The sequence below is a fragment of the Piliocolobus tephrosceles genome, chromosome 7 (genome assembly GCF_002776525.5).
Source record: "Piliocolobus tephrosceles isolate RC106 chromosome 7, ASM277652v3, whole genome shotgun sequence".
NCBI lineage: Eukaryota > Metazoa > Chordata > Mammalia > Primates > Cercopithecidae > Piliocolobus > Piliocolobus tephrosceles.
The window spans coordinates 67,484,509-67,556,597 of NC_045440.1; the positions used below are offsets into that span (position 1 = coordinate 67,484,509).

General features: G+C 44.0%; 1 protein-coding gene, 1 non-coding gene and 1 pseudogene across 2 annotated transcripts; 2 read left to right on the forward strand and 1 right to left on the reverse strand.

The window, feature by feature from the left end:
• The first annotated feature begins 7,081 nt into the window (after positions 1-7,081).
• LOC111549236 lies at positions 7,082-7,928 on the forward strand (annotated as a pseudogene).
• A 17,519-nt stretch (positions 7,929-25,447) lies between these two features.
• Positions 25,448-52,373, forward strand: VXN (vexin). The gene is made up of 6 exons (XM_023222376.2): positions 25,448-25,653; positions 29,879-29,934; positions 39,305-39,458; positions 43,972-44,033; positions 47,417-47,514; positions 49,759-52,373. Exons 1-6 carry the CDS (start codon positions 25,584-25,586, stop codon positions 49,940-49,942), a joined length of 624 nt encoding a protein of 207 aa, XP_023078144.1. The 5' UTR covers positions 25,448-25,583; the 3' UTR covers positions 49,943-52,373.
• On the reverse strand, positions 34,849-34,955 carry LOC111549286. The gene has a single exon (XR_002733674.1). It is a non-coding gene; the product is annotated as a U6 spliceosomal RNA (small nuclear RNA).
• Positions 52,374-72,089: the final 19,716 nt, after the last annotated feature.

The following is a 72,089-nucleotide window of genomic DNA, read 5'->3' on the forward strand; positions in this document are numbered from 1 at the left end:
ATTAATGGTTGTTTGGATTAGAAACCGTATCCTAATGAGGGGGCTGTTGCCTCCAGGGAGTAGGTATGAGAAAGGGGACTGTTCACCTCCAGGTCGTCGTTGCACAGGCTGCGAGTCTCCGACGACCCGCAACACCACGCCAGACAGCTGCCCAGGCTCTGCCAGTAAGTGCCTGGTCCTCAGGGAGCTGTTGAAGGGACCAGGCCATCACCATCACAATGGCCTGGGGGAGGCAGTCTCCGGGGCCAAGCACACTTTGAATGGACAGAAATTGGTTCTTAAAGCCCTAGGTTGAATTACTGGCAGCTGGGGGTGGGAGGGTCCAGTTTCTGGTGCTATTATTCCACTGTTTTTCCAACCACTGCAATCACTCTCAGAATAAATGCAATCGCCTAACAAATTGCAATAACTGTTTTGAGATTTCGTCCCCTGTGAAATGCCTCATGAAGCTATGCGCACAACAGTTAACTTCAAAGTAACCCCACTTCATTCTTTCTGGCTTTAAGTTTTTGTCTTTTTCAGTTGGGTGCTTTAAATTAATTTTCCAATTTATAAAATTGGAAACTGATTAAAATAATCATGAGAGAAAAGGAAGAAAAAAACAACTAATCATCCTATTACCCAAACACAGCTGTTAACATTTGATATATTTCCTTTCCATCTTTTTCATTTGGGTGGTGTAATCTTCAGCTCTTTTCTCTTAAGATATGACATTTTAAAGATTTTCCGTGTTGCTGCATAATCTTCATAATCATATGCAAATGTATGTAATAGTTTATTAAATAAGAATTTAATAATTTATTCTTATTAGAGGTCATCAAATTGCTTCCAAATTTTTACTCCTACCAATAACTTAGCAATAAATAGATGAATAATGTTTATATGGCTTTTTTCACATTCTAAATTAATTTCGCAGGTTAGGTTCCCCTACAGTCAATTTCAACATTACAATATAGATTTTTTCTTTTTCTTTTTTTTTTTTTTAAGAGATAAGGTCCCATTCTGTCACCCACAATGAAGTGCAGTACATGGTCATAGCTCACTGTAACCTCAAACTCATGGGCTCAAGAGATTCTCCTGCCTTAGCCTCCCCAGTAGCTGGGAGTATACGCAAACACCATCACACCTGACTAATTTTTAAATTTTTTTTGTAGAGATGGGGTCTCGCTATGTTGCCCAAGCTGATCTCAAACTCCTGGCCTCAAGTGATCCTCCCACCTTGACCTCCCAAAGTGCTGGAATTACAGTCATGAGTCACCACACCTGGCCTGGTGTAGATATTTTTATGACTCTTGGTTCACAGTGTCAAATTATATATAACTCAGAATTGCCTTAAATGTTGCTTCCCCTCTCATTCAATCTTCTCTTCAAAATAAATACTAGTTCAAAGCAACAAGAAATGAAACAAAGTTCATTTGCAAGTATGGACCAGACTAGACTATTTGTGCCAACCTGCAAGTCAGTGGTGTTTTTTTTTTTTTATGTCAGTACAGCTTAACAGTTCACAGGGATTACAATTTTCAAATAAACTTACGAAAATTTGGTGTTATATCCTTGCCTCTTAAGTGAAACTTTAAGACCCCAAATCTCTTTTTTACTTACTTTTTTTTTCCTTCTAGAGCCCTCTATGGGCCCCTAAGCCTATAGGTCTGTGTTATTACTTTCATGGTCTTCAGTTTTGCTGGCCAAGAAAAAAGACCCAAGGGAGTAACATATATTCTTTCCTACAAGGGTGTTCTAAAACCACTCAGGCCTGTGAGTGAAATGATTTGCTGCACTGCAAGCAAGGTGAGTGAGACCAAAGAACTATCGCCACCAAGATCCCTTCCAAGGGTCTAAGTTGCTTCTCTAATCAGAAACCTCTCAAACTTTTGTAATTGTGCAAATAGGTCCCATAATGGCTTTGGCAACATTTACCTGGGACCAGGGTGAACTTCATACCATCTATTGCATATGGGAAAAGAGAAGAATGCTTGTCAAACAAACCACTATATTTTATTTTGGTGTTGCTCGTAGGTGTGTAGAGAGCTCTCAGTGTGTGTGTGGTTTTTTTTGTTTTGTTTTGTTTTTTTCTCAGAGTTTCACTCTGTCCCCCAGGCTAGAGTGCAATGATGCAATCTGGGCTCACCACAACCTCTGCCTCCCAGGTTCAAGTGATTCTCCTGCCTCAGCCTCCCAAGTAGCCTGGCCTATCCTTCTTTTTCAAAACTGTTGTAGGTATTCTAGTCCTGCACATTTCAATGTAAATTTTAGGATAACCTTATCTATGTTGACAAAATATTCTTGCTGGGATTTTATAGGAACTACATTAATCCTATTGATAATTTGGTGAGAGCTGACATTTTTAGTATGTTGATTCTTCCAATCCACAAATCCAGTATATCTCTGCATTTATTTAGGTCTTCTTTGATTTAATTTATCAACATTTTAAAATTATCAGGACACAGATCCTCTATATGTTCTGTTACAATTCTACCTAAGTATTTCATTTTCTTTGGAGCAATTGTAAATGTCATTGTGCTTTGAATTTTGGTTTCACATGTTCATTGTTAGTACACAGAAATGTGATTGATTTTTGTATGTTGATCTTGTATCCTGCAAACTTGTTGCACTACTTATTAATCCTAGAAGTTTCATATGGATTTCTTGTGATTTTCTATAATTATCCACCTGTGAATAGGGACAGTTTTATTTCTTTGTATCCAATGTATATGCCTTTTATTTCCTTTCCTGGCATTTTTGCACTGGCATACTATTCCACTACTGTGTTGAATAAGAGTGGTGAGAGCAGATATCCTTGTTCTGTCCCCTGTCCTAGGGGGAAAGCATTCAGACATTCACACTGAGTATGATGTTAGCTATAGGTCTTTTATAGATTCTCTTTATCAAGTTAAGGAATTTATGTCATCTTTTGAAGGTGTTATAGTAGCATGGTAGCTTTTCTTACTCTCTGATATTTATGCTTAGATAATTTACTGGATTTAGGTTATTTTTGTAATCAAGAAACAGAGCAATCTTTTCTATTTTCATTTTAATTCTGTTAGGTACCCGTGCAGGTATTTCTGTTTAACAGATAAACTTTTTAAAAACAGAGACTCCAAGAGGTAAAATGTCTTGCCCAAGTTTATATACGAAGAAGCATTGTCAGACTAGGTCCTAGGGCATCAGTTCAATTACATTTATTGTAAACCTAATACTGATAATATGATTGAACCCCTATATGCCAGGCACTATAGCTGCTTTACATGTTTGTGTTATTTAATGCTCAAAACATAGCTATGCTATGACCATAGAGATTTGCTCACTCTCTGTTATGGACTGCATGTTTGTGTCCTCCCAAAATTCATAAGTTGAAGCCCTAACCCCTAATGTGATGGTATAATATTATGATGGGGCAGATGTTACTATTATCTTTATTTTACAAATGATTGTACCAAACCTTAGAGAGGCTGTATAAATTGACCAAGGTCACACTACTAGCAACTGGTAGCAAGTGATTTGGACCTAGACATAGATCTTGCTCTTGACAACCACCTAGTGTCAACTACTGTGCCAGGTTCTGGGGCTACAAAGGTGAATAAGACTCAGTCCTATCCCTTAAGGAGCACGCAATCCATCAGGGGAAACAATCATATTCATAGCTTGATTCCTGAAGCAGCAGCAACCCCAGGTGGTAAGATGCCTTACCAATATTAGAGGCACTCAGTAACATTTGTTGACTGAATGGCTAAGTGGAATGGCTGGCTTCTTGGACAAATCTAATGTTTGTCATACCTTATGTAGAAGATAATTCTTTCTAGCAGAAAGTAGAAAAAATTCCTTAAACCCTATCATCCACCTGCCTCCAGTTATCCTGATCAGTTTGTGCTGAGCAATAATGACTAAAAACTCTTAAATATAAAGAAAGAGACCGCCATATCATGGAATATCAAAACAGAAAAGATGGCAGAAACTGGTCATCCAGAAAGAATGGCAAACTGTTCACTCACAGCTCCATGAAATAGTCAAGCTCAGCTACAGCTGCTGCCCAGGGCAGCTGTGACCTCAATGTTCCCAAAACTCCCACCGTCTCACAAGACCTCCAACACCAAACTCACCTCCCCTTCTTCCCACAGGGCAGAGACTTCAGGAGATGTTGTGGAGGGATGCTCTCCCCTCCCACTTATGACCACCTTCTTTCCTGGCTTATCATATGCCTCCATTTACTCCTCTTGCTGCTTTTCCATTCTGCTATGCTATTACCACTGGGATTTACTCAGTCCCTGCTATGAAGTGCATGTCTATGTCGTCCAAAAAATCATGTGTTGAAGCCCCAACTCTTAATGTGATAGTATTAGGAAGTGGGACCTTTGGGGGGTGATTAGGTTTAGATGAGGTTATGAAGGTGGGGCCCCATGGTGGGATTAGTGCCCTTACAATGGAGATAAGGGACCAGAGCTCTCTGTCTCTACCACATGAACACACAGTGAGAAGCTGGCTGCCTGCCAACAGGGAAGAGCGCCTTTACCAGAAACCGAATCACCTGGGAGCTTGGTTTTGGAATTCCCAGCCTCCAAAACTGTAAGAAATAGATAGTAAGCAACGCAGGTTACAGTCGTTTGTTATACCAGTCCAAGCTGACTAAGACAGTCACAAAGGGGAAAAAGAGAAATATGAGTTAACATTGATTCAGTGTAGATTACACAAGTTCTATTCTAAGCACTTACATATTTTTTCAAGGTTGTCAATTCAACAACCTTATGAGTTATTGTCACACCTTCCTCTTCACCCCAAACATACAGACACACTCGCATACCCCTTGATTCAGGCCCTCCACTTCTCACCTGAATTACTGCAATCGGCTTCCTAACAGTTTCGCTGCTTCCATTTCTTAACCCCCTGCAATCCATTCTCCACCCTGCATCCAGTAGTGCTTTGATAAAAGATAAATTGTCTGACCATAGCTTTTCCTTACTGAAAAATGCTTCAGTGGCTTCTTATGGACTTCAAGAGAAGGTCCATGGCCCCATCAGATGGCAGTGCCATCAGAGTTTAGCCTTTTCCTCCATTTTCAGTCTCCTGTCTCCCCAGCTTCACACACCCTCAGGAACCATCTCAGGCCTCCACAGCTTTGTTCAGGCTCTTACCTGTGCCTGAAATAACCTTCCAAACCTCATGGCAAACTCCTGCCCATTCTTCACTCCTTAGCCCTGTCACTTCTCCACCACCCTTCTCTCCAGGGAAGTCAAGGAACCCTAATTTGAGGTCTCCTCTGAGTTCTCAGAACATCCTCTTCAGGCCTCCACTTACCACTCTGTGCTGTAAACACATCTTACAAGCATTTGTGTTTTTGTCTTTCTCCCCATCTAATCTATTAAGAGAGGGAGACTGTCTTAATCATCTAAGATCCTTATCATCCAGCGTAATAGCTGCCATATTCAGTAGTACATTTAGTATTTGCAGAATAGAATGAAAAAGAGAGCAATGCAACTTGTCTTATTTCTTTTCTTGCAGATAACCTGATTTTCCATTGGCCAAAGTCTCTAACTTTTTTGAGTAAATAAATGTGAAACCTGCATGTCCCAAATATTCAGCTATAACCAATGAATGATGACACCAAGGTCTCTTGCCTGTTACATCCTGATATAAAACCAATCTGGCAAAAAGCAAAAAGTGTCCAAGGTCCACTTTTAAAAGTCATGGTCAGGCCAGGCACAGGGGCTCAAGCCTGTAATCCTAGTATTTTGGGAGGTCAAGGCAGGAGGATGCCTTGAGGCCAGGAGTTCAAGACCAGCCTGGGCAACATAGTGAGACCCTCTCTCTTAAAAAAATTTAAAAATTAGCTAGACATGGTGGCACATGCCTGTAGTCCCAGTTACTCAGGGAGCCGAGGTGGGAGGATTGCTTAAGCCTGGGAGGTTGAGGCTGCAGTGAGCCATGATTGTGCCACTGCTCTTCAGCCTGGGTGACAGAGCGAGACCCTGTCTCAAATAAATAAATAAATAAAAATTTATGGTCCATCATCCATTGAGAATGTTGGGAGGGCAGCCTGGGGGGTCCACAGAACTGAGGAACCTCCTTTTACAAATCAGTGTACAGAGAACCTACTAGCTAAACCAAAGAGGAACAACTTTATAAGAACAGACAACTATTTATCCACATAAAAGAAAATCTTCCTACCAGTAGTAACACTATTAACGTTTTAGCAGCTTTTCCATTATGAATCTGACATTTCCTCCTTCTTCAAAGCCTAGTTTGAGTGCTTGTGACTTTTTGAAATGAGATAATAAAGCCATCAGCACACAATAAAAGCTATGCACTATCCATAAAGAGGGGTCTCTAGAGTATATTTTGTGTTAAAGAAAATATCGCATTACTTGGCCTTTCCTTTTAAATCCTTTAAAGCCTTCAGCTTTAGAATGAAAGACTCAAACTCTTCTCTGGGATCTTAATTTTTATGTGGCTTCTTATTACTTTTTTATCCCTTCTAAAACTCTAAATCCCTTCAACATAGCTTTGGCCCCTTCCACAGCTGAACTGGCTGATCTTTTTATTGGTGGGTAATGGATTTAGTTTGATTGCTGACACGGGAACAATGAGAGGATAAACAATTCCATTTGTGGCCATAAAATTCCCCATCTGTTGAGCCTGTTCAGGACGGCAGAGCACTGGGCAGAGACAGATGAATGAGCCCGCCACGCCTGATGTTAATGACATCCGTCATACAACTTGAACATGTGGCTTCATAAATCAACAGCTAATAGCAACTTTGGTTGCTCATGTCATTAATAAGCCATCCATTTAAATACATAAGAGTTTGCCATAACATTCAGCCTAGAGACCTGACTTGCAATTCTGATCTCACCAAAAAAACAGAAGTAGTAAAGGAAGCCAAAAAAGCATTCTTCTAAGTAAAAAAAAAAAAAAAAACTTTTTCAGATCCGCACTCAAATACTTACAGATGTAAACAGATGTAATCCTGGAATTGGTTACAAAATAAAATGGGATGAGGGAGTGTGTGGACAGATAGATGAAAAAGCTTGGGTAGTGTTTAGGGTAGGGTGCGTGAGCAAGACACTCAGACCCATCACAGCGAGGAACCATGTTGCTTCCAAACATCCTGCTCACCAGTAAACCAGGGATAGGAAAAACACACTAGGCAAAAAACTCACATCAAAATCAGGACTGAGGCCGAGCGTGGTGGCTCATGCCTGTAATTCCAGCACTTTGGGAGGCTGAGGCAGGCAGATCACTTGAAGTCAGGAGTTCAAGACCAGCCTGGCCAACATAGAGAAACCCCGTCTCTACTAAAAATACAAAAATTAGCCAGGTGTGGTGGCACATACTTGTAGTCCCAGCCACTTAGGAGGCTGAGACAGGAGAATTGCTTGAACCTGGGAGGCGGAGGTTGCAGTTAGCCAACATGGCGCCACTGCACTCCAGCCTGGGTGACTGAGTAAGACTACTCTGTTTCAAAAAAAAATAAAAAATAAAAAAAATTCAGGACTGAAATACAACATTAATGTGGGTGATTTAGCTCAAGAATAGCAGTTGTGTGACAGCTATGATGAAGAGTGATTGTCCCATTTTAGATGAAGATAAAGAGCAGTTGATGAGTTAGATAACCAAATGAGAGAAGGTAGAGTTACTGTTTATTACCATGTTGGTGACTTATTCTCTGAACACTGGTTTCATATATTATAGTTTTTGTGCTGGGAACAGATACCAATGTATTATATGAAAGACTTGAAGCAAGGGGTTATACTGAGAAGAAACTAATAGACAATACTCAGTGTAAGATTTTTCAAGTTCTTTATTAATAAGTCACAGCATCCTGCAAGGAAGAAATCGTGCATCAGCTGCCAAGCAATAAACCATAAGAGCTAGAAAATAATATAGATCAGATCCTAAAATGGATTGAGCAATGGACCAAAGATCCTAACTCTTGACTTATAAGACTAGCTACTTTACAATCACTCTTGTTGATATCTCTCTGCTGACATCATAGAAATTGTTCAAGAATAAGTAACACTTTGTTAAAATGATGTTGCAAGACTAACCAGTAGATAGTCGAAAGGTGGTCCCAGCTACTCAGGAGGCTGAGGTGAGAGGATCTCTTCAGCCTGGGAGGTGGAGGCTGCGGGGAGCCAAGATCACACCACTGCACTTCAGCCTGGGTGACAAAGTGAGACCCCATCTTAAAAATAAATAAATAAATAAATAAATAAATAAATAAAAGACAAAGGTTTTTTTTAAAAATTTGGCAGTGAGTTGATCATTGTTAAAGTTCAGTGATAAGTAACTGAGGATTCATTGTACTATATGCTCCACTTTTCATCTTTGTATATATTCACAATGATTCACAATGAAAAGTAAAACATAAAAGATAACATTCAAAGATAACTGGAAAATGGTAGCTTCTTTTTTTTTTTTAGACAGGGGCTCCCTCTGTCACCCAGGCAGCAGTGGCATGATCTTGGCTCACTGCAGCCTTGATCTCCTGGGCTCAAGGAATCCTCCCACCTCAGCCTCTTGAGTAGCTGCCACTACCTACAGGTGCCCACCACCACATCTGGCTAATTTTTGTGTTTTTTGTAGAGACGAAGTTTCGCCATGTTGCCCAGACTGGTCTTGAAATCCTAGGTCTAAGCAATCCACCTGCCTTGGCCTCTCAAAGTGCTGGGATTACAAGCTTGAGCCATTGTATCCAGCCTATTGTTTAGCATAAACATTTTTGCATAATTTTATCTTTTTTTCAAAGAAAAAGGAAAAAATGCTTATGTAACAGTTCAAACATTTAACAAGGCTTGTTTCAAAAAAAATACATTATTAAATTTCACCCATTTCTTTGAACTTTTAAAGTGTGAATACAATACCACTTTAAGTTAGATATGCATAGCTGGGCATGGTAGTTCACACCTACAATCCTAGCACTTTAGGAAACCAAGACTGGAGGATCCCTTGAGTCCAGGCATTCAAAACCAGCCTTGGCAACACAGCAAGACCCCCATTTCTACAAAAAATAAGATTAAAAAATTAGTCAGTCATGGTGGCACATGTCTGTGGTCTCAGCTACTCAGAAGGCTGAGGTGGGAGAATCCCTTGAGCCCAGGAGTTTGAGGCCACAGTGAGCTGTGATCATCCCACTGCACTCAGCATGGATGACAGAGCAAGATTTGCTCAATAACAATAATAATAATAATAATAAGTTAGCCGTGTGTCTGGGACTGTATTTCTATGGAATATGCTGCTCCGGAAGTTCAGCATAAGCTAGGAAAGAGTAAGGGTTGCAAGCCACCTTGAAGGAACTCAGAGGCTGTGCTGGCCCCTGGAGTCAGCAGAAAAGGGACAAGAGTCACTTAGCATCCCCCCTTGACTATCTAGGGGTTGTCTCAAACTTCCTAGGTACAAAACTGAGCACCTGATCTGTAATGGATGCTGTAGTCACTACCCAGATTCTCTGGGACCAAGTCACCCTTTTCCCCAGCCACTGAGAGTGTTGGTGACTGACAACCCAACCCCACTCCAGAGCTTGACTTCCACGGAGGAGAGCCACCTTGCCCGAGGTCTAACCCCTTCCCAGAACTACCTCCACTCAGCGACAGTCAGTTAGAAGGTCAAGTGTGAGACCTGGCTGACTTGCCCCATTGGAGTAACTCTGAAGGGCCTGACCAACTTCAGAGTTCCCCCATGGGGTTGGTTAAGTTCGTTGTTGGGACCAAGTGGCTACCCAGCAACTTCCTCCAACACATCCTTCTTTTCTGCTTCTCTCTCAGGTATTGATCACAAAAGCACTGGCCAGCAAACCTCTCGCATGCTCATTTCATCTGGGTCTGCTTCCTGTGAACTTGACCTGCAATGCAATCTTCCTCCCAAATTTCTTCCTCTTTCCATTTTCTGCTGGTGCCGTCTTTACTCCTGTCTTTCTCTTACACCCATAGCCTAGTACAGGTCAGAAATCCTATTGGTTCTACCTTCAAATTATATCCAGAATTTGACCAGTTTTCAGGGCCCCTTTGCCATTGCCCCTGATCTATGCCCCCATCTTCTCTCACTTTGGGTGTTGGGGTGGCCCCCCCAACCCTAACTATTCTCCCTAATTCAGCCTTACTGGCCTTGCGTCCCTTTCAACAGAGTAATCAAAACAGAGGTCTCGAGTCAGGTCATGTTGCAGCTCCGCCCAAAGCCAAGTCACTTAGAGTAATAACTAAATCCTTACTAACCCAGCATGCCTGGGATAATCCTAGTTTGTATCTGTTGTCCCAGCATAGTTTTAACAGTGACCACTTAGCCCCATTTGGATTACAAATTATATGGTCACCCTACCTCCTGCTACCTCTTGGAAATCACCTCCTACTACCCATCCCCGTCCCCACTCACCCCATTCCAGTGACTCCAGAATAGTCCTCAAAGACACAGAAAAATCTCTGCCTCCAGGCTTTTGCACCAGCTGTTCCCTTGCCTGAAATGCTCTTCCCCAAGATAGCTGCAGCTCCCTCACGCAAGATCGCCTTTTCAATGAGGTTTATTTTCCAGGTCACCCAATTTAAAAGTTCAAGTATCCATTCCACGCCCTCATATTCTCTCTTCTTTGCTTTATTTTTTCTCCTTTTTTTTTTTCACCTTATCACTCTCTAATATGCTTTATATTCTACTTACTTACCTGTTTGTCACCTGTCTCCCTCAAGATAAGGGCCAGGGGTGCTGCTACACATCCTAAAATGCCCAGGACAGACCACACAGCAAAGAATTAGCCGGGCACAGTGTCTCACTCACTATTCCCGGCATTTTGGGATGCCAGGACGGGCAGATCACACTTGAGCCCACGAGTTTGAGACCAGCCTGGGCAACATGGTGAAACTCCATCTCTACAAAAAATACAAAAAATAACCACTGAGTCATGATCGTGCCACTACACTCCAGCCTGGGTGACAGAGTGAGACCCTATCTCAAAAAATAAAATAAAAATAAACTGCTTAAGGAATTATTTGACCCCAAATGCTGATAGTGCTGCAACTGAAAAATCCTGCCTTAGACCAATCACTAAGCTTTTCTTGGCCTCACTTTTCCCATCTGTAAAATAGTGATACTACTACTGGGCCTAGTCATAGGACTGTGAGAATTAAATAAAATAGTGAATGAAAGACTGATAGCATAGTGCTTGGCACATAAGTGCTATTTTTTTTTAAGGGTTATTACGTTCAGTCTGTGTCTGATTGTCTCAGTCATTGCAGAGGCAGACAGGTAAGTTTTAGTTCTGCTCCTTCTCAAGTCCTGGCCGCATCTTCTAACACATGAGCATCCCTGGTTGCAGAAGAATGAGGCAGGTTCATTACCAGAGCCAGAAAACTCACTGTAATAGGCTTGCCTGATGTAGCAAATAAAAATACAGGATGCTCAGTTAGATTTGAATCTCTATTACTAAAAACTAATTTTTAGTATAAATATGCCTCATGCAATATTTGGGACATACTTATAATTTTTAAAGCCTATTTGCTATTTATTGTAAAGTCAAATTTAACTGGATATCCTGTATTTTTTCTAACCACCTGACATACCAAGCACCTGCCCTCTGATTAAAGGAGTCCTCTTCACAGACAAAGAACATCGCTTTGCATAAGTTAAAGATTGAAACCACCTCTCTTTCCCTCAGAGGAACTGAAAGGAGAATGTTATACTACTAAAATTACAAATATATCTCCAATTTCACAAAATAAGACACTGAAGATTACCTAACAGAGGTTTCTCAGAGGCCCACAGCCTGGTGCCTCCCTAATCTGCCAAAACTGATACTCTGAGATGGTGGAAAGCCTGGGTTTTGGAGTCATGACTGACCTGGGTTAGAGACTCGCTTTCGTAAAACCATGATAGGCCCACCTTTCAGGGTTGTTGTAGGGCTCATGTATAAAGTGCCTGGTACATAGTAAGTGTTCAACGGTAACATCATCAGCATCTTGTCTGAGTCTGACCCCTGAGAGGTGATGGATGAACACTGTACAGCATGAGCCAGGAGGCCATACATAAGCCACCACTCATGCTGAGAGCTGCCACCCCTCTGCTCAGCCACTGAATCTGCACCTTATGGGTGCTTTTAAAGCCACATACTTCTGGGAACCACTCCAAGATTTTGGAATTAGAAAGAATGAGGCTGAGATCCAGGCTTGTGAATGTTTATCAAGATGCTCCATTCACCAGCAGTGAGGATGAGCATCCCCTAAAGAGCTTGTTCAAACAGACGCTGGGCCCCATCCTACAGTTCCTGATTTGGCAGATAGAGTGAGGCCAAGAACTCGCATGTCTAACAAGTTCCCAGGTGATGTTGATGCTGCTCTCTGGGGACAATTTGAGAATTACTGTGCCATATCCATGGCTCTCAACCCTAGATGTTTTTTTTTTGTTGTTGTTGTTGTTTTTTTTTTTCGAAACAGAGTCTTGCTTTGTTGCCCAGGCTAGAGTGCCGTGGTGTGATCACAGCTTACTGCAGCCTCAACCTCCCACAACCCTAGCATATTTTAACCACCAAAGGTGTTTTTAAATACCTGTGCCTGGACCCTTAGTAATTGAATTTAAATAGTCTAGGGGAGGACCTGAGCTGCTCGTAATTCTAATGCATCCTGGTCAGGAACTTCTGTTCTCCTTAAGGCAATTCTGCTCTAACTCCACAGTGTGCCTGGGACAAGCCACATTCCATCCCAGACCTTCAGAACCAGAATCTGCGTTTTAACAAGCTCCCCTGGTAATTCGTACCCATGCTAGAGTCTGAGCACTGCTTAGGTTTCAGCCTAAATGTAGCTTCCTCAGACAGGGCTTTTTTTTTTTTTTTTAGTCTCACTTTGTCTCCCAGGCTGGAGTACAGTGGTGCGATATTGGCCTCCCGAGTAGCTGGGACCACAGGCACACACCCAGCTAATTGTCTTATTTTTAATAGAGACAGGGTTTTGCCATGTTGGCCAGGCTGGTCTCGAACCCCTGACCTCAAGTGATCCACCCACCTCAGCCTCCCAAAGTGCTGGGATTACAAGCATGAGCAACCACACCCAGCCCAGACGCCCAGACAGGGCTTCTTCTAGTGCCTTTGATGGGCTAGATCTTCAGAGCTCTCAGATTGGAGAGGGAAACAGCCACTCACTGGTCAAGCACGTGGCAAGCATTTTACAGAGAATCCCGGAAAGAAAGAGTCTCCCACTGTGGCCAGGCATGGTAGCTTACACCTGTAATCCCAGCACTTTGGGAGGCCAAGGTGGGAGGATCACTTGAGGCCAGAAGTTCAAGCCCAGCCAGGGTAACATAGCAGGACCCTGTTTCTATCAAAAAAAAAAGATTTTTTTTTCTTTTTAATCAGCCAAGTGTGGTGTCATGTGCCTGTGGCACCAGCTACTTAGGAGGCTGGAGCAGGAGAATCACCTGTGTACAGGAGTTCAAGGCTGCAGTGAGCTGTTATCAAACCACTGTACTCCAGCCTGGGCAACAGAACAAGACCTGTCTCTAAAAATCTTTTAAAAAAATATTAAAAAATAAAGTCTTCCATTGACATCAATTGACTGCCCTCTCAGTAAATGTAGAAGTCAAATGTAAAAACAGCAGTAAGTGAGCACTGGTGTGCAATCAGCATGGAACCCTCAGCAGTGAGTTCCCTGGACCTGGGACAAGAGGAACGGAGACCAGAACAGAGTTGACCTTAGGCTAACCTTGTCCTGGACAGAAGCTGCCACCAGTACTCACAGGTGTGGCATATACTTACTGCTCCATGTGGTTACACTGTTTGCATTCCAAAATAAGGCCTCAGCCATCCACCTCTCCAGGAACTGCAAAGTACCTGGGCTAGGAGGACCCTAATTGTCTAATACGACTAAGATTCTGGGCGCTGAGCACAAAAGCCAAACAAGATCATTTCAGCAAAAAATTAAAACTGATAATATCGAGTATTGCCAAGGGTGTGGGGAATAAGCCCCTCATGGCCTATTACTGAAAGTGTCAACAGATTAAGAATTTTTGGTAGACAATTTGGAAAAAAAAAAACCCTCAAAATTTAAAACATACATATGCTATGGCTTGCACTTCTGCAGCTGGTAATGCAACCTATAAAAATATTAGAAGACATGTATAAAGTTACATCACAAGGATGTACTTTGCTGCATTGAGTCTAATTTTAAATAATGTAAGTAAGTGATGGATCTATCAAGAAGAGTGGATAAATTTCTATAACACAGTGATCTATATATCTGCTAAAAGAAGGAGAACTATAAATGTCTGCACACGTGTGTGTGCATAGTGTGACTCCATTTCTATTGTTTAAAAATCTCGGCCGGGCGCGGTGGCTCAAGCCTGTAATCCCAGCACTTTGGGAGGCCGAGACGGGTGGATCACGAGGTCAGAAGATCGAGACCATCCTGGCTAACACGGTGAAACCCCGTCTCTACTAAAAAAAAAAATACAAAAAACTAGCTGGGCAAGGTGGCGGGCGCCTGTAGTCCCAGCTACTCGGGAGGCTGAGGCAGGAGAATGGTGTAAGCTCAGGAGGCGGAGCTTGCAGTGAGCTGAGATCCGGCCACTGCACTCCAGCCTGGGCGACAGAGCCAGACTCCGTCTCAAAAAAAAAAAAAAAAAAAAATCTCATACATGTATATGTAAATATATATATGACTAAGCATGAAAAAAATCTGCAAAAAAACCTCCAATCTTTAAACAATGATTGCTTTTAGGAAGTGATACTAGATTGGGGGAAGTGGGTTTCACTTTTTCTGTATACTCCTCTATAATTTTTGAGTTTGTTATTGTAAGTGTGTACTATTTTTACTATTTAAAAAATATTTCAAACAGGTAAAAATAATCTCTTGAGAACTATTTCTCTTTTCTTTTTTTTTTTTGACAGGGTCTCACTGTGTTGCTGAGGCTGGAGTGCAGTGGCACAATCACTTTATGCTCTGTCTCAATCCCCACTGCAGCCTTGACCTCCCAGGCTCAAGCGATCTTCCCACTTCAGCCTCCCAAGTAGCTGGGACCACAGGCATGTGCCACCATGCTCAGTTAATTTTTGTATTTTTAGTACAGACAAAGTTTTGTGATGTTGCCCAGGCTGGTCTTGAACTCCTGGGTTCAAGTGATCCACCCACCTCCCAAAGTCTTGGGATTACAGGTGTGAGCCACTGCAGCCCACCAAGAACTGTTTTGCTCTGGACATGCTTCTTGACATTAACCATTTATCTATGTGTTTCAGGCTCAATAACTGTGATTGATTAAATTTGGGTTTTCTTAGCTAACACCTAATCCAGTCTGGATCCCTTGGGATTAAGTCCAAGTAATCCTGATTGGCTTTTGGGTTTCCCTGAGTGTTCTTAATTTCAGTTTAGCATCATGTCCTTGAAACGTTGTGTGTTTTAGTCCCTGCTCTTTAATATTGCCTCTATTAAGCACGTGGTTAACCAAAACCCTAGATTCCTTTTTATTAATTTGCTGCTAAAGCATGTCACCCCCATTCTGTACCAAGTCAATTATTTGTGTTAATGTAAAAATGTAGGATTACATTTGGTTTTGTTAAATTTCATCCTGTAGATTTGGTACAACAGTCCAGTCTGTTAAAACAATTTTGGATCTTCACTTCTATTGCACTAGGTACTCCTCTAAACTTTTTATTATCTAAAAATGTGTCACTGGGGAGATCATAAAATTTATAGACAGCAGGCACAAAGAAGACTTTTCAACACTATCTTTTTATTTATTATTATTTTAGAGACAGTGTCTCACTCTGTGTCCCAGGTGGGAATCCAGTGGCACAATCATATAATAGCTCACTACAGCCTCGAACTCATGAGCTTGAGGGATCCTCCCACCTCAGCCTTCCAAAGTGTTGACATTACAGGCATGTGCCACCACACCCAGCTATTTTATTTTATTTTATTTTATTTTATTTTATTTTATTTTATTGAGAGGTCTTGATGTGTTGCCTAGGCTGGTCTCAAACTCTTGGCCTCAAGCAATCCTCCTACCTCAGCCTCCCAAAGTGCTGGGATAACAAATGTGAGCCACCACACCCGGCCCTCCTTTTTAGTTGAAAATGACCAAAACCTACATAAACTTAAGCCAACAGGAACTTTATCAGATGGAGACTGAGCTATCTCACTGACTCCAAGACAGGCATGGTGTTGGCCTGAGAGAGGCAAGGCAGGAGACAGGCAATCATCCCTCCCTCCTGAGCTCGGCCTCTTTATTCTCTGTCTCAATCCCCAACATCCCTTCTTCCTCTTCTAACACTCCCTTCACCCCCAGTCTACCCTCCCATCCCACTGGCCCTTACTGTCGTGTATGCACGACCACAGACCCACCAGGTGTGGACCATGGTAAAAGCACTTGTGCCCGCTTCCAGCTAAAACTCTTTACACTGGATGTGCATTCAGGCACCATGGCCTCTGCCAGACCACCAGCTTCATTTATTTCTACTGACTTCCCTTCAATTTTATCCCCTGGGCCATGAGAACCATCCCAGATATCCAGAGTTTATACCTTTCCTCTGGCCCCAGACCAAAGCCCAATTTCTGTTTCCACAAGGCAGTAGTTTGGGTTAGATGTCCACCATGGTCCACGCAAAGGTGGCAAGAGGACAAATTCAAAGAGAATAAACATGGCTTCCTGGAGCCATCCTCTGTGACTGGGTGCAATTCTCAAAGAAAGAGGTATATAGTATTGACAACTACCTGATAAGTAAATGCCTCAATTTGTTTACTATAGAGATATCAATGGATGCCAACTCCAGGTCTAAAATATATGGATCAAGTTCACCCAAGTTCAAAGTAGTGGAAGGTTTTGCAGTGGGAAAAGTTGTCAGAATCAAAATGGAGTCACTTATGTCATCCTTAACAAAATAGAGCCAAGAGGTCATGGAGGTAGGGGGAGGCTCTCAGGCGTGATTTGCCTGATAAAAGGAACTATCACAGGAAATTTCATCAAACCACAGTTTGCTACATGAGCCACACAAGGACAGCTAGCAGCTTGTACAAGAACACTTGCCTGACACACTATCACCACTGAAGAACTGACAACAACTGGAGGGTTCCAAGATGGTGGAATAGGAAGAGCTTCAGTCTACAGCTCCCAGCGTGAGCAACACAGAAGATGGGTGATTTCCAACTGAGCTTTGAAGAGAGTACTGGTTCTCCCAGCACAGAGTTTGAGGTCTGAGAATGGACAGACTGCCTCCTCAAGTGGGTCCCTGACACCTGAGTAGCCTAACTGGGAGGCACCTCCCAGTAGGGGCTGACTGACACCTCACACAGCCAGATGCCCCTCTGAGATGAAGCTTCCAGAAGAATGATCAGGCAACAACATTTACTATTCTGCAATATTCGCTGTTTTGCAGCCTCCGCTGGTGATACCCAGGCAAACAGGGTCTGGAGTGGACCTCCAGCAAACTCCAATAGACCTGCAGCTGAGGGTCCTCACTGTTAGAAGGAAAACTAACAAACAGAAAGGACATCAACACCAAAACCCCATCTGTATGTCACCATCATCAAAGACCAAAGGTAGATAAAACCACAAAGATGGGGAGAAACCAGAGCAGAAAAGCTGAAAATTCTAAAAATTAGAGCACCTCTTCTCCTCCAAAGGAACGCAGCTGCTCGCCAGCAATGGAACAAAGCTGGATGGAGAATGACTTTGATGAGTTGAGAGAAGAAGGCTTCAGACGATTGGACTTCTCCAAGCTAAAGGAGGATGTTCGAACCCATCACAAAGAAGCTAAAAACCTTGAAAAAAGATTAGATGAATGGCTAACTAGAATAACCAGCGTAGAGAAGTCCTTAACTGACCTGATGGAGCTGAAAACCATGGCACGAGAACTACGTGACGCATGCACAGTAGCCAATTTGATCAACTGGAAGAAAGGGTATCAGTGATTGAAGATCAAATGAATGAAATGAAGCAAGAAGAGAAGTTTAGAGAAAAAAGAGTGAAAAGAAACAAACAAAGCCTCCAAGAAATATGGGACTACGTGAAAAGACCAAATCTACGTCTGATTGGTGTACCTGAAAGTGACGGGGAGAATGGAATCAAGTTGGAAAACACTCTTCAGGATATTATCCAGGGAAACTTCCCCAACCTAGCAAGGCAGGCCAACATTCAAATTCAGGAATACAGAGAACGCCACACAAAGATACACCTCGAGAAGAGCAACTCCAAGACACATAATTGTTAGATTCACCAAAGTTGAAATGAAGGAAAAAATGTTAAGGGCAGCCAGAGAGAAAGGTCGGGTTACCCACAAAGGGAAGCCCATCAGACTAACAGTGGATCTTTCGGCAGAAACTCTACAAGCCAGAAGAGAGTGGGGGCCAATATTCAATATTCTTAAAGAAAAGAATTTTCAACCCAGAATTTCATATCCAGCCAAACTAAGCTGCATAAGTGAAGGAGAAATAAAATCCTTTACAGACACACAAATGCTAAGAGATTTTGTCACCACTAGACCTACCTTACAAGAGCTCCAGAAGGAAGCACTAAACATGGAAAGGAACAACCAGTACCAGCCACTGCAAAAACATGCCAAATTGTAAAGACCACTGATGCTAGGAAGAAACTCCATCAACTAACGAGCAAAATAATCAGCTAACATCATAATGACAGCATCAAATTAACATATAACAATATTAACCTTAAATGTAAATGGGCTAAATGCTCCAATTAAAAGACACAGACCAGCAAATTGGATAAAGAGTCAAGACCCATCAGTGTGCTGTATTCTGGAGACCCATCTCATGTGCAGATACACATAGACTCAAAATAAAGGGATGGAGGAAGATCTAAAAAGCAAATGGAAAACAAAAAAAAGCAGGAGGTGCAATCCAAGTCTCTGATAAAACAGACTTTAAACCAACAAAGATCAAAAGAGACAAAGAAGGTCATTACATAATGGTAAAGGGATCAATTCAACAAGAAGAGCTAACTATCCTAAATATATATGCACCCAATACAGGAGCACACAGATTCATAAAGAGAGTCCTTACAGACCTACAAAGAGACTTAGACTCCCACACAATAATAATGGGAGACTTTAACACCTCACTGTCAACATTAGACAGATCAACATGACAGAAAGTTAACAAGGATATTCAGGAATTGAACTCAGCTCTGCACCAAGTGGACCTAATAGACATCTACAGAACTCTCCACCCCAAATCAACAGAATATGCATTCTTCTCAGCACCACATTGCACTTATTCCAAAATTGACCACATAGTTGGAAGTAAAGCACTCCTCAGCAGATGTAAAAGAACAGAAATTATAACAAACTGTCTCTCAGACCACAGTGCAATCAAACTAGAACTCAGGATTAAGAAACTCACTCAAAACCGCTCAACTACATGGAAACTGAACAACCTGCTACTGAACAACTACTGAGTACATAACAAAATGAAGGCAGAAACAAAGATGTTCTTTGAAACCAATGAGAACAAAGACACAACGTACCAGAATCTCTGGGACACATTTAAAGCAGTGTGTAGAGGGAAATTTATAGTACTAAATGCCCACAAGAGAAAGCAGGAAAGATCTAAAATTGACACCCTAACATCACAATTAAAAGAACTAGAGAAGCAAGAGCAAACACATTCAAAAGCTAGCAGAAGGCAAGAAATAACTAAGATCAGAGCAGAACTGAAGGACATAGAGACACAAAAAACCCTTCAAAAAAAATCAATGAATCCAGGAGCTGGTTTTTTGAAAAGATCAACAAAATTGCTAGACCGCTAGCAAGACAAATAAAGAAGAAAAGAGAGAAGAATCAAATAGACACAGTAAAAAAGATAAAGGGGATATCACCACCCATCCCACAGAAATACAAACTACCATCAGAGAATACTATAAATACCTCTACACAAATAAACTAGAAAATCTAGAAGAAATGGATAAATTCCTGGACACACACCCCTTCCCAAGACTAAACCAGGAAGAAGTTGTATCCCTGAATAGACCAATAACAGGCTCTGAAATTGAGGCAATAATTAATAGCCTATCAACCAAAAAACGTCCAGGACCAGACGGATTCACAGCTGAATTCTACCAGAGGTACAAGGAGGAGCTGGTACCATTCCTTCTGAAACTATTCCAATCAACAGAAAAAGAGGGAATCCTCCCTAACTCATTTTATGAGGCCAGCATCATCCTGATACCAAAGCCTGGCAGAGACACAACAAAAAAAGAGAATTTTAGACCGATATCCCTGATGAACATCAATGCAAAAATCCTCAATAAAATACTGGCAGACCAAATCCAGCAGCACATCAAAAAACTTATCCACCATTATCAAGTGGGCTTCATCCCTGGGACGCAAGGCTGGTTCAACATATGCAAATCAATAAACGTAATCCATCATATAAGCAGAACCAAAGACGAAAACCACATGATTATTTCAACAGATGCAGAAAAGGCCTTCAACAAAATTCAACAGCCCTTCATGCTAAAAACTCTCAATAAACTAGATATTGATGGGACATATCTCAAAATAATAAGAGCTATTTATGACAAACCCACAGCCAATATCACACTGAATGGGCAAAAACTGGAAGCATTCTCTTTGAAAACTGGCACAAGACAGGGATGCCCTCTCTCACTACTCCTATTCAACATAGTGTTGGAAGTTCTGGCCACGGCAATCAGGCAGGAGAAAGAAATAAAGGATATTCAGTGAGGAAAAGAGGAAGTCAAATTGTCCCTGTTTACAGATGACATGATTGTTTATTTAGAAAACCCCATCGTCTCAACCCAAAATCTCCTTCAGCTGATAAGCAGCTTCAGCAAAGTCTCAGGATACAAAATCAATGTGCAAAAATCACAAGCATTCATATACACCAATAACAGACAAAAGAGAGCCAAATTATGAGTGAACTCCCATTCACAATTGCTTCAAAGAGAATAAAATACTTAGGAATCCAACTTACAAGGGACACAAAGGACCTCTTCAAGGAGAACTACAAACCACTGCTCAACGAAGTCAAAGAGGACACAAACAAATGGAATCAAGGGTATTCAGTTAGGAAAAGAGGAAGTCAAATTGTCCCTGTTTGCGGATGAAATGATTGTATATTTAGAAAACCCCATCATCTGAGCCCAAAATCTCCTTAGACTGATAAGCACCTTCAGCAAAGTCTCAGGATACAAAATCAATGTGCAAAAATCACAAGCATTCTTATACACCAGTAACAGACAAACAGAAAGCCAAATCATGAATGAACTTCCATTCACAATTGCTTCAAATAGAATAAAATACCTAGGAATCCAACTTACAAGGGATGTAAAGGACCTCTTCAAAGAGAACTACAAACCACTGCTCAGAGAAATAAAAGAGGACACAAACAAATGGAAGAACATACCATGCTCATGGATAGGAAGAATCAATATCGTGAAAATGGCCATACTGCCCGAGGTAATTTATAGATTCAATGCAATCCCCATCAAGCCACCAATGACTTTCTTCACAGAATTGCGACAAAAAATACTTTAAAATTCATGTGGAACCAAAAAAGAGCCTGCATTGCCAAGACAATCCTAACCCAAAGGAACAAAGCTGGAAGAGTCATGCTACCTGACTTCAAACTATACTACAAGGCTACAGTAATCAAAACAGCATGGTACTGGTACCAAAACAGAGATATAGACCAATGGAACAGAACAGAGCCCTCAAAAATAATACCACACATCTACAACCATCTGATCTTTGACAAACCTGATAAAAACAAGAAATAGGGAAAGGATTCCCTATTTAATAATTGGTGCTGGGGAAACTGGCTAGCCATATGTAGAAAGCTGAAACTGGATCCCTTCCTTACACCTTATACAAAAATTAATTCAAGATGGATTAAAGACTTAAATGTTAGACCTAAAACCATAAAAACCCTAGAAGAAAACCTAGGCAATACCATTCAGGACATAGGCATGGGCAAGGACTTCATGTCTAAAACACAAAAAGCAATGGCAACAAAAGCCAAAATTGACAAACGGGATCTAATTAAACTAAAGAGCTTCTGCACAGCAAAAGAAACTACCATCAGAGTGAACAGGCAACCTACAGAATGGGAGAAAATTTTTGCAATCTACCCATCTGACAAAGGGCTAATATCCAGAATCTACAAAGAACTTAAACAAATTTACAAGAAAAAAATCAAACAACCCCATCAAAAAGTGAGCAAAGGATATGAACAGACACTTCTCAAAAGAAGACATTTATGCAGCCAACAGACACATGAAAAAATGCTCATCATCACTGGCCATCAGAGAAAATGTAAATCAAAACCACAATGAGATACCATCTCACACCAGTTAGAATGGCGTTCATTAAAATGTCAGGAAACAACAGGTGCTGGAGACGATATGGAGAAATAGGAACAATTTTACACTGTTGGTGGGACTGTAAACTAATTCAACCATTGTGGAAGACAATGTGGCGATTCCTCAAGGATCTAGAACTAGAACTACCATTTGACCCAGCCATCCCATTACTGGGGATATACCCAAAGGATTATAAATCATGCTGCTATAAAGACACATGCACATGTATGTTTATTGTGGCACTATTCACAATAACAAAGACTTGGAACCAACCCAAATACCCATCAATGATAGACTGGATTAAGAAAATGTGGCACATTTACACCACGGAATACTATGCAACCATAAAAACAGATGAGTTCATGTCTTTTGTAGGGACATGGATGAAGCTGGAAACCATCATTCTCAGCAAACTATCGTAAGGACAGAGAACCAAACACCACATGTTCTCACTCATAGGTGGGAACTGAACAATGACAACACTTGGACACAGGAAGGGGAACATCACACACCCGGGCCTATTGTGGAATGGGGGGAGGGATAGCATTAGGAGATATACCTAATGTAAATGATGAGTTAATGGGTGCAGCACACTAACATGGCATATGTATACACGCATAACAAACCTGCATGTTGTGCACATGTACCCTAGAACTTAAAGTATAATAATAAAAATAAATAATTTTTAAAAAGGAATTTTCTGTAACCCACTAAAAAAAAAAAAAAAAAAAAAAGGAACTGACCACAACTCCTGTCATAAACCCTTGTAACCAATGTTCTGTTTGTTTCAAAACAATCTACATGTACTCTTTTGCCTTTAAAACTTTCCCTTACCTCAGCCTCCCTGGATGTGCCTATGATTTATCATAGCATCTGTGTCCTGCAATTCCCAATTAAACTACATATTTTTAGAGAGCTTCTCTCTGTTATTTAGATTGACAGGAGATAAAGAATATATTAAAATTTAGTGATTACGAATTTTTTTTTTTTTGAAATGGAGTCTGGCTCTGTCACCCAGGCTGGAGTGCTGTGGCGCAATTTTGGCTCTTTGCAACCTCTGCTTCCTGGGCTCAAGCAATCCTCCCACCTCAGCCTCCCGAGTAGCTGGGACCACAGGCACACACCACCATGCCCACCTAATTTTTTGTATTTTTGGTAGATATGGGGTTTCGCCATGTGGCCCAGGCTGGTCTCAAACTCCTGAGCTCAAGTGATCCTCCTGTCCTGGCCTCCCAAAGTATTGGGATTACAGGCATGAGCCACTGTGCCTGGCCCAGTTAAGTGCATTTGACTTTGGAGTCAAACTAGGGATTAAATCCGAATTCTACCACAAACTAGATATTTTAATCTCACAAAAATTACTTGGTGGCTTTATGCCTCAGTTTTCTCACCTGTAAGATGGCAAATATAATTGCTGTCTCATTGGGTAGTTGTAGATATTAAACGAAATTATATATCAGGCTACCTAACTTATAGCAAGCATTTAATAAATGGCAACTCTCATTATTATTATTTTATCACCATCAGTATTAGTATGAAGAAGCTATAACAGTGTGATAAAATGCAGTGGGTTTGGCACAATACATGTTTCAACCATAACCTTATTTGTGTGTATATACATACAGAATATATAAAATACAGGGCATACATAGGACATCATATGCATATGATATCATCTATCTAGCTGCCCTGGGATTTTGTTTTCACCTGTGTCTGCAGCAATGGCTTGCTGTCACTTCCATTGTTGTACTGGACTGCTGGTCCTGAATTTAATGAAACAGGGAGTATTTAGCTGCTCTCGCCCTCCCCTTGATGGATTGTTTCTCAGTGATTGATGTTTATCCTTGTGCCTCTTTCCCCCCTTCAAAAAATCAAATACCATCAAAACAGAGAGTCCGTCAGACCCCAGAGACCTGAGGATAAACCGTAGTAAGGCAGTATGTGACTGTCCTTCCCCTCCTGCCTAATATGCCACGTTAAGGAAACGGTCAAGGGCAATTTCACTCATCCTTGGAAGGAATCACGGTGGTGAAAACTTCTATGTTCTCATCACTGCAGCTGTAAATCTGATGCATCATTTCAGCCTCCTCTTCCTCAAGTGCCTAGCAACTGGAGGCCTCTGCCTCTGGACCTCTAGTCGCGAGGCATCCTAATCCAGTCTGGCTTGGGGATCATTGTGCATATATCACATATACGATATCACATATATACAGATGGTATATATGATATCGTATATACAGATGATATATATGATATCACATATACACATGATATATATGACATATGGAACAGTATATAACCTGTAACCTGATATGTAGCATAATAGGATTTATAAGATAATAAATATATAGGATAAATATATTAGGATATATACAGTAATACAAATATACACATATGCTATATATACATATATACACATATGTATATATACAAATATATGATACATATACACATACATATATACATATGATATACATACATATATAATATGTATGATGTATGGGACAGTATATAACCTGTAACCTGTATGTGCAGCACAATAGGGTTTATAATGTAATAAATATATCAGGATATATAGGGTAATACAAATATAACTTTCTATAATTGGCTTCTTGAGCATGGGGCACAGCCTGTTGCCATGTCTCTGTGAGCACCTAAGGGTTATATGCGGAGATACCAAACACACGACCCTTGAGAAATGTCAGCCTTGTCATGTAGTGGCATGAGGGGAAAACAACTCTGGAGAAACAGTCCTTTTGTTTAAAATAGAAACTTCTAAGGGAGCCAAGTTAGCACATGACTGAATATCCCGTTCTCCTGGAGGGGAGGAAAAAAAAAAAAAAAACTCTTCATTTCTGAAATGAGAAAAGGAATTGCTGGTACCAAAATTCACGTTTCCTTTTTGGTGGAAATTCTCCAGCCAAGCTTGGCGCTAACGGAGTAGGCGATTTCACTTCATCGTCACCTCACAAAAGACTTCCAAATTCACTGCGGCAGACACCGCAAAATAAAAATGTTAAATACATCCTAGCTGGGAGGGGATTGAAGCCTCCAGGCTCAATCAAAGGTTTGCAATAATAGGATTCATTTAAAAAAAAAAAAAAAAAAGGACAGATGGGTTTAGAAAATGTTGCAGTGAAGACTGGAACGAGATGAGCTCACAGCACCAGCCTGTCTTTTGTGGACCCGCACAATGATCCCTGAGCCAGACTGGATTAGGATGCCTCGCGACTAGGGGTCCAGAGACAGAGGCCCCCAGTTGCCAGGCACTTCGGGAAGAGAAGGCTGAAATGATGCATCAGATTTACAGCTGCAGTGACGAGAACATAGAAGTTTTCACCACCGTGATTCCTTCCAAGGGTGAGTGAAATTGCCCTTGTCCGTTTCCTTAACGTGGCATATTAGGCAGGAGGGGAAGGACAGTCACATGCTGCCTTACTACGGTTTATCCTCAGGTCTCTGGGGTCTGACGGACTCTCTGTTTTGATGGTATTTGATTTTTTGAAGGGGGGAAAGAGGCACAAGGATAAACATCAATCACTGAGAAACAATCCATCAAGGGGAGGGCGAGAGCAGCTAAATGCTCACTGTTTCATTAAATTCAGAACCAGCAGTCCAGTACAACAATGGAAGTGACAGCAAGCCATTGCTGCAGACACAGGTGAAAACAAAATCTCCGGGCTAGATAGAGACTTTCGTTTTTTCCAGTGAGCAAGTGGGTTCTGAAATGAGAACAGCTGGCTTAAAAGTATGACTTCTAACTGTGCCACGCAATGTGCGGAGAAACACTCCCGGCGGCTGCTTGAAGTCCAATGAAGCAGAGAGCGCCCTGACCCTGGGCTGGCTTCTCCACAGAACCCAGGGCCACCTTGCAAACTTAACCTGGAACTAATGCTGCCAGAGAATGCGACACGAGAATCTGGACTCTATAAGCTCTTGTGGTCCTCAGTGAATGGCGTTAAGGGCTTTGTGTGAGGGTTCTGATGACTCCAAGTGTCTGGTTCCTGGGCAGTCCCCTCACCCCCTCCTAAGCATGGCCCCCTCTCCTGCCGCCTCTGCTCTTTGCCTGCGCTCCTGTCTTGCCCCCTCCCATCCATCCCCATGACTCAGGCTTAGCCCCTGGTCTCATTGTCAGCCTTGAATGAAGTGGGCTGGGTGTTTGCTGGTGTTGTGAGTCCACATTCAAACAATCCTTTCTTCCCCTGTGTCAGCCGCCGACAGGGCCATTGCACAGCGGGGGAGGGAGAGATTCCGTCCGTTTGGCCACAAAGAGACAGCCTGCGGGACATAAATTAAGCTTTAGACATTTACTGCCAGATCCAGAGAGAGGGAAAAGAGCTGGGAGTCTGCCGCCCACGTGCAGGAGTTGGAATTCCCTCTGGAAACTCTGAAAGTCCAAGTTGACCCTGGGAATCAGCAGTTTCGCTTTTGGGTGGAACTCCTCTTACCCCTGGATGTTCACAGTGGCATTGGTTCTAAGAGGGCACAACTGAAAATAACCTAAGTGTCCATGAAGAGGGGAATGGTTAAAATGTGGTGCTGTCATGCTACGGAATACTATACATTGTCAAGAGGAATAAACTAGATGTATGAACATAGGTAGATCTAAGCATAATGCTGAGTGCCAAACACGCAGGCTGAAAAATTATATATGTATGATAGCATTTCTGTAAATTTGAAAATATAAACCAATACTATACGTTGTTTATGGATATGTATCTACAGAAAAATACTAAAACATAGACCAGAAAGATACAGATAAAAGTAGTGATCTCAGTAGTCTTGGGAAGCTAGGGAAGGAGAATTAGGGAAGGGTAGAAAGAGAACCAAAACATTGCCTCTGATTTTGTATTTCTTGTATATGAGAAGAAAACAAAGTAGAAGCAAATATGAAAATGTTAAATGTGTTTTATTTTCTATCATTCATTCCGCTTTACAAAATTTTTAAAGAGAGAAAAAGTGAAAGACCAAGTGATTAAGGGACTGCTGCCACTTCTGCACTGTTTGACCTTGGGCAAGCTGCTTAACCTCTCTGGGCCTGAGTTTCCACTGCTATAAACGGGAGAAACAACTTATCTTCCAGAATCATATGGGGAATAAATGAGTACATATATAAAGCATTTAGAACAGTAGCTGGCATGTGGTAAGCACCATTAAATACATCACTTACAAAGTGATTTCCAATTTTATTTTGTATTTAGAATAATCAACATGATCAGTCAAAGATAAATATGTAATCTTATGTTTTTTCCTTGTCATTTTCATTCATGGCCACCTCCTGGTATTAAACAAAGTATTCAGTGGTATTCACGGACATTTCACTGCTCAGGAAGCTGTTCTCTAGAAAAGGATTATGGCCATTTTGTATTTTATCATGGATGAATTAAGTCCACCTCTTCTCACTTCTTGCCTGGTCTCACTGGCCTTCTCCAAAGCCTCCAAGCAGAGGGCTCTCCGTGAGAGAAGACCGCGCTAGCAGGTCTTGAGTCGCCGCTCATGAGACAGAGTGATAACTCTTCATTACATTCCATATCCCCTAACTGTACAAATAGAGTCGCTTGATTCTATCTAACAAGGGCTCCTCCCTGGTGTGCCGTTTCCCAAAGGCTGCGGGTTAGCCATGCTTAAGGATGTTCAGTAACCAAATCTTCCCCAGTACAACCTCGGCAGTACGGGCAGTGCAGCCTGGTGGTTAGGAGTGTGGGCCTTGTTCCAACATCGACTGTGTGGCCCCTCTATCCCTCAGGCATCCCCATCTATGCAGGGGAGTTCACAAAGAGTAGCTACCTTGTGAAGTTGCTCTAAAAGAGATAAACAAGCCATCACCCAGGGTAGTGCAATGTGAGCCATCATTACATTTATTGTTTTTGTATTATATCCCTCTTTCCAACACACACATATTGAGTTCAGCCCAATACCTACATACATACTTTTTTTAACTGAGCCATCTTAAAACCTCCCCAAAATATGGCAATAGCAAATATTATGTTGCTTCTTAAGTATTTTGAAAGGCACATGACATAGACCAATCCTGTAACTGAGAACATGTGTGTGGTTTTACTTTCTTGAAAGGATGAGAGCCCTTTAAGGGAAAGATTTCATCAGCACAATTCACAGTAACTACAATAGATAAACGTCGTGGTTTTATGAAAAAGTTGTGCCAGAAGTTATTTCAGTGGATTTAACTCTGGGTGAACAACACCATAGCATTCAAAATAATTCATTTGGGATAAGCAACAATGGGGAAGGGGCGGTGAGGGGAATTGGGGAACAGCAGGAGGAAACGTGGAATGTTCCAGAAAGAGAAATCCTAACAGAATGCTATCATCTGTAGCCATCACCTACTCCTCCCACCTTCCCTCATCTTGCAGAAAAAGAGGAAAATCATAACTACCTCTGATTCCTGGGAATTCATTCCTCATCAGGTGCTAGACCAAGGATTTTTTAAGGATGAGTTCCTTTAATCTTTGCCATAGCCTTCTGAGGTGAGTGCCATTATGATTCCTGTCTTGAAGGGAGGAAAGTGCGACAGAGAGAGAGAGAGATTTACCCAAGTCCCATAGCTGGTAACTGGCAAAGAATCAAGTTCAGATTCACACCAAGCCAAGGGAGGGAGCCGGGAGCTCTGGCTGCTAACCAGCATTCGTTTCTGCAGGCTTCTCGGGCTTTGCAGAAGATAACAAGGCCAGCACTCGTCTGTCACTCATCTGATATTTGACATGAAGTCATTTCTGTTCTAAGCCTGGCAGGGACATGGTGGGATTTAAGTTGTAGGTGGATCATCCTAGCAGCAACATGGAAAACAGACGCCTGGTGTCTCCATTTTCAACAAAATCCACACCTTTTCCCAACCAAGTAACATTTTTAATGGTTAATTTATTTAAGTATTTTTATAATTCTGGTAAAATATGCATAACAAAATGTACCATTTAAAAAACTATTTTAAGTGTACAGGTCAGTGGCATTAAGTCTATTCACATTGTTGTGCAACCATCACCCCCATCCATCCTATCGCTTCTTCATTATCCCAAACTAAAACTCTGAACCCATTGAACACTAACTCATTCCCCCACTCTTCCAGCCACTGGTAACCACCATTCTACTTTCTGTCTCTACAAATTTGGTTTTTTGTCCTTTTGTTTGTTTTTCTGTCTCTATAAATTTGACTACTCCAGGAACCCCATATTAAGAGGAATCGTAGACTATGTGACCTTTTGTGTCTGGCTTATTTCACTTAGTACCATGTGTTCAAGGTTCATCCATGTGTAGCATGTATCAGAATTCCATTCCTTTTCAAGGCTGAGTAATATTCCATCACATATAGACACCATATTTTGTTTATTCATTCATCTGTTGGTGGACATTTGGGTTGTTCCCAAACTTCAGCTCTTGTGAGTAATGCAGCTATGAACTCTGTACTCAAGCCAAGTAACATCTTCAATCGCAATGACCCTGTCTCTTTTTCCCATCTCCTCCTCTATGCCCCTGCCTCGCCAGAGATTCAAGCCTTCTTAGTGTTGTTACTATAGCTATGTCAGCCTCACTGGTGTTGTCTAAAACCATTTCTCTCTCTCTGTCTTTGCAGTATCCAGTCCAGCCAGAAGAAGAGCCAAAAGCTCTCAACACCTGTTGACCAAGAATGTAAGGAAACTTTAGTTTTGATGCTGTTTGGTTGCCTTTCATTTAAAAAGCAATGCCAGGCTTCTTCACTCTCCCTCCCCAGCTCTCAGTGGCCAGGAGGGTTTCAGTGTTCCGTGTGGTGGGTGCTGCAGTCTCTGTTCTCCACTTAACCAAAATAATTGACAAATGTCAACCAGACACCAAGTGACCCAGACCTGGACCTCTTATTCTGCCATTTTCTCCAGGCACAGAGAGTAAGCCTTGTTTTATGCACACATTTTTTTCTTCTTGTTTAAACAGAGTCCATGATATGGACATAGCATTCCTGATCTAGGTGTTTTCCTATTGTTGGCATTCGTAATGTTCCATTTTTTTTTTTTTTTTACTTTTATTAATAGCACAGCAATGAATGTATTTATTTAAAATACTATTTTTTTTTTTTTTTTTTTTTTTTTTTTTTTTTGAGACTGAGTCTCGCTCTGTCACCAGGCTGGAGTGCAGCGGCGCAACGTCGGCTCACTGCTACCTCCGCCGCCTCCGGGGTTCAAGGGATTCCCCTGTCTCAGCCTCCCACGTAGCTGGGACTACAGGTGCATGTCAGCACGCCCGGCTAATTTTTTGTATTTTAGTAGAGACGGGGTTTCACCACGTTGGGCAGGATGGTCTTGCTCTCCTGACCTCGTGATCCACCTGCCTTGGCCTCCCAAAGTGCTGGGATTATAGGCATGAACCACGGTACCTGGCCAAAATACTATTCTTTTGGATTAATTCCTTAGAGCATAGGCCTCAAAGTAGAATAAACATGTAAAAGGATAAGAACAATTTCATCCATCCATCCACTCCTTCATCAAATATTTGCATTCCTATTGTGTGTGACAAACATTGTGCTAGATGTAGAGAATTGTGATTTGCTCAAACTAGTTCTTTTTACAGTTTTGTCACATACTGTCAGGAATTCTGAACAACTGGGGGGCTTCCAGTAGTGCTTGTCCATTTACCACCAACATCACCAGCATTGGCTTTCCTCTTTTTGTATTAGTTTTGCTGCTTTAACACGCATATGCATTACTCTAAAATTAGCTTACATGTCTTTAGAGCCTAATGCTGTGCAATTCCCATTTTATATATAAATATCTTTACATAAAAACTGTCAATACATCTTTGCACTTTAAAGTTGAAACTGAATTGTCTCCTCCTGGTTGTACTGGAGTTTCTATTTCTATGACAATTTTTCATAGGATAGCATTTCAATTTTTGAAGTATCTCAATTTTCAAAAGCCTATTCTCCATTAAAAATGTTTTTCGACTGGGCACTGTAGCTCACACCTATAATCCCAGCACTTTGGGAGATTGAAGCAGGAGGTTAGCTAGAGCCCAAGAATTCGAGGCCAGCCTGGGCAACATAATGAGACCCCGACTCTACAAAAAAAGTCAAAAAATTATCCAGGTGGCCAGGTGCAGTGGCTCACGCCTGTAATCCTAGCACTTTGGGAAGCTGAGGCGGGCGGATCACCCGAGGTCAGGAGTTCAAGATCAGCCTGACCAACATGGAGAAACCCCATCTCTACCAAAAATACAAAAATTAGTTGGGCATGGTGGTGCATACCTGTAATCCCAGCTACTCAGGCTGAGGCAGGAGAATTGCTTGAACCTGAGAGGCAGAGGTTGCAGTGAGCCAAGATTGTGCCACTGCATTCCAGCCTGGGCAACAGAGCAAGACTCCATCTCAAAAAAAAAAAAAAAAAAAATTAGCCAGACATGGTGCTATGCTCCTGTTGTCCTAGCTACTTGGGAGGCTGAAATTGAAGGATCATGTGAGCCAGGGAGTTCAAGGCTACAGTAAGCCATGGTCATGCTACTGTACTCCAGCCTGGGCAAACAGTGAGATCCTGCCTCAAAAAAAAAAAAAAAAATTAATGTCCTTTGAATGAAATGGAGTTTTACTAGTTGTTGTTTGTATATAACATGTACATATACTATACATGTAAATATATACATGTATATAAATGTATTACCTTTTTATTTCCAAAAACAGTATATGCTATATAAAATTTTATACAATACAGTAGTCCCCCCCTTATCTGCAGGAAATACGTTCCAAAACCTCTAGTGGATGCCTGAAACCATGGATAGTACTAAACCCTGTATCACTATGTCCTCTAAATCTAATAACCGGGATGGCTACTAAGTGACTAACAAGTGGAGGTTGTCCACAGAATGGAGACCCTGGACAAAGGGATGATTCATGCCCCAGGAGGGGCCATGTGGATTGGTGTGTGATTTCATCACACTGCTCCGAATGGTGCAAAATTTAAAACCTATGAAATATTTCTGGAATTTTCCATTTAATATTTTCAGACTCTACTTGACCAAGGGTAACTGAAACCATAGATGAAAGGGGACTACTGTATACTATCAGCAAATCCTGACAAGCTACAGAAGAGAGGAGTTAGATGTGTAGACTTCAGAGTCAAATGACCTGGGTTTAAATCCCAGTTCTATCCATTTCTAGCTATGTGACCCTGAGCAAGTTGTTTAGCTATTGTGGAACTCAACTTCCTTAGCATTAAAATAAGGATAATAAGAGAACATATCTCAAGAACTATGGGAAGGAGCAAATGATTTTTTTTTCTTCTGCAACAAAAGCCACATTTATTTTTTTATTTTTTTCTCTTTTTTCTTTGGCAAATGATTTAATGCATATAAAATGTGTAGTCCAGAGCCTGACACGTATAAGCATTCAATAAGTATTGGGCATTTTTTTCTTTTTTTTTTTGAGACAGGGTCTCACTCTGTCACCCAGGCTGGAGTGCAATGGCATGGTCTTGGCTCACCACAGTCTTGACCCCCTGGGCTCAAGTGAACCTCCCTTCTTAGCCTCCCAAGTATATGGGACTACAGGCATGGGCCACCACGCCCAGCTAATTTTTGTACTTTTAGTAGAGACAGGGTTTCACTATGTCACCCAGTCTAGTCTCAATCTCTTGGACTCAAGCAATCCCCCCGCCTCGGCCTCCTCCCAAAGTGCTGAAATTTACAGGTGTGAGCCACAGTGCCCAGCCAGTATTTTTTGTTTGTTTGGTTTTGGTTTGTTGTTGTTGTTGTTGTTTTGTGTTGTTTTGTTTTGTTTTGAGACAGAGTCTCACTCTGTCGCCCAGGCTGGAGGGCAGTGGCACCATGTCGGCTCACTGCAACCTCCGTCTCCTGGGTTCAAGCAATTCTACTGCCTCAGCCTCCTGAGTAGCTGGGATTACAGGCACCCATCACCATGCCCAGCTATTTTTTAAAATATTTTTAGTAAAGACGGAGTTTCACCATGCTGGCCAGACTGGTCTCGAACTCCTGACCTCAGGTGATCCGCCCACTTCGGCCTCCCAAAGTGCTGGGATTACAGGCCCCGGTTTTTTTTGTTTTTTTTTTTAAGTGAAAAATTTCCATATACTAAACTATATTATGCCTTATTGTCTGATAATGTACTGCTTTGCAATTTGCTTCTTTCTATTAATAAATCTTGAATATCTTTCTATGCCAATTCATCTGTATAGCTTTACCGTATTCTTTTTTTATATACACAAACATTTTAAAATCTTTATTATTATTATTACTATTATTATTTTTGATAGGGTTTTGTCATGTTGTCCAGGCTGGTGTTGAACTCTTGGGCTCAAGCAAACCTAGTGTCTCAGCCTCCCAAAGTGCTGAGAGTACAGGCCTGAGCCCCTGTGCCTGGCCTACCTCATTCTTTATAGCGGCTGTATAATACAATATTGTATGAATGTGCTATAAGTTTTTTTACCCAAACCAAACCTGAAGTTTTCTAGATTCATTATTTAACCAAATTATCGATAAATAGGGTTCCCCATTTTTTTCTATTAAATAATGCCATGACAAATTCTTGAACATATTTTTGTGTTCTTAAATGATTCTGAGGATAAAGTCATAGATATGAAAATCCTAGGCCCAAGGAGATAAACACTGAAACAATTTTATAGCCATTGACAAATTTCTAGCAATTACGTTTTAAAACAGCTTTTCCAGAACAGCTGAGTCTATACTGTGTGGCATCAATGTTGTTAGTCTTTGACAATCAGATAGGTAAACATATCCTGTTTAATTTGTACTTCTATAATTATTGATGTGATTCTTTGTCTTTTCATAGATGTATTGATAATTTCAACATTTTTTTTCCCTACAGGTTTCTTACTCATATCTTTTGCCTATATTTCTCTCAGTTATATGCCTTTTCCTTATTTTAGATTTGGGGGTATTTGCGCAGGTTTTTTACATAAGTATATTGCATGATGCTGAGATTTGGGCTTCCAATGATAGCATCGCCTAAGTAGTGAACATAATACCCAATAGGTAGTGTTTCCACCCTTTCCCCCTTCCCTTTCTCCTCCTTTTTGGAGTTCCCAGTGTCTATTAGTTCCATCTTTGTGTCTGCGTGTATCCAATATTTAGCTTCCACTTATAAGTGAGAGAATGTAGTATATAGTTTTCAGTTTCTGTGTTATTTTGCTTAGGATAATATCCTCCAGCTGCATTGCATCCATGTTGATGCAAAGGACATGATTTTTCTTGTTTGTTGTATTGGTTTTTTTGTGTTTTTTTTTTTGTTTTTGAGAGACAATCTCACTCCGTTGCCCAGGCAGGAGTGCAATGGCGTGATCTCAGCTCACTGCAACCTCCACCTCCTAGGCTCAAGCGATTCTCCTGCTTCAGACTCCGAGTAGCTGGGACTACAGGTGCCCGCCATCATGCCTGGCTAATTTTTTTTCATATTTTTAGTAGAGACGGGGTTTTACCATGTTGGTCAGGCTGGTCCCAAACTCCTGACCTCAAATGATCTGCCCGCCTCAACCTCCCAAAGTGCTGGGATTACAGGTGTGAGCCACCACGCCCAGCCAATTTTGTTCTTTTTTATGGCCGTGTAGTAAAAATATGGAATACTTCATGAATTTGCGTGTTACCCTTACACAGTGGCCTTGGTAATCTTCTCTGTATCATTTCCATTTTAGTGTATGTGTTGCTGAAGCAAGCACTGTATGCCTTTTTCGAGAACCTTTTGTATATTAAGAAAGAGAAGGGTTTCTAATGGATGGAAAACTTGATTGTAGGGAAACTGATTCTGATCATTCTCATGGTCCCTCAAAATTCAATCCCAAAGTCTAGAAGGAAAATGCTCCCAACTTTCAAGGAGCAGTGGGTGAGGTATTCCCAAAAATTGAAAGAGAAGTAGTTGTCCGTGGGTAATTTGGAGTTTAAGAAAGTTTCACCACAGATCTTTCAGTCTTTTTGGTCAAGAAGTTTGGCTCTTGTCTTCCCATATTCAGTCTTCCTCCAGGTGGACAGCGCAGGAGTGCTCTCTGGCCTTTTGAACTTGCCTCTGAATTTTTGATTTCCCCTAACAGTTAGCTTAACCCTGCCTCTGCTTGTAAAACTCAGCCCCAGTCATACAGACCATTCAAATTAGAAGACAGGCAATGTCTTTTAGTCCACCTCCTCCTTTTGCAGATGGGAAAAGTGAATCCCAAAAAGGAAAGAATTGTCTCTGGTCTCTTGTGTCCCTAACCAACTGACCCTTGGCTTCCCTTTGAGTCTTTGTCTTCTCCAACTTGGTGATCTAAAAGCAATTGTGATTGGTTATCTTGATGAGGAAAATAATTCTTATTTTGCAACTGTACCCGTATTTACAACTTCCTATGGCCTCAAATTTGTATTTGTATCTCTTCTCATCCCTTAGACTACCATGTGGATGGATGTCAGGTTCCTTCTTCTCAAATATCTCTTTCCTCCCCGAGTGATGTTTAATGTCAGCTTTCCTTCCTCTCTGACTCTTCTTGAATTGTATTTCTTCCAAATTCAAGGCAAAGCCTCACACTGTTCCTTCTCTAGACGGTCTCTCCAGTCTTTAATTTTTTTAATTCTTAGACAGTTTTATTGATATTTTGATCATCCCAATGCCCACTATCATAGGACTAGCTCAAGGAGATAAACTTACACAAAGATGTGGGTCAGTTAAGCCTTCTGGCATGGAGCCATGACAATGGAGATTTGTGGCCCCTTTAGAATAAGCAGGCGGTCAGCCATCAGAAAAGATGGATAAATGAGATTGCAAAGGTCACATTCTTCCCAGATTTCAAGCTTGTGAGGAGAAATATTTGTGGGGTTCTCCTGATTTTTTGAAATGCACAGAGTGCCGGGCACGGTGGCTCGCACCCATAATCCCAGCACTTTGGGAGGCCGAGGCAGGTGGATCACCTGATATCAGAGTTCAAGCTCAGCCTGACCAACATGGTGAAACCCCATCTCTACTAAAAATACAAAACTTAGCCGGGCATGGTGGCACGTGCCTGTAGTCCCAGCTACTTGAGAGGCTGAGGCAGGAGAATTGCTTGAACCCGGGAGGCAGAGGTTGTGGTGAGCCAAGATCATGCCACACTGTACTCCAGCCTGGGCGACAGAGTGAGACTCCGTCTCAAAATTTAAAAAAAAAAAAAAGAAAGAAAGAAAGAGAAAAGAAATGCACAGAGCAACCAATTGCACTTGCACTTGAAAATTCCTATCTGGATGTAGGCCCTTTCTTTTTTTTTAAGACAGGGTCTCACTCTGTCCCCCAGGCTGGAGTACAGTGGGATGGTCAAAGCTCACTACAGCCCCAACCTCCTGGGCTCAGGTGATCCTCCCAGTTCAGCCTCCCAAGTAGGTGAGACCACAGGCACGTGGCATCACACCCACCTCGTTTTTGTATTTTTTGTAGAGACAGGGTTTTGTCATGTTGCCCAGGTCTTGAACTCCTGGGCTCAAGCCATCTGCCACCTCATCCTCCCAAAGTGCTGGGATTACAGGCATGAGCCACTGCGCCCAGCCTGAATGTAGGCACTTCTATGGGTTTACCAAGAGCATGCACTTAGGAGGCATGAAACCATGGTTCTCATCCTGGCTCTGTCCCTTACAGTTCTGTGGTCTTGAGTAAGACACATGGCCTCTCTTGGCCTCAGTATCCCTATGTATAAAATTAGGCTAGAATTGGGCTAGAACATTTGTGTGGATCCCCTCAGCCCCAAAGCATTGTGATTCTCTATTTTCTCGGTCTTCTTGACTGTCTTTCTAACTGCCTATCAGCAATCTAGGCAACAAATAAGCAGAAGTGTGAATCAAAGATGTCAGTGGATGGGATCCTGAGGCTTGTGTGTTAGTTCGTGTCTTCTGCTTTTCCTACCTTGACCTCTCTATGACCAGCAAAGGAGTATTACTTTATTGTGGTAACGCTTGTTACTCTAGTACATTCCCCGACTTCAGCTGACAGTCTGCTGACCTAGAAAAGGAAACTTCCAGCATTCAACCCTTCTCTGTCCTCCTCCCTGCTCATTAATATCCCATACCACCATCCTAATTCTCTAATCTTGCTCCTATCCTCAGGATGTAAAGAGCCTCCTCTCAGACCAGTGTATTCTAAGATCACCAGCAGCAAACTCAGACTGTGTCCTATAGACCAGAAAATAAACCAGGCTGCCAGGAGCCTTTCAGGAGGTCACATCCATCCATTCAGCTGTCTGTTTCCTGGGATGGGCCTAATCCGCTGAGCTGCAGCCATCTCAGAGCCTCTGTCATTGTGGAAAATGAGAACCAAGTATCAGGCCCCGCTAAGAAACAGGAAGGCTCAGAGCTGGGCCCATCTCCTCTTTCCTTTCCTGCTACTGGCATGCTTTGGTGGGCTGGAGGAGGCATGTCCCCAGTCGCGACCTAGGAAATAGCTGGCCTCCTTGCCACCCCCAGGAAACCTCCTACATCCATCTGGCTGCTGGGCTGAGCGGCTAATGTCACTCCACTCTCTCCCTCCCCATTCTCCCTCCCCACCATGCAGAGAAGAGATGGGGAGGTGGTGGTTCTTGTTCCTGAAAGGGAACATTTGTCTCCCTTTCAGAGGAGGAAATGTTGGAAGGCAGCGGCAGTCTTCCTGTGGACTCCAGGCTTCACATCCTGCCTTACTTCCTCCTTCTACAAAGTGGGTCTGAGAACTCCGCAGCAGTCCTCACTCCTCCTCTCTGAGAGCGATGCTGAGAGAATGAAAATAAAATCAGGAACAGCTGTGATGAAAGGGCTGCCCACCCCCCCCCACCCCCAGAATGAATGACCCAGTGTCCTGCCTATATATAAATATGCAGGATCAGAGCCCAAACTACCAAGATTCCCCTTCGCGACTCTCCATAGTAAGATAAAATGGCTACTATTTGTCTCAAGTTTTTACACTTAAATTATCTCAATGATTTAAGTATTTTTATTACATTCTTTTCCAAAAAAAAAAAAAAAATACCAGCTGGGCATGGTGGGTCACGCCTGTAATCCCAACACTTTGGGAGGCCGAGGCGGGCAGATCACGAGGTCAGGAGATCGAGATCATCCTGGCTAACACAGTGAAACCCCATCTCTACTAAAAATATAAAAAATTAGCCAGGCATGGTGGCGGACACCTGTAGTCCCAGCTACTTGAGAGGCTGAGGCAGGAGAATGGCGTGAACCCGGGAGGTGGAGCTGGCAATGAGCCGAGATCACACCACTGCACTCCAGACTGGGTGACAGAGTGAGACTCCATCTCAAAAAAACAAAAAAAATTTTAAGGCCCATTTTGGTGGACTCTAACAGAGTAACTTCCCAATATAACTACTCAGCAGGTGGTGATGACTGAAAACATTTTAGCTTTGGACCCTTTGTTCTGGCTTATCAAGATTTCAGTGCACAGAACCACACTCAGTGGAAATTCATCTCCCAGCTCCACCCTGACCCAGGCACTCTGCTCTGGGAAGTGGGGGCACGGGTAGGAGAGCATCCCGTGCCCCCTGCTCCACTTTGCCACCAGCTTCTTTCTCTTTAAAAATCTGAGACTAAGTTGGGCCTGAGCCCTCTCCCTAGGTCTTCGCTCTGCTAGAGCATCCAAAAAGTTGTCCTCTGCATGAACAAGGGTGTTGTCCACTCAGCTACAAAGACTGTTTAAGACCTCGATCTCCAGAACTGCTGTCGTTTCAAGGCCTGTCCTATTATCAAAACACGTCAGGCGACCGGGCAGCTGACCTGCCCAGATCTCTGGTCTGATGGCCCAGGCTCCTAACTCTGTGAAGGGCTTGCTGTTGAGGAACACCCCTGTCCCCTCCAGAACCCTCATTTGCTTGCCCCATGGCACCATTTGGCAGTCTGAAGTCAAATAAAGCAGCCACTTCTGGCCGGTTTCCTGCCTAGGTTTTGTCGCTGCTACTAGAATTCACTGGAGTCAGGAAGGATCAAGAAACTCGCTCGACGCGAGCTCCATCTACAAAGCTCCCGCCCTGGGGGCCATATGGGTCCCGAGGCCCGAGCAGAGGAGTGGGCTAACCGCGCTTCCCCCGCCCGGCAGGTAGTGATCGAGTCGGACCTGTACACGCACCAACCCCTGGAGCTGCTGCCCCACCGCGGAGACCGCAGGGACCCGGGCGACGGCCGCAGGTTCGGGAGGCTCCAGACCGCGCGGCTGCCCACAGCCCACCCCACCAAAACCTCTGCCAGACACGGTACGTGAGTCCCGGCCCCAGCTTCCCGCACCTCCCTGGGCGCAGGGACCCACTCAGAGCCACCCACACGCCCAGGTCAGGGCAGCGTTGGCGGTGGCTGAGGCCTCAGTGGCGCCAGGTGACCAAGCACCTGTGCTTTCCCAAGTAAATGCTGTTTCCACCACAAAAGCACCTGCTCTCAGGCCTTACCTTACTTAGCCCCACACATTTTCTACCTATGAAACAATCACTCCTAGGTGTGCGTAATGAGTAAATACTTTTTTCTTCTTTTTTTTTTTTTTTTTTTTGGTTTGAGACAGGGTCTCACTGTGTTGCCCAGGCTTGGGCGCAGTGGCAGCAATCACAGCTCACTGCCCTGGGCTCAAGCCTTCCTCCCGCCTCAGCCTCCCTGGGACTACAGGTGCACAGCCACCATGCCCAACTAATTTTTTTTAATCTTTAAAAGACGGGGTCTTGCTATATTGCCCAGGCTGGTCTGGAACTCCTGAATGCAAGTGATCCACTGGCTAAGGCCTCCCAAAGTGCTGGGATTATAAGCATGACCCACTGAGATGGGCCCTTATCTACCATCTTGCTCCACAGGAGGCCCTACTTTATTCTAGAGATAGTGTAAATCAGAATGCTCTGGGGGAGAGAAAATCATGACCCATGAAGCAAAGGAGGCTCGCATAATTTATTTAACAGAGAGAGAGAGAATGTGTGTGTGTGTGTGTGTGTGTGTGTGTGGAAAATTGTACAGGCTCTTCATAAACTGCCATCATAAAATCTTACCATTCTAAATTTGAATGACCCAAACAACAATCTATAACAAGAATGTAGGAGTAAGTTTGTCTTAAAAACTGGAAACATTATAGTTTTACCTTGGATGCTATTTTTTTTTTAATGGCTTCCACCCCAAGCAGCTAACCAGGAATCTGCCTCTAGCCCACCCAAGTCTATGATGGTATTTTGCCTTTAATTGCTGGTTTAGGTTATTTCTGTTATGCCCACAACCTAAAGTTATTCATATTTTAACTCCAAAAATACACAATAGAAAGTACAGGGTGTCCTTCGGAAAGCCTTTGGGCGTTGGCAATTTTGTATATTACAAGAACTGAAATAAGACTCTACTGAGTATAGTCCCTTCCTCCATCCATCTTTGAGTTTTCCCTTTGTAGATGCTAGACCAGGCCAGCAAGATTTCTTTGATTGCTAAGAACCTAATCCTGCTCCTCTGATCCTTTGCATAAGAACTCATACATCAAGCTATTCTCTATTAAGTGGTTACATACACTTATATGTATGCAGAGTTTGAAAGCATTAGGAAAACCACAATCTGCCTTGCAAATTAAGACGAGATAGATTTTTCTCTGTGTCTATATATAGGTGGGTGGGTGGGTGCATGTGTGTGTGGAAAGAAGAAGAGACAGAATATTTATCTTTTCTATAAAATCATAAAGTGAGTTTAGAGCCATGCTTCTCAAATTTTAATATGCAAAAGAATCACCTAGGAATCTTGTTTTTATGCAGATTCAAATATAGTAGGACTGGGTAGGCCCCAAGATTTTATGTTTCTAACAAGCTTCCAGATGCTGCTGCTCTGGGCACAACATATTGAGCAGCAAAGATTTAGAGATGATCTAATGCGTGGTTCTCAAAGTGGAGTCCCGGGAGCAGCAGCAGCAGTCCCCGGAAAATTGTTGGAAATGCAAATTTTATGGAATTAGAAACTCCAGGTTTAGGGCACATTAATCTGTGTTTTAACAACCCTCTCCCCACCACCCTTCACTGCCCCCGCCCCACGTGATTCTAATGCACCCTGAACATAGACAGCCTCTGATTTACTGCAATTGCCCCTCTGCCAATTTCCAGAAGAAACTGAAACCATAGAAACTGTTTGACCTAACCCAAGGTCGAACTGCTTGTAAGCAACAGAGCCAAGATTAAATCTCAGGTCTTTTGATTCCTTAGCTAGTGCCTCTTCCCCACAGGGAATGTCTTTCCAACTGTCTAGTTTTAGGGATCACTTTCATTCCTTTCTAAGTAGTTTGTGGAAGCTTGGGCTGCCTGAGTCAGTCTTTTATTCTAAAAGACAAGAGCAATAAGTTATTGCAGTCATGCAGGAAATATGCCAGTGAGGTTTCAAAAAAAAAAAGAGAGAGAAAGAGACTGGGCTGGGGATTGGTTCAATTCCTTCACCTCCTCTAATCTGATAGATCCCGGGGGGGGGGGGGGGGGGGGAATGTTTCTGAGTCAAAGCCAGACCATCCTCCTGTCAAGAAAGGTGCCTGTCTCCAGGGAGCTCACATTTTGGAACTGCTTTTTTCCTGAGCCATAGACGGCACCTGGACGCAGTAGTTGTCTCACCTGGGAGAAAGATGCTCTGGGGTGTCTTGGGAATTGTAGGACCTCTGAATGCAGAGACCTGACTGAGAAACTCTCAGGTGCCTGGAAATGGGGCAGTCCCCAGGCCTGGCCTGGGAGAATTGGCTGCCTCCAGGACTTCTTCTGAGATGTCCTCAGGCACCTCAGAACCAACTTGTTCAAGCCTTTCCTCCTTTCTCAGTGGGAGCTATTATCCTTCATCCCAGCAAGTCCCCAGGATGTTTTCCCTAATGCCACCTTGTCCTCCCCACCCCTTCGACATGAAACACTGACAGCATCAACTCCTAGGTATTTCTCTTCTAGCCCTCTTGATACCTACCTCGAGCTACCCTGGCTCCCCCTCCCTTCATCTTGACTGTGTAGAGAACATCATCAGGGAAGGGCCCAGCCTCCAGCCCCTCCCACCAGGCTACCAGAGAGGTCCACTTGGAGCAGAAATCTGCCCCTGTGCGCCCTCAGCTTTAAGTACTGTGTCCGCTCCTGGCCTCTGCCCTCCAGACCACACTGACCTCTCCAAGGCTACCTCCTATGACACCCCTGTCCTCACCGTTCTATCATGTAGAACAGCCCTGAGCCGCGGAGTAGTTCTGTGACAGCTCCATGATATCCTGCTTCCCAGGACTTTCCCTGACACTGTTCTCTCTGCAGATTGCCTTCCCTGTGTCTCTCCACCTCACAAATTCCACTTTCTCCTAGCCGGGGTAGAGGGTTCCTCAGTCAAGCCTCCTTAACCCTGAAAGACCACCCAAAGTCAGTTCGCTACTCCCTAAATCACCCTTACCTGGCTTTATCATAACTGTTATGTATCTCTAAAGCCTCGTTTCCTTGACTGGAAAGTACAGACTATTCCAGACCAGCCTGGGCAACATGGCGAAACCCTATCTCCACAAAAATTAGCCAGGCATGGTGGTGTGCACCTGTGGTCCCAGCTACTCCAGAAGCTGAGGTAGGAGAATTGATTGAGCCCAGGAGGTTAAGGCTGCAGTGAGCTAGAGATTGCGCATGCCACTGCACTCCGGCCTGGATGACAGAGTGAGACCCTGTCTCAAAAGAAAAGAAAAGAAAGGCTGTGGTGAGGATTAAATGAGGTAATACTTTTATGGTTTGTGTTCAGTACAGTGCCTGGCGTACAGACAAAAATGTAAGCTGCTATTATTATTAGTTATGCCAGGGCTCCATTCATTATAGTTTAATCTTGGTAGTCTTGTAATACTTGATTTCATTTGCATTAAGGTATTTTCTTGTGGGAGGGGAGTTATTTCTAGATTCTGTAGTACAGTCAGATAGGGCTTGTCCTGGGACACCTGCCCCAGAGAGACCTGTGCTGAAAGCCAGCTTTCCCCTACATTTTGTCAGCTACCTCAGCTCAACACCTGAATCCTCAGAAGCTTCAGGGCAAAAACTACTCAGAATTAGGTTGGGGCATCAGGAATAAAGGCATTAGAAAGAAGGTTCCCCAAGGTTCTCCATCCATACCTCTCGTAAAGCCAGTGTCCCACGATTCTGATCTGATACACTCCAGTCCTTCCACGTTATGGGGCTGCACTTCCTTCCCAGCACACGCATGAAGTGTCTCTGCTCATTTTTAGAGGGGTATCCAGAGCACCGTGTTAAATAACTGATCCCAGCTCTAAAGACTTAACTCTGATAACCTCTTTAACCTCTTGTGATCTGAGGCCTTGGGAAGGAAGGAAGAGCTGAAGGCACATTCTGAGCACCTACTGCATGCAGACACAGTGCTAAATGATCCACATGTGTGATCTTATTTTTAAATAGACTTTAATTTTACAGCAGTTTTAGGTATACAGCAAAATTGAGCTGAAGGTACAGAGGTTTCCCATATACCTCCTGCCCCCACACACAAGGACAGCCTCTACCTATCAACATCCTCTACCAGAGGGATATGTTTGTTATAGTTAATGAATGTACATAGACACACTGATCTTATTTAGGCCTTAGTTCCAGCTCCCCTAGAAGAGTGACAGTTGCCTCATGGCCTGACCCTCCTGCCTGGTTTTGCTGCTTGGTACAAAGGCCTTTAGAAATTCCCTGCCATGGTTGATTGGCTAACAAGGTAATTGATGCAGAGCCAGGGGGAGGCAGAACACAGAGTACCACTGAGTAATATGTCCTCTGTTCAATGTTGCAGTGGGGATTTCTGAACCCAAAACATCAAATCTGTGTGGGAATCGAGCATATGGAAAATCTCTGGTAAGTAAAATAAGCCTGCTTAGTTGTATCTGTTGTGCATTAAGCTTCTGGTCATGTCTAATTCTCCTGTGCCATGAAGAGAGACTCAGTGTTCTTTGTTCCAGGCCTGAGGATTATTAGAAAAGCATAACTGGCTGTTCTTTGCTCCTAAAAGCTCTCAGTTGGCTCTAATTTGTGCCCTTGTGGAACATCCCTGGCTGCTTCTCTCTTTCTTGTGAGAGATTCAGCTCTTACGCAAACAAAAGAAGCTATTATCCAATAGACATCTTATACATGGTGGGGGGTGGGGGGGATGGGCTGGTTTCTATCACAGGACCCTGCCAGGTAGAAATGCCTGACTAATTCCCAAGCACAGTCACAGGGGAAAAGAGATGTGAGGTTCTCACATGCTATGAAACACAAAACACCGGTGTCTTAGTTAGCACAGACTGCTGTAAGAAAATACCATAGACTGGGTGGCTAAAACAACAACGTCTCACAGTTCTGGAGGCTGGGAAGTCCGAGATCAAGATGCCAGCAGATTCAGTGTCTGGCAAGGGCTTTCTTTCGGGCTTGCAGATGGCCACCTTCTCACTGTGGGTTCACATGGCCTTCCCTCTGTGCATGTGGGGAGAGGGAGATCCCTGGCATCTCTTCCTTTTCTTATAAGGGCACTGATCCTATCATGGGATCTCTACCATCATGACCTCATCTAAACCTAATCACCTCCCAAAGCCCCTGCTCCCAATACCATCACATCCAGGACTAGGGCTTCAACACCTTGTGGGGAGGTCCGGGACAAGCATTAACCACTCAGACTGGTCTGAGTCAGGCCAAAATGACCAAGCTTTTATGTTCCCTTCTCACTCCATCAAGGCATGTGGGCTGCACCAGGAAGGGTGTGACCTTGACAAGGTGGCCCTCTACAGCCAAGCCCACCTGAAGGAATTAAGAGCTTTCTGCTACCCACCCTGCTGTCCTCCCTCCCACAGCGGGGCAGCTGTCCTTCCTTGAAGGAGATGGAGTGGCACATCTCCAGGCCTATCAGTACATCTCTCTCATCTCTAGCCATGAATGTTGGGTTCCCTCTTGGTTAGCAGAGTCAGCAGTGGCTGGAAGTGAGGTCAGCTCAGGCATCCTAGACTCTTTGAATATCCGCTCTTAAGATCCGTAGGTGGTACAATGTGAGAACCAGAAGAGACCCAAGTTATTGTGCCAGGCCCTCATCGTCACAAACAAATTGACAGAGATATCGGTGCTTCGCTCCTGGTCTGGGCAGGAGACCTAATCCAGGAAATCTCATTTAGGTTATCACTATTCTAGGAAAACCACACACAGGGCTGTTTCCTCTTCCCAACCTGGTACTCAGGGGAAACCAGGAGGTCTGGGCGGTTGATGTTGAGGGAAGATTATCAGGCTGTGACAGTTCCAACAGCTGCCCTCACCTGAGCCAGAGAAAAAGCAAGGTCAAGAGGAGGCAGGTAGCCATGATCTTGGACTCACTGGCCCCAGCCCTTGAGCTGGCCCCAGACCTTAAGCTGGCCTCAGACAGTGTCCTTGGCAGACAGGCAGTGACAGCAGGAGTCCACAGGAAGCTGGGAGGGTATAGGGTGGTGATGAGGATATAGTTACAAAGGGAGGGAATAAGAATGAAGAGGAAGAGGCCAGGCACCGTGGCTCACACCTGTAATCCCAGCACTTTGGGAGGCGGAGGCAGGTGGTCACCTGAGATCAAGAGTTTGAGACCAGCCTGGCCAACATGGTGAAACCCCATCTCTACTAAAAATACAAAAATTAGCCAGGTGTGGTGAGCCATGCCTGTAATCGCAGCTACTTGGGGGGCTGAGGCAGGAGAAGCACTTGAACCTGGGAGGCAGAGTTGGCAGTGAGCCAAAATCTGCCACTGCACTCCAGCCTGGACAACATGAGTGAAACTCAGTTCCAAAAAAAAAAAAAAAAAAAGAACGAAGAGGAAAAGGAGGCAGCACAACAGACCCTTCCTCAGGCCTGGAGACAGTTGGGGCTGGGGTCCCACAGCTTATCAGAGATCCGTGACCCCAGCATGGGAGAGCAATCCAGGGCTCACACAGCTAAATCCCAGTCAGTGCTGAAGTGTACTGGGTGAGACTGGCCTAAGGACAGGGGAAAAGAGTGGGAACAAGACCTTTCACCCAGAGATGAGGGGTGTGGGAGTTCATCACCGGCCCATGGCATAACGGGAAGGAAGTGTTCAGATGGACCACAAGGTGGCAGCAGCTCTACCCGCAGTCGGCCAGCTTGGGGTGGGAGGAGGGATGAAGAAAGTGCCCTTGGAATTTCCCAGCGATTTTAGGAACGTGGTGACTTGAAGCCTTGGATAGGGCTTAGGGGGAAGAACACAGCAAGTGGCCTCTGGACTTAGCCCTGGTTAGGCCACTGGTTAATTTTCAGTTAACTCTCTATGTTCCTGAGTACTTGTCCACTCTTTGGGACGGGTGAGGAGGGCTGCCAAGTGGTCCAGTCCCAGACCCTGCTACCCGCATAGACGCTCAGTGCTGTGGGGACCTGAGGACAGAGAAAGATCAACGTGGGCCACCAGCCTCAGGGAAGGCTTCCTGGAGGAAGCAGCCTTAAAGGGGAGACAGATGAGGCCTAGAGCCAGAGGGTAAAGGAGGAGGTGATGCTGTGTGAACATCAGAGAAGGGAGCACCCGCTGCTGGCAGTGGAGCTACTGACACACACAGGGACCAATGGGAGGCCGAGCTGCATAGATGAGGACGTCCTGTGCTGGGGAGCCTGGAGGAATAGCTGCAGAGTCGATCTGCCCTGCAAGGTGGTTGGGCGGGGGTGGGGGTGGCTTAAGCTTCTAGAGTCCAAGGAGGGGCATGAGGAATGTGGTGGATCTGGTTGGAAGCAAGGAGGTCCGAGGTCACCGTCGCTTGAAGGCTGCAGCAGAGGAAACGGAGAGGCTGGGCTGGCCCTACCCTATGCAGCCTAATCAAAGCAAGAATCTGCAGAATTTAGTAACAAATTGGACACCAGTGATGATGGAGGTGTGAGGGTGGCAGTTGCCACGTAAGACTGAGCTGCGCTGTCTCCAGTTTCTCGTTTCTCTCTCCTGAGTTTCTCTAGGTCAGTGGCTCAAAGTGGAGTCCCAGGACTAGCAGCACCAGCAGCACCTGGGGAATTGTTAGCAATGCAGATTCTCAGGCCCACAGCAGACCCACGGACTCAGAAGCTGGGGTGGTGGGGTCTGGCACTGTTTATCAAGCCCTCCCAGGCAGTCCCATACCTGCTTAATGATGAAGACTATGTCCAGGTGGTGGTGGTTCCATTCAGTCATCCCCACTTGCAGACGGCCTCAGTCAGGGCCAGAGTGGGAAGGCAGATGCATCCTCACACTCCCTCCCGCTTCCTCATGGCAGATTCCGCCAGTGCCCCGGATCTCAGTGAAAACTCCGGCCTCTGCCTCGTTGGAGGCGACAGCCATGGGCACAGAGAAGGGAGCTGTTCTGATGAGAGGGTAAGTGCTGTGTCTCTGGCCCCACCGCCTGTGGCCTCCCACTGTCCTGATCCTTCCTTCCCCAGAAGAGCACCAGGCTGCCTGGTTGACAGACCCTGGAGAGGCTGACACAAACCCATGCCAGCTGCAAGTTACCTTTAATGAGGCCAATAATCCTGGGTCTCTGCAGCACCTCATCAACTGTTTCCCTAGGATTAAATGGGAAAGTTTTTCATGGTTTCCACTTCATTAACGCCACTCTTTAGGCATGGAGAAGTCATTTGGGAGGCTTTTTGGTTAATTAGATGAATGTAATCACAAGCCATATTCAGAACCTCCCATAAGCATGTGGGCATCATAAATGTCTCATGAGTAAGTTCAGGATCCCCTGCCCACCAGTTAAGAAGTGTGTCAAGTACAGAGGTTTCAAACCACACTTGCAACTGCAGTGTGACTACTCGCTTTTATCCAGAACCAGCAGCTAGGGAGGCAGGAGTGGATAACCCCCAACACCCCTCTGTGACACTGCCTTCTGCCTTGCACCAAGACAGTGAGTCTTCAACTCAATTCAGCACATACATGTATGCCCCGGACTACGTCCTCCACACCACAGGCGTTTCAGGGTGGCGAAGGGCTAGGTTCTTTTCTCAGATCTGCTTTCTAGCCTGGAACTGCCACCAACCCACCATGACTTCAGGCAAGTTATTCAGCCTTCCTGTCCCCATCCGTTCAAAAACAAAAAGGTAAAACAGGAATCACAGGGAGTACCCATCTTAGGGGGTTGTGGTGAGAATTAATTTTTTGTTTTTTGTTTTGTTTTGTTTTGAGAGGGAGTCTCGCTCTGTCGCCAGGCTGGAGTGCAGTGGCGCAATTTTGGCTCACTGCAACCTCCACCTCCGGTATTCAAGCAATTCTCCAGCCTCAGCCTCCCAAGTAGCTGGGACTACAGACGCCCACCCCCATGCCCAGACGATTTTTGTATTTTTAGTAGAGATGGGATTTCGCCATGTTGGCCAGGCTGGTCTCAAACTCCTGACCTCAAGTGATCCACCTGCCTTGACCTCCCAAAGTGCTGGGATTACAGGCATGAGCCTCTGCACCTGGCCTGAGAATTGAAAGAGATAATGTGTGGAGAGCTTAGCACAAGCTGTTGTCAACGTGTTTCAGGAAACTCATCTAGTAGTTGGGAAGCCATGCACTTGGGAACATGTTGGATGCACGCAGGTGGGGCTGCAGACTACACCGTCAGCCTGAGCACTGCACACTTTGAAAGCAATGGGAGGTCAGAGAAAGAACAGGCTAGTGAGGAGCACTTCTGAATGACAGAAGGTTGGCTAGAAAGAATTATAAAAACCAAGTCATGTGTCACTCAATGTATGGGGACTTAATTGGAAAAAACAAAATTTTTTTTCTTTGATTATATTATATCCAATAAATATCCAAAAAGATTGGATCATATTTATTTTACCATAATGAGGTACAGTTTTTAAGTGGCAATAACTGTTGCTGGCTGCTGGTGTAAACAAGCAAAAACTTCACTGTGCCATGACAGAGGCCACCCTTTCAGTCCACATGGCTGCATTGCAAAGGGTTCTAAATGACTCCCTTCTCTCTAAACTCAGTCATTGTCATTTCAAGTTGTTCCTGGACCCTGGTTACAGAAAAGAAAAGTAAGGCCACCATTTCTTTCACCTAAGGGGAGAAGGGTATAGGGAATGAACACATGTTGAGGCCCACAATGTGCCAGATGCTTCACTCTCTCATTTTCCTCCTCCAAAAAGCCCCTTGAGTTAGATGAGATTATCCCCATTTTGCACATGAAGAAATTGAGGCTGGTAAAGGTTAAGTCACTTGCCTGAGGTCACACAGCAGATGGGAAGCAGGAACCCATCCCAGACTTCATGCTTTTTCAATAGCTGCTGCTTGGGGACCTGTCCTTTCCAGCAAGTTTGTTCACATAGAGGCTGGAGAGGTAGGGATACAGAGCCTTTGGCAAGACCAGACCCAGAGCTGGGAGACAGGAGCAGAACTTGAAATCCTTGAACCAGTGTGTCCAGGGCCACCTTCTCCATTCACACCATGGGAAGCTTTCCCCAGGGGAAGCCGTTCCTGTGAGGGTCCCTACAGTGACCTTACAGCTATGTGGATCCTGGTCACGGAGGAGGAGCAGAGAAGATAGAGCTCTGGCCACTCTTCTCGAGGGCAAAAATGAAGTCTGGCTCATGAACGGACCACCCTCCCCACCCACTCCTGACTTTTCTTTAGATCCAGACATCTCAAGAAGATGACTGAAGAGTATCCAGCCCTTCCCCAAGGAGCGGAAGCCTCTCTACCACTGACGGGCAGTGCTTCCTGCGGGGTCCCCGGCATCCTCCGGAAAATGTGGACAAGGCACAAGAAGAAGTCTGAATACGTGGGAGCCACCAACAGCGCCTTTGAGGCCGACTAAAGGTGACCCTCTTCAGGTGCCCTGTTTTGGCCAAGGTTCCCCGAACAAGAGGAAAAAACTTCAGGATTGGAACTGAGCCACACACACCTCTGCTAGTAGCTGGTCCAAACCCATTATCCTCCCTCACTCATTGATCACCCTCGGATAGAGCACAGGAAAGAAATGTCCCTTGAAGGCAAAATATAAAACTGTCCCTTCTTAGAACTGCTAAAGCCATTGGTCTGAAAGTGACTTTGGGAGGTCATAAAGTTTGTATCTCTATCTTTAAGCAAAAAATTAAACTTTCCCAGCTCATTTTAAAGAACTCCAAGGAAGGAAAAAAGCAATTCCTCTGTCTTCCTTGTGAGTTGCTCTAAAGTGTGTGATTTTCTAGTGTAAATTGACTTTGAGGCACTTGTAAACACAGTGGTTCTTACTGTTTCCATTACTGCATTTACTTCACCTTGACAAGGTACAATTTTCAAGGACAAAGCACTATATATTAAGTCAGTAATTCTAATATCCACTTGAGAGTATACTCAAGGTTGATTTTCATGGCCATTTGGCATGATTGCATGAACTCTCTATTCTTTTATGTGCAGTTTTTCTATAGAAAAACATTAAAAGTTAAATGTTGACTGCTAATGTTTCCTGAAGTGGCATAGTCTAGTGGAATCAATCATCCCTTGCTTTGGCATAATAATTTGAACTTTTGAAAGTGCTTTCTCATCCATTATCTCTTATCTTCACAAAACCCCTGTGGAAGAAAGCACAATTATTCCCAATCTGCAGAGGGGGAAATGGAGGCCTTCGGAGGTTATGGACCAGATACCAGATAGTGGAACCAGACACCAGGTCCTTAGCTTCTCTCCAGGGGACTACCTGCTTTGCCTACTCTCTAGCGACTGATTTGGGGAAATTTTTAAATGGTGAGAGAGTGTGTCTCTGGGGGCAACCATTGAAGGGAAGACTCTGATAATGTTGGAACAAGTAAGGGATTTGAATGAAATACATTATTATATCTTATATGTTAGCTTGAACCAGAAAAAGTTGCCATTTTTGTAGGTCAAAAACAAGCATCAATTTCATATGGTTCAACCTCATATATGATACTATGCTTTTGTTCTATCAATGAAAATGTCATCATCAATTCCATTGTCAACATTAGTAGCCTTAAAACAATAACATAATAATAATGATGATAATGATGGTTACAGTTATCATCTATTAAATGTCTACTATGTTTCAGGCATGATACTAGGCAATTTATATGTATCATCCTAATCTTTCTAACAATTCTATTAGGTGGCCCTATCCATTTAATGGATGCCAATTCAAAGAGGTTAAATGATTAGACTAAGGCACCTAACTCACATGAGTGTCAGGCTTCAATGCCTGTGTTAGAGCTACTCCTTCACACAAAATAGTTCAAAACATACAGAAGGACCAAGGTTAATAAATGATTTTCATCCCAAACACTAAACATGATTGATGGGTAGAGGCTGCCTGAAGTGCTGTGTAGAGATGGAATCTGAGATAGAAGAATGCAGTGGTCAATTAGTAATGCTTACCCATGGAGGGATTAGTTGACACATGCCTTGTATATTTGTCATCTGTGGCCTAAACTCTGCCCCCAAAGGTTTGTTTTCTAATTCCGAGGTTTAAATTAATCTAGCTCACTTCATGAAACCAGAGATCCTATGGTAAATTCAGCCTAAGACAGTGCTGGAAATTGCCATATGTTGGTACAAAGAAGTGTTTGGCCACATTACAGGTCTCAGACTGAACTGCTATGTGTGACTGCTGCTCTATGCCTATGCATGCTTTTTTGCTGAGTTCCCTGTTTCCATATCTCCAGGTGAACCATAAGAAGGCAGAGGGTGGCTGAGAAGCCTGGGCTTCTGGGATTCCACCTTGCTATCTCTGCTCTTCAGCCATTGTTTTAGACTCTGAACACCTGATCCTCATACCTGAATGTTATTCGGAGACTTGGGCATCAAGTGGTCTTTTAAGAAGGGGCTGTCCCAAAGGACTGTTCAATAATCTTATTCAATAAAGATGTTGGAGTCCAGAACCAAGTTAGGAAGCAAACCAGTAACCTATGCTGGTCGTAACAGAGGATCCTACAATGATGTTTGTTTTTAAGACAGGATCTTGCTATGTTGCCCAGACTGGTCTCAAACTCCTGGGTTCAAGGGATCCATCCTCCCACCTCAGTCTCCTGAAAGCTGGGATGACAGGCACATGCCACCACACCTAGCTCCTTACAACCATTTATTTTAACTTATTTCATTTATAACTGATATCTTTCATTTGTATGTGGCAGCTAGAGATTTATATAGGATGGAAGTAATTTATTTTTAATTTAAATATTTCATGTTGAACTGTTTGCCTTGTATAGAACGTTTTATTTGGCCAATTCAAATAAAAATAAAATCTGCTTTGTTTGTGACATTAATGCACCACCGTAAGAGCATGCCTGAGGCTCCCTCATTGAATAAAAGTGGTGACTTTCACAAAGGGAAAGAATTAGGAACCTGGACCTCACTGCTCCTTTAAATGAGAGGGATGGTAAGAAAGAACCCAGCGTGTTCTTTCCATCCTAAGGCAATGTCTGGTTTTGATATTACGGGCACTGCTCAGCAGTTAACAGCAGGGTCACTTCTGTCAGGGCCTGGACTGGCCTGACCTGTCCTCCCTGGGCTCAACCTCCTCCTGCTGATGCTGGCCCCTTGGTCCCCACCATAAGCTCCAGGGGGTCCAGTGGCTATTGCCAGCCTGCTGGTCTCTCACTTTTGATGGGGAGAAGATGCAACCTCCCTGTTCTGTGCCCACCTCTTGTTCAGCCTCGCTACAGACTGCCCCCATGACTCATGTCACAGCCACTTGCAGAAGGACGCCAAGGCTCGCTGCAGCAGGTCTTCCGGGAATGACCAAGTCTGGAGTCTTCTTGAGCCAGAGGCAACAGGGTTTCCAGGACATTTAGGGTAATAAAATCGCCTCTGTTAGGACCCAGTCCAGTCAAATATTTCTGTTCTTACTTGAGCACTCACTGTGGCGGTTCCCCCACCCCACCCAGCACTCAGGTTGTCTTTTGAGCCGGCAGATGGGCAGTGGGTAGGAAAAGCAGCACCAGCCAGAGCCCAACTTTAAAAGGAATCATGTGACACGTTGTCTCCTTGAAATTGGCAGAGACCGAAGGACAAGCAAGGAAAAAACACAGGCAGAAAGATGATTCTCCTAAGGACTAGAATTTGCATTGAGTTTTGCAAACCACTGAGAGCTTTGTGGTTGACTCCATCACCACAATGCACAGTGAGAAGGCTCTCGTTCTGCAGACCAGGCCACATGCCTGGAAATTTATTTAAATTTTTGTTACATTGGACCCGGGACAAGATTCATACCTTTTAATACCCTTGGTCAGGAGGGAGCAGGGAGGGTAAGAAATGGCAGCAGGAGGAGCCTGACATGTGGCAGGTCATCAGTTGGGTAGCTGAGCTGCACCAGCCACGTCCCTATGTCCTCGTCAGGGAGCCAAGCCAGGAGGCTCCCACTGCCCCCCATTATGGGCCCTTCCCACACCCCTCAGACTTCTCAGGACCTGGGCAGTTCTGGAAAGCCAAGCACCATTTCCCCAGGCCTGGGCTTGGAGCACAGCTGCCATAAGGCTCATCTGCCTCCCCTGGGAGAGTTGCCCAGAGGAGCCCAAGGGGGGATAGGAAGGGCCTCACTTTTCCAAGAAGGACCAGGATCTGGACCCTGCCTGGCCCTAATGAGGCAGGAGTACCCAGAGTTCTGAGCAGATGCTGACCAACGCTTTGGACTGGATCCACAGAGAAGCACACTGAGTTTTCTTTCCAACTGCCTGAGCCCTGGGCATTCTTCAGAGAGAGAGGCCCCACTTCGTCTTCAACCAGACTCCACCGAGCTCAGGATTTGCCCCAGCCAGGCGATGGAATGATTGGCATGGGGTCTGGGGACATCAGGAGTTAATCAGCAGCCCCCAGTGGACAAGATACGGCTATTTCTAAAATCACAGATGCCCCAGTGGCTGCTCCAAGTGTGGCCACACCTCCCAGGTGACAACATTCAGAAAAAGGCACACGGGAAAGCAAACAGTGGGAATGGTTTCATTGCCTCGCCAGGACTGGTTTGGCCACAACAATATCCTGCTGAGGGCAGGTTTGCTTTCAGTTTCTCAGTGTCTTCACCTGCACCCCACAGTCCCCCACCTTCCCTGTTCAAAACACACACACACCTTTTCTTTCTGTTCCTTTCCCTGGTTTCCCCCACATTCTGCTCCTTGACCTCTGGCAGGACCTGACCCCTCATCATGTCCTCTGCCTGCCAGGACTCTCACCTCCTCCTTCCCACTCGGGGCCTCCATCCTGGATGCCCCAGGCTCCGAACTTCCTTCCAACTGCCAGAAACACTCACTGGGTCTGAGAGGTGCAGATACTATTGAACCTCATGGAGACCCAGTTTCCTCAGTAGTTGAAAAGAACGATTTTTTTTTTTTTTTTGAGACAGTGTCTCACTCTGTCACTCATGATGGAGTGCAGTGGCGTTATCTCAGCTCACTGCATCCTCCACCTCCCAGGTTCAAGCAATTCTCCTGCTCCGGCCTCCTGAGTAGCTGGAATTATAGGTGCCCACCACCATGCCCAGTGGAGAGGGGCTTTCACCATGTTGGCCAGGCCGGTCTTGAACTCCTGGCTTCAAGCCTCGGCCTCCCAAAGTGCTGGGATTACAGGTGTGAGCCACCATGCCCAGCCCTCAGTACTTGAAAAGCAAATGTTGTATCTTGCTCCAGATGTCCTAGGAAAGATTAAATGAAATAATCAATGCTGACATGCAGCTGGTATGCACCAGGACGACTGCACATGTGTGAACATGTCCACATGCCTCAACACTAACTGGTGCCAGCCAATCCCAGAGCTCCCCGAAGCGTCCCCTGTCCCCTGTTGGCCTGATTACCCAGGCCCTCCCCAGGACTCTCGCTGACCTCCCCACAGATCAGCAGCTGTGGGTAACGCCTGGCACAATGTGTGTGTTTTGTGGGGGGGAGTGGGCAGCAGCAGGGTGAGGGTGGTTTCAGGACCTGCTCAGCATGGAGGCTGGCATTTGTCCTCATTGGTCGTTTGTCCATGCTCTTCCTGTTAAAAATTTGGACTGTCCTCTGAAAGCAATGCATTTGGATGCACCTGTCTTCTAAGTTGAATTATAGACCACATAATTATCAGGCAGGCTAAGGTAGAGCGGGATCACCCTTTAAACTGTCATCAGTCATTTATACCTTACAGTAAGTGAATGAAGGAATGGGGAGGAGGTTTTCATAGGGACTGGCAGGTAAGGTGAAAGGAAGGAGGTGAAATGCCAACGGAAGGAAGGGTTAGGAGCCCAAATGGGGAAACAACTTCAGGCTATTTCTCCTCACTGCCTAGAGCCCTACTTATCCCCCAAGCCCTACTTGTTCCCCACCAGCATTTTACATTCCTTGGATTCAAGGTGCAATACTCCCTAGAAGCAGATGTCCTCCATGAAGAAGAAGGGAAATGGGCCCCACAGGTGGTGCTGCAGAGTCCCACTCACCAGCCCTAAACACCATGGACACCCAGGACAGTGTAGATGGCTGGGACAGTGGACCCTGGATGGTGAAGGAGCACCAGATTCAAGGCAGAATGCCCGGCCCCAAGCCTCAGTCCCACACTTTCTGGAGAGAGAGTGTGTTGTTGGTCAAGCTGCCTGAGTTTCTTTGAGCCTCTATTTCCCCTCATCTGTGAAATGTGGATTAAATTACCTGCCCAGTCAACCTCATAGGCTGATGAAAGATCAGAAGAGAGCTGGTGTATAAAAGGCTTTGTAAATTGTGAATCACACTTCTAACATATGGTGTTATGCTAATCCACTCCATTCAGAAAGAAGCAGAGCTGGGCGTGGGGAGAAGTGACTCAGGCAGCTCAAGACAGGAGTGAGGGCTGAAAAACTAGGCGGGGACTGAAAATAGAACCGTTTGCAGAGCTCCCGTGCCAGGTTCCCGGGGCCAGGCTCGCCAGCGACTGGCAGGCAGGGGCTCCAGGCTGGCCAGGCCCCAGTTACCTGCTCCCCAGTGCTGCAGCCCCAGGTGGCCAGACGCCCCGCCTGGTCAGTGCAGGCCAGCGACCTCTGCTTACAAGCAAGAAGTGGGGGATGATGACCAGCTTTTTGAATTTGAATGACTCTCTCTCCTGGAGCCGCCTGCCTGCTGCCAAATGCGGCTCTTGGCTTCTTGCCTGCATTCCTGCCAGCAAAATTAGCCCACGGATGAAACCTACAAAGCACATTGGCCCAGGAGACCACAGGCCCTGCCTGCATGCTCCAGCCCCACGAGGGAAGTGTCCCCTGCCCATCCTGCCTTAGCTGAGCCCCAGCCCTCCCATTTTGAGGCAGGTAACAGGGCCGGTACCCACAGAACTAAGCACTACTGAGCCATCAAGGTCCCGCGGCAAGCTGCCCTGTGTGGGTGTAACTAGGCAGATGTTTCATAAACAAACATTCCTTCAAGGCATTTCTGCTTCTAGCTCAGGCCAAGGAAAGCAAGGTAATAAGGAACAGTGACCTCACCAGGAAAGCAGGCTCCTCCGTCTCACACACAAATCCCACATCCCCATATATCCCGGACTCAGTGTGTCATGAAAATTCCCCAAGAGGCACTCTCCTGTGAAGGGAGCAGGTAGCCAGTTGAGAAGCAGGCTGGGAGCAGGGAGGGAGCTTTTTTCCAGCTGCCTAGAGCTACCACCATTCCAGGAGCAAGGGGTGGGCAGTGCAGAGGGTTTCTGCCCTCCGTGGGTCCTGCCCTCTTGCCAACACAGAAAGAAAGCAGAACAAAGCCGAAGCTATTTGTTATTTTGGCTCTTTCGGGTCCTGGCCAGGCTCTGTGACAGCATGCTGCCTCGGCAGCCACTGGGAGCTGGAGCTGGAACTGGGAGCTGGGAGCTGAGCGCTGGGCGCTGTTGCGAAACCGCTCAGCCTGGTCCTGTTTCATTTTCCCCATCTGCTGCTTTGTTCTTCCTCAGGATGTGGTGAGAGGTGGAGACTGGGAAGGAAGTAGGAAGAAGAGAGGCCTGGAAGTCCTGGCTGTTTATTCCCTGCTCCTCCACCCTGAGAAGAGAGAGGGCAGAAAGTCACCCTCAGTCTCTGAAACTGGGTAAATGCACCCCCCAGGTACCCACCTGTGTGCTGGTGGCTACTTGAAGCTGCAGGCTAAATCCACACATCTTCCTGGGCCCTCCAGTTGGGCCGCGGTGGACTTTATCACATTAAGACAAGTACAACTGTATTAACAGAAGCTAACATTTATGCTTTACATGTGCCGGACACTGTGCTAAGCGCATCAAGTGTCTTAGCTCATGCAATCCTCCAAACAACGCCATGGGATGGCTCTTTCATTTACCCTATTGGTTTACAGAGGCTTACAGAGTTTCTGAGGTTGCCTGAGGTCACACAGATATGGGTGACAGCCCAGAGATGGACTCAGGCAGTTGGACTGCAGGGCCCACTGCAGGTAGATGTCCAATGTGTACACTGCCCGAAGGTGCCCTACTGGCGATAAGTACTGTGTGCATGGGCACTGCCTCCACTCAAAGACAGCACTCTCCACTGGCTCCGAGGGGACAGCTTCCTAAAGTGGCAAAATTTACTTGACTATTTCAGCTAAAGGTTGAGTTCTCTTTGGAGGCGTTAGTACCAAAACACCAATAGCTATATGTAACTATATAACTATATGTAACTGTTATGTAGTTATATAGTTATATACATATACTATATAAATAGTTATATACATACACTATATAACTATATGTAACTGTTATGTAGTCGTATAGTTACATATAGTCATTGGTGTTTTGGTACTAATTTAATATTCTGTTAAATTGAGTTTAGCCTAGCGCTGCCTCCTTACGTCTTCCTAAAGGTTTCTCCCTACACAGTGAACTGTAAACTGGATATATAAACAGACTGTAACCTACTCTTGTTTCAGCCAATCACAGATGGCCAACTGTTCATACTATGTTCAAGTAAGGCAAAGGCCCAGCTGTACCATGCGCAGCTGTACCAGGCAAGAATCCAGCTGTGTCTGGTCCTCACTCCCATTTTCTGTACATCACTTTCCTTTTTTCTCTCCATAAAAGGCCTCCGACCACACAGCAATACCAATAGAGTCTCTCCAAACCTATTCTGGTGTGGGGGACTGCCCGATCCACAAAAAGTTTTGTGCTCAATTAAACTCTGTTAAATTTAATTTGTCTAAAGTTTTTGTGTTAACGCTTTCAATTTCAGCCCCTTTCTCAAAGGTCACCGCTACTATCAAAGTGGTATTTTTATAGAATACAAACACGTATGTGATTGACTTTCAAATGGTTCAGATGGGAAAAAGTTCTTTGAACTATACTTTCAATTTATCTGTAAGCTTAGGATTGTTTCAAAGTTAGCTTTTTTTAAGTTAACAAGAAAACAAATCAGAAAAAAAAAAAAGCATTCAAAGAAAAGTTGCTCCAAGGTTGACCACCCCCAGGGTATACTTCTCTGCTGTTAGAGGCATTAAAGTAAAAACGTGTGGGAAGTGTGCCCAAGCCAAGCGGCCTGGAAATGCTCCAATCCCCATTTATGCTCCGAGCTCCCTGGGAGTGGTAGGGTCCACCCCCAGGTCTCCTTCCTCCCCCAGCCCTGCACCTTGAAGTTCCAACTACAGATTCTCTACCTCCTAGACACTTACTGCCCTGCATCCACACACCATCTCCCGGGCAAAAATGCCTGCCTGCCAGGGTCTTATCACATTTTATTGACTGCAACAGAAAACCACTCTAAAAAAGAACTGGTTCTTACTCTGGGTTCCTTGTCCATAAGGCAGGGGCTTTTCTGGCCCTGGTTAATAGTGATGGAGAAATGCGGCGGAGATAGGGGGGTGAGAACGTGCCAAGTCCAACAGTGGCATCCCCAGCCCAAGAATGTCCAGGCTATCAGAGTGTGGTCCCTGCACAACTTCTACATCATGAAGATTGCGTCTACCTGCTCTTGAATCGTTTTAGGTCTCTCTTGACTCAGGACAAAGGCCACAGATATTTTCCCCATTTTCAATGATCTGTTACTATTGCACAATTTTTCATTCTAAGGACCAGAAGAAGGGTGGAGACTTCAGTGTTCCTGACCAGAACCACAGCTCATGTTCAGAAGGAGGAAATGCTGCCTGTGGCTTCAGGGAGGCAGGAGGACCAGTCAGGCCCTCAGCCAGCCCGTTACTCGGCAGGTGAGCTGCTTGTGAAAGACAGTAGCTCACTTGTCATCCCAGTGTCCAGGGCAACAGCACAACAGTGCAGAGCCATACAGGTCAGTGTCCTGGCCTCCTCATCATAAAAATCTCCCAAGCCTGTGCAGTGGGTGGGGCAGGGCATCTCTTTCCTCTGCCTGAAAGTGCAGTCAATAAAACCATGAGCCTAATTCTCACCCAAGTGATTATTTTAGTGCTGGGGACCTCCAGAACAAGAGGTCCTCTCCCCCACCATGACACCTAGATTTATGACAAGGATTAAGAAACACACCCTCCTCCACAATTTAATATTGTGTTTTGAAATGCAAACCCTGTGTTTCCTACAACAAAAAGCAAACATCATCCTCAGGAAACACAGAATTCAGCAGTGCCTAAATTGTTCTTATGGGGCAGGCAAAAGGAAGAGGAGGTTATGTACTAGAAGAAGGGAGCTGGGAATTAGATGTGAGAATTTGAGTTGGCAATCAGAAAGAAAAAGAGAAAAGGGAAGAACTTGAAGCAGCTGAGATGATTTCAGACACAATTAACTCATTATTCAGCAAACCATGCTGCACACTGGGAATGTAAACATGATATGCTCCTGCTCCTGGCCAGTGTAACAGTCTAATGGAAGATACTGACAGAAACAAACAAACAAGAAAACCATGTGATCTGTGTTAGACATGTTTACCTTGCAAAGGGAAAATAGAATAAGTATTTGACTGGGAGAGTCGGGGACATTTGAGCTGGGTATTGAAAGATAAGTATAAGTTTTGCCAAGAAAAGAAAGGGCAAGGGCCTAAAGGCATTCCAAAGACAAGTCACTTAGAAAGCACTAGAAGAAAAGGCGCCAAGAACTCAGTTCAGGAAGATTTCTCTTACTATGAGAAAAGCGAGTATTCCTGGACAAAATGCATGGGCCCTTTGGCAAGGGGCTTGAGAAATGGCAATACGGGTCAGCCTGAACTCAAGGGGATGTGGGCCGGGGAAGAGAGAGAGAATGGTTTTGACCGTACTTTGCATATAGGCTCTCATCTCAGATTACTTACCCATAAAATGTGGATAATAATTGACCCTCTGCAAAGTTAGGGTAAGAATATACATATGGTTGAGGTATCTTAAGTAGTCAAACTCACAGAAACAGAAAATAGAATGGTGATAGCCAGGGGCTGGGGAGGTGGGGAAATGGAGAGCTTTTGTTCAATGGGTATAGAGTTTCAATTTTACCAGATGAAAAAGTTCTAGAGGTCTTTTGCACAACAAAATGAAAATACTTGGCCAGGTGTGGTGGCTCATGACTGTAATCCCAGAACTTTGGGAGGCTGAGGCTGAGAACATTTACAACTAATTTTAACCTAAATGCAGCCTGAGAACTTGTTTTTAAAAAAAAGTCTCTTGTGCTTCTAATGAAGCCATCACATTAACACCAATTGCTTTACTTTTTGTATATAAACAACAAAACTTAGAAATAAAAATGAGTGAGATTAATTTAGAAGAAATAACACTTGATCTAAATGAAAAGTCATACTTTACTAAGTCACATGGAAACGCAGCTCCTGCAGCTGCATCATCTTTCTGCTCTGTCTTCTTAAAATTACAACAAACTTTTGAAGTAGATGCTGATGGGTGTTGTCTGCTTTTCCTGGTCAGTGATGTCACTATGCCTCCCTTCCCTATGGTAGACAGACAATAAATGCTGACAAAATGTTGTGCAAGTTACATGTTCATTGCCAACAATCTTCAGACATGGAAAGCTGGTATCTAATTTTTCATTAAACAAGAACTTTCTATTTTTTAGCTGGTTGTTGGCAAAAAAGCTTATTGAAAAATTTAAAAAACATTAAGTGTATTCATTTCCCATTGCTGCTATAACAAATTACCACAAATTTAGTAGCTTAAAACAATGCAGGCTGGGCGCAGTGGCTCACACCTGTAATCCCAGCACGTTGGGAGGCCAAAGTTGGTGGAACTCCTGAGGTCAGTAGTTCGAGACCAGCCTGCCCAACATGGTGAAACCGTGTCTGTACAAAAAATACAAAAAAAAAATTAGCCAGGCATGGTGGCACCTATAATCCCACCTACTTGGGAGGCTGAGGCAGGAGAATCGCCTGAACCGAGGAGACAGAGGTTGCAGTGAGCCCAGATTGTGCCATTGCACTCCAGCCTGGGCAACAAGAACGAAGCTCTGTCTAAAAAATAAATAAACAAATAATAAAAATAAAACTGCAAAATTATTATCTTACAGTTACAGTTCTGGAGGTCAGAAGCTCCAAATCAGTCTTACTAGGCTAAAGTCAAGGCATTGGCCAATCTGGTTCCTTTCAGAGACTCTAAGCAAAGAATCTGTTCGCTTGCCACTTTTAGTTTCTGGAGTCCACGTGCATTCCTAGGTTCATGGCTCCTTCTCCACATCATTCCAACCCCTTGTTTTGATTGTAACATCTACCACTGACTCTGAGCTCCAGTTTCCCTCTTACAAAGACCCTTGATTACATCAAGCCCACGTGGACAATCCACGATAATCTACTCATCTCAAGATCCTTAATTTAGTCACATCTGCAAATTCTTTTTGCCATGTGTGGTAACGTATTCACAAGTTCCAGGGATTAGGACATGGACATCTCTGGGTACTGGAGGTGGTGGGGCATCAGTCAGCTGACCACAATAAGCAATATAAAAACTAGATGTAGTTTTACATGATACAATAAGTGACACAACCAATGTAGCAGATTTCCGACTACTCCTCATACACTCTGAGCTAGAACTGCTTGGCCTCTATTTCCCAAACATATTGAAAGTACACGTAGCCTGTATTTTTCCAGATTTCACATTGACCCCATCGACTAGCAGCCTGGCACTTTGAGCATATGGCATCACGCAGGCCAAAATATGGGTCACAGCACAACTGACTGGTACACTGAGTCACCAACAGCAATCAACAGCCAGTACCACAACATACACTACCACTACCTGTGACCAGAGGGAATTAGTTGTCCCTAGCAGCTGCTGTCCAAAAGCACTTTATTTCATCAACAAACACCCTGCATACTGTCCTTGAAAAGGAGGTGCTACTTATGCTGCATCTGGAAAGCTTCAAAAAAAAAAAAAAGGCGGGGGGACGCAGGCTGGGCGTGGTGGATCACACCTGTAATCCCAGGAGTTCAGGAGGCTGAGGTGGGAGGATCACTTGAGCCCAGGGGTTTGAACCTGGACAACAAAGTGAGACCCCATCTCTACTAAAAAAAAAAAAGTTAGCCAGACATGGTGGTACATGCCTATAGTCCTGGCTACTGAGGAGGCTGGGCCAGGAGGATTGTTTGAGCTCCAGAGTTGGAGACTGTAGTAAGCCATGATCGTACCACTGCACTCCAACCTTGGCAACAGAGCAAGACCCTGTCTCAAATTTTAAAAAATAAATAAATAAAGTTGGAGCAACCTTGGTGAGTAAAAAGGAAAAGAAAAAAGAAAGAAAAGAAAAGGCACAGGTATGCCCAGCTGCCTTTCAGATATAGTCGTGTGTTGAAAGGAGAACTGTGGCTGCTATGCCGTCTCACACACTGTTTGCCAAGACCAGAAGCTGGAAGTAGGAACCTACCAAATCCATCCCTGCTTTCTCTGTGCCAGTAATAAGAATACATCTTTTAAAAAGAAAATCTGGGACAAAGGCTAATCTGGACGGGATATTAGAATAAGAGGCAGAACAGGGACTGTCCCAAGCAAACCAGGACCTAAAATCTTACCTTAATAAGTGAAAGAAATTTTAACGTTTCCTTTAAATTAGAAAGAAAGACAAAATGTAGCTAAACAGTGACTAATAATAATAATTGAGTTTAACAACAATGGAATTTTAACTAATGTTGAGTTACTTTAAATTATATAATATTTCTTTATAAGCAGAAATTAATCACAAATAGCCTATTTTATTTTATTTATTTTGAGATGGAGTCTTGGTCTGTCACCCAGGCTGGAGTGCAGTGGCGCCATCTCGGCTCACTGCAACCTCCACCTCCCGGGTTCAAGCGATTCTCGTGTCTAAGCCTTCTGAGTAGCTGGGATAACAGGCACCCACCACCACACCTGGGTAATTTTTGTATTTTTAGCAGAGATGGGGTTTCACCATGTTGGCCAGGCTGGTTTCGAACTCCTGACCTCAAATGATCTGCCCACCCCAGCCTCCCAAAGTGCTGGGGTTACAGACATGAGCCACCACACCCAACCATAAATAGCCTATTTTATAAAAGAGATATATTTTTAGAAGAAAAGGCTATGAGTCTGAATTGTAGGGTGATCTTTGTTATTCTTGTATCAATCAAACCTAAGCAAGGCAGCACCTACACTGACCACTACCCAAATTGTAATTGCTACACAAAGAAACAGCCTGGCAACCCAAAATCTATGAAGTGATAACAAATAGGAACTCCCTTCAGGTCAAAATTGCCCCTCAAGTCAATGTCTGTACTCCAGGACTGCTCCTGCATGGGACCCTTGAGAGCACACATCTCCTTTCTTCAAACTCTTCTTCCCATGCTTCTTGCTGCGGGGCACTCCTGGGGCCCCCTCATCTCCTTGACCTTGTCTTTCCTGGTTCCTTGGCTCGTGTTTCTTCCTGCTTCCAGGCTGTGACTGTAGGTGCCCCCTAAAACTGAGGCCTCAGCCCTCTGTTCATCCTGCATTACAATCACACTCTTGGAGAATCAACCCTTATACCATTACCTTTCATCTATCTAACTCAAATTGCATCTCCTTTCTTGACACCCACCCAAACTCCAGACTCAAGTCTTATACTTTCTTCAAGTTTCAGTTCAAGTCTGTCTCCAGACCTCACTGCTATTTCCCTCCTATGAATTCTAATAGCATTTATAATCTACACCACACAATCTGAAATTTAATTTTGTTTGTTTATTTAGTTTTTTGAGATGGGGTCTCACTCTGTCTTTCAGGCTGGAGTGCAATGGTGCGATCTTGGTTCACTGCAAACTTTGCCCCCGGGTTCAAGCAATTCTCCTGCCTCAGTCTCCAGAGTAGCTGGGATTACAGATGCCCACCACCATGCCCAACTAATTTTTTTTTTTTTTTTTTTTTTTTTTTTTTTTGAGAGAGAGTCTTGCTCTGTCGCCCAGGCTGGAGTGCAGTGGCCGGATCTCAGCTCACTACAAGCTCCGCCTCCCAGGTTTACACCATTCTCCTGCCTCAGTCTCCCAAATTTTTGTATTTTTAGTAGAGACAGAGTTTCACAATTTTCGAGACCCAGGCTGGTCTCGAACTCCTGGCCTCAAGTGATCCACCCGCCTCGGCCACCCAAAGTACTGGGATTATAGGCGTGAGCCACTGCACCCGGCCTAATTTTATTTATATTCCAAGTTTTTCCCTACACGTTTCATAGATGTATATTTGCTCCCTTCCCAACCAAAATGAAAGCTCTTCCTGCACAGAGGTGAGGGCTTTCATTCATTTATTCAACTAGTATATATTGAGAATTTACTACGTGCCAGTGCTATCCTAAGTACGTAAGTACACAAAACAAAGATCTATGGCTTTGTGGAGCTTATATTTTAGTGGATGGGGTAGGGGGCCAAGGTAGGGGTAAGGAGAGACAGATAATGACTAATAAACAAATAAATAAGTATATTGTTTATTGTTACTAAGTATATTCAACAGCTTCACATGGCTAGTAGCAATAGTATTGGACAGCGTAGGTCCAATGTCTTCATTCCCTGGATTTCATTTAATTTAATTTGGAAAAAATGTCACAAGTAAATCAGGCTGACATATTTGTATTCATTTTCTCAAATGCAAAGCAACCTTCTGAATCCACATTTTTCATACCACAATGCAGGTGGTGGAAGTAGGCTAGGATGGTGGATTTGTTTGTTTTTTGTGTAACAAGAAAAGCAAATAACAGAATGACCACATTAGCAAATTCAGGTGCAAAAGCAGATCTACCAGGTGTCTCAGGGCTTACACTCTTAGGGTCTAAAAGGGCTTTGCTATTTAAAAAACTGCAAGAAAACACATTGTTCTGTAGACTCTTAAGGGCAATTACAAAGGAGAGGTTTCAAAGACATTTGGGAGATGACGTCACCGGAATGAATGGACTGCTTGCCACGGTTTTAAAGAAAACAGCCCTCATTAAACCCCACAGGTTTCATACAATCCGCATAGGACTTTCTAATCAGAGAAGGAACAGGCTGTTTACAGACAGTGTTTGTGGTGCAGTTGTTTTTCAGGACAGCTATTTTGGCAGTCTCATGGAAACTGCTCCATGAAACGGAGCCTCCTTCTGTCTGGTATCACCAAACCCTATATGCATCCCTGATGTTTGCTCTGCCTCTGGTCACCAGGGTTTATAGGGGATTTTTGCTCCTTCTATCACTTTTGGTTCCATCTTAGTCATCCAGAATTTATGTATTTTTAATGAAATGTATAAATAACATGCAATATTCATGTGAAAAAAAAGGTAGGCTATCACATTGATGTGTACTTAGAGAAACTCCCTAGATGGATATTTCCTTTCTTTCTTTCTTTCTTTTTTTTTTTTTTTTTTTTTTGAGACAGAGTTTTACTCTTGTCACCCAGACTGCAATGACGCAATCTCAGCTCACTGCAACTTCTGCATCCCAGGTTCAAGCAATTTTCCTGCCTCAGCCTCTCTGGGATTGGAGGCATGTGCCACCACGCCTGGCTAATTTTTGTAGAATTAGGGTTTCACCATGTTGGCCAGGCTGATCTCGATCTCCTGACCTAGGTGATCTGCCCACCTTGGTTTCCCAAATGCTGGGATTACAGGCCGGCCTAGACGGATGTTTTCTAAACTGGCAGTAATCATTGCCTCTAGCGTGGGATCTTAGGAACTTGGGAACAGGAATAGTGAGAACTGTACTGCTCAAGATACACCCTTTTGAACTCTGAATATTTTTTTGTATCAAATGCATCTGATTTTTAATCTTGTTTTAAAATTTATTTTTGAGCAGGTCTAGATTTACAGAAAAAATTGGCAGAACACAGAGCTCTCATATACTCCCTCACCCCTCCACACCCTATTATTAACATCTTGCGTATTAGTGTAGCACATGTGTTACAATTGATGAGCCAAGATTGACACATTAATAACTAAAGTCCTCTGGGCCAAGTGGCTCTCCCTTGTAATCCCAACACTTTGGAAAGCCAAGGCAGGCGGAAGAGTTCGAGGACAGCCTGGGCAACATGTACATTTACCAAAAAATACCAAAAAAATTAGCCAGGTATGGTGGCGCAAGCCTGTAGTCCCAGCTACTGGGGAGGCTGAGGTGGGGGGGATCACTTGAGCCCAAGAGGTTGAGGTTGCAGTGAGCCATGATAGCACCACTACACTCCAGCCTGGGGAACAGAGTAAGGTCCTGTCTCAAAAATCAAACAAACAAAGTCCATAATTTACATTATGTCACTTTTGATGTTGTGCATTCTGTGGGTTTCAACAAATGTGTAATGGCATGTATCTGCCATTTCAGGATCAGACAGACTAGTTTCACTGCCATAAATATCCTCTGTGTCCTGCCTGTTCATTTCTCCCTTCCTCTCTCCACCGGACCCCAGGTAACAACCGGTCTTTTTATCATCTCCGTAATTTTGCCTTTGATTTTTGTTTTAACCATGTGCATCTTTATTTATTAAAAAAAATTGTTTTAACCTTAAGAATATTTTTGAAAAGTCTATTCAAACTAGGTTAGCTTTTCAGTGGATGCCCCTCCTCCAAACCGTCATCATAAAGGAATGTAACCTATTAACTAATGCCAATACAAAATATGTTGAGAAAACTGTTAGAAATGTAATTGAGCATTATCTGGGCAGCCTGTTGCTAAGGAAAAAGGATCACACTGTCTCCAGTATCCTCGCCTCCTATCCCCGCCCCCTCTAGCGTCTGAAAAATAATTCCACTGACATATTCAAGAAACTTAAAAAAACAGACAGATTTGCAAATCTGTCATAAAATATGGGTGTTGCAATTCAAAGAGCAAAATCAGAGGACGTGAGATGTGGAATTCTCAGGACTCAAGCAGATTCTCAGAAAAGAAGCAATCCTCACCAAGCATAACGATGCTCTTGCTGAGGACAGACGTGTGGTAAACACAATCACGGTGTTGTTATTCATGGTTTTCCATCAGCAACTGCCTGCCCCTGGACCTGACACAGCCCTGGTCCCCGCCTTCCCTGATCCCTGTCTAAAAGGCATCCAGGGCACTGACGTGGAGGGGAGGTTCAGCAACCAAATGGAGCTTGGGATGGATGAAGCTCTTCCTTTATTGATAATAAAGTCAGTTGAAAAAATCAGTGTTGTGTGGGGTTTTTTAACGACTTTTTAGGCTTCTTCAAAGGCTGTATCAAATATGCTTATATCAAAATGATAATGTCAAAATGCCAGGTGCCCTTCCAGACTTAATAAGATGCTAGTCCACCTGTCACTCCAAGGAGAGGGAACAGAGGCATGCACAGGGGGAAGGACCTTTCAGAGCCACCAAGCCAGCGTGCAGCAGAGCGGGGTCAAACACTCAGGGATACTGTGGCCGCATAATATGTGTCATATTTTACACACACACAGGATGAAATGTTCACCCCAACAGAGCAGATTCACTCATGATGCGTTCCCTCTAGAGACTATCGGAATTTCTGAATTATCAAAATCAATGCCAGCAAGCAATACCAGAATTATCAAACTCAATCTTTTTTCTTGCTTTTACTTATATGCTGTGCTTTAAAACCCTGGTGGTGTAGGGTTCTACAGCTCCATGATCTTCCCACCAAAACACATGTCAGTTAACTCCCTTCAGGACTGAAAGGTTTGTCTCCAGAAACCTGCAAGGGGTATGACAAGTGCCAAATGTGGGTCTGGGGTCTCCTAAAGAAAGGACTGTGACATGACCAGAGCAAGGAGATTGGCTTTCTGGAATTCTGGAATAGTAAATAGTACTTTTTTTTTTTTTTTTTTTTAGACTGTGTTTTTCTCTGTTGCCCAGGCTGGAGTGCAGTAATGCAGTCGTAGCTCACTGCAGCCCTGAACTCTCGGGTTCAAGGAAGACTTTCACCTCAGCCTCCCAAGTAACTTGAAATACAGCCACAAACCATCACAATCGGCTAATTTTGTGTTGCTGTTGTTGTTGAGGCCAGGTCTCACCACATTGCCTAAGCTGGTCTCAAACTCCTGGGCTCAAGCAATCCTCCCACCTCAGCCCCGCAAAGTGTTGGGATTACAGATGTGAGCCACCATGCCCAGCCTATAGCACCTTTTGTTAGTGAGTTTTGTAGGATTAGGAAAAGCAGTTGAGTCACCCTAAAGCCTTAATCTTTACAAGAATCACCTGCTGAATTTGTATAAATACAAATTCCTGGGTCCCTATCTCAGATTATCATAGGTTAGGGTGGAGAATTAAACACACACACACACACACACACACACACGGAATTCAGATGCTATCGGTCCAATTGGCCCTAAATTGTCAGTGAGTGAATGAGTTTCACTTGCCTTCATTTCACTTTCACTTCATTTCACAATGGCCCGTGTTTTTCTGGAGAAGAAGTTGAATCCTAAAGGGCAGCCTTATTTAAGTAGTGAGATACATCATTGAATATTTACTTGTAATTTATATCTTGCCTGTTGCTAGGATTGTTGAAACAGTCAATGCTTGAGCAGGATCGCAATGAGAGATACATATTAGGGAAAACTAGAAGATTGGGGACCTCACATTCGTGAGTGGCTGGTATCGGCTCATCCCCTGTTTTCACAAATACACATTCTCATGCAGTTCTCCCAGCCACCTCATTTTCTAAATGAGAAATTGGAGGCTTAGAGAGATTCAATAACTTGCTCGAGGTCACACAGACACTAAGTGTGTTTCTGTCTGCTTTGATCCCATATCGGTCCAATATCCTACAGCTGCAACCTATCTGAAACTCTAAACAAGACAGCGTGAAATCACTTGTATTTAAAATTAATAGAAAAAGCAAAAAAAACTTTTTGAAAATGTTTGCACCGATGACTACATGAGCATGGCCAGCAAAAACCTCTCTTGAAAGGGGAAATAATTTGGCTGCTTGCGGTTTAGAAACATTGCCCCACCCTCAATGCTGTACCTATCAAGTCAGTGAGCTCCCTGCTAACTGTGCCCTCCACTTGAGTCATGAATATGCCAACGACAGGAAAGGAAGGGGAAATTCCATTAAACATCTGAAGTCTTGTTTCAGGAATGAGTGACTCAGAGGCCACTGACAGCTCCTGGCCCTTATGAAGAAGCCACAGGCAATCAGTGCACGCTTAATGGAACTTGGGCTTTCAGAGCACCAACTTCTAGAGGATGGTTGATTTCTGGGCCCCAAGTCTGCAGTCAAACATTTCAGAAACCTCTGGGGCAAGTGCTTTAACTTCCCTGACCCTCAGTGACTTTGTGTAAAATGAAGATAACGCCTACCACACAGAGAAATTGTGAGGCACAAAAAAAGATAGGGAAGTAATGACATTGGCACACAATAGGTACTGGAATGATGGGAACTCCTGATTAACAGGAGAAAGGAAGAAGCATAATAAATAACAGTCAGTTAAAGTGATCTCCTCTTGACTTCATTTCTTCAACAACCATAAGTTGAGTGCTCACTGGATGCCGAAGACACAAAGGAGAAGACAGGTGGGCAGAAGGACTGAGCTCCCGTGATGATGCAATGTGATCAGCGCAGAAACCCAAGAGGAGCAAAGAGTTAGGGCCGGGGAAGTGAACTGATGAGTTCTGCCTGGGGCATCAGAAGGACCCAGGGGAGCTGGGCTTGGGCAGGGCCAGGAGTAAGAGGTCACTAGGTGGACAAAGAAAAGGTGTTTTAGGCAAAGCAAAGAGCAGCTGGAACTACAGGCACATGCCATCATGCCCAGCTATTTTTTTTTTTTTTTGTATTTTTAGTAGAGACAGGGTTTCACCATGTTGGCCAGGCTGGTCTCAAACTCCTGACCTCAGGTGATCTGCCTGCCTCAGCCTCCCAAAGTGCTGGGATTACAGACATGAGCCACTGTGTCCAGACTAATTTCTTAGATTTTTATAGAGACAGGATCTCAGTATGTTGCCCAGGTTGGCCTCAAATTCCTGGGCTCAAGCAATCCTCCTGCCTCAGTCTCCCAAAGTGCTAAGATTACAGTCATGAGTCACTGTGCCCAGCTTGGAATATAGTCTTATAGTTTTATTTTGCCCATTAATTCACCCATTTGTTCATTCATTTTAACAAACATTTGTGAAGACCTGCTCTGTGCCAGCAGTATGAAGGCTATAAGGAGAAATATTGAGACATAAGAAAGGGATGGCTCCTGTCTTCAAGGAGGTTACTTCTAATACATCGCATGGCTGTAATAAAATGAAATCTGCTACATGGGGCTTTAGAATAGCACAAACAAAATATTAAGAGAATTCAAAGTGAGAAAGGTGTTTTGAGAACCTTAGTTACTGTACATAATTGGAAAATTATCTCTAGATCCTTGCTTTTTGAGGTATGGCTCATGGAACCAAAGCAAAGGCACCACCCCGGAGCTCATTAGAAATGCAAAATTACAGATGTTGAATGTGGATCTGCATTTTAATGAGATCCTCTGGTTGTGTGTATGTACATTCCAGTTTGAGAAGCACTGGTTTGCAGCCCATGAGGCCTTAAAGCTTACTTTAAATAGTCTAAGAAAAAAAAATAAATGATAAGTAGAAAGTGATCAAAACTAAACTCCTTGTATTGTGAGATTAACCTAACCACAATATAATCTTTCAAAAATAGTACCTCTTTTCCTTAAATACATCTTGTATTTCCAACTCTTCCATTATTCCACCTGAGAGGTATGCAGGTGTGTGGGCCTCAAATAAGAAGGAAAAAAAAAGAGAGAGAGACGGGGAAAGAAAATAGGTCCTTTCTGGAAGGCAGACAGGATTGGCAAGCTAGCAGCAGATGCAGTTCTGGAAAATAAAGCCCATGTGCTTTGAGGCGGCTGGGGAGTCATTTGTTCTTATATCTCCATTTCACCTGCCTCACAGCTGTCCTGCTGCATGCTTCATCAACATCCCGGCAGGCATGTTTGTGCCAGCTTCATTTCATATGTCAATCAAGGGACACCTGTTCAGTTACCTACTAAATACATTGTGTGAGCTAAATGTTCCAAGGTACATAAAGGTTTGATCAAAGGTGAGTAGAAATAATGATAAGAATAGGTAGGAAGCAAGTAGTATCAAAAGAGAGGTACAAACCAAAGACTGTGAATGTTGAGATAAGGGAGAGAAAATTCTGGCTCAGGAGATCCAAGAAGACTTCATGAAGGAGGCAGCAGAACCAGTTGAGCCTTGAGCCTTGCATGATGATTAGGATTTGAAGAGGCAGCTATAGGGTTAGGGCATTTTTATAAGGGCATGTAGCTCAGAAAAAGCATGGAGGTGGGAAGATAAAGGCTTTCTCTGAGGAGATGAAAGGATCTGACTGGGGAATGTGAGGAAGCAAGCCAGAATGAGAGGCTCCAAGTGCCCAAATGTGAGTAGCAGGGAGTCATCGAAGGGTTTGAGTAGAGGAGTGACATGATCATGTCCGGACTTTAGAGCTCTTGTATGCCAGGAGTTCTTGGCAGGTGAGGGAGTAAGTGGGAGGGTTAAGAATTGTCCTCCTGGCTGGGTACGGTGGCTCACGCCTATAATCCCAGCACTTTGGGAGGCCAAGGAGAGTGGATCACTGGAGGTCAGGTGTTCGAGACCAGCCTGGTCAACAGGGTGAAACCCCGTATCTACTAAAAATACAAAAATTAGCTGGGCCTGGTGGCACATGCCTGTAATCCCAGCTACTCAGGAGGCTAAGGCAGGAAAACCACTTGAACCCTGGAGGTGAAGGTTGCAGTGAGCCGAGATCATG

Bases quoted from the DNA above. Each gene is read 5' to 3' on its own strand.
- VXN (XM_023222376.2), top strand. From the start codon at position 25,584: ATGATGCATCAGATTTACAGCTGCAGTGACGAGAACATAGAAGTTTTC. The intron at 29,935-39,304 runs GTAAGGAAACTT...CCCGCCCGGCAG, and splicing joins AACACCTGTTGACCAAGAAT to GTAGTGATCGAGTCGGACCT. The intron at 47,515-49,758 runs GTAAGTGCTGTG...ACTTTTCTTTAG, and splicing joins GGAGCTGTTCTGATGAGAGG to ATCCAGACATCTCAAGAAGA.